At 36.6% G+C, this 72,089-nt stretch overlaps 1 protein-coding gene across 2 annotated transcripts; it reads left to right on the top strand.

The window, feature by feature from the left end:
- Positions 1-22,272: 22,272 nt before the first annotated feature.
- Positions 22,273-55,831, top strand: AKAP11 (A-kinase anchoring protein 11; the record flags this gene model as incomplete). 2 transcript variants are annotated; one of them, XM_080690118.1, is made up of 11 exons in its annotated part: positions 22,273-22,323; positions 25,492-25,608; positions 30,106-30,153; positions 32,520-32,654; positions 34,250-34,511; positions 35,321-39,797; positions 44,566-44,721; positions 49,088-49,171; positions 49,899-49,945; positions 52,511-52,671; positions 55,694-55,831. In XM_080690118.1, the coding sequence occupies 11 exons, from the start codon at positions 22,273-22,275 to the stop codon at positions 55,829-55,831; spliced, it is 5,676 nt and encodes a 1,891-aa protein (XP_080546244.1). The 2 variants fall into 2 exon arrangements, with proteins under 2 accessions (XP_080546244.1, XP_080546243.1); XM_080690117.1 differs by having other exon boundaries at positions 22,273-22,332.
- Between the last annotated feature and the right edge of the window lie 16,258 nt (positions 55,832-72,089).

Raw genomic sequence — 72,089 nt, 5'->3', positions numbered from 1 at the left:
GTGTGTGTGTGTGTGTGTGTTAATTTTTATAATTTTTAAGCTTCTAGCCAAAAGAGGCTACAAGGACCCATCCTGGTTCCTACCTCAGTACAATTCAGCAGACTGTGATTTAGGACTCAACACACCCAGAATTTAGTTGAGAATTTCTAGAATCATATCACATGAATAATAATATGGCAGCCAGGTGTGGGGGTACAGGCTTGTAATCTCAGTTCTCAGGAGGTGGAGACAGGAGTATGGCAAATTCTCAGACAACCTCAGCTACTTAGTGAGGCCCTCTGCAACTTAGTGAGACCCTGTTTCAAAATAAAGAATTAAAAAAATAAGGCTGGGGTTGTAGCATGGAGGTAGAATGCCCCTGGCTTCAATCCCCAATACCACAAAGAAGAAAAAAAAGAACAAAATGGATGATAAATGTTTGTAAGAAAATTTTTAAGCTATAAAGAATGTAAACTAGCACTAAAGTGTGAAGGCCATGGAGTCTGACACTAAAGCCCAAGCAACACCTTGTAAATGTTGTGACTTCTCTTCCCATAAAAGAATGTCATTTCCTCAAACCACACATAAAAAATCAGTGTGATACTGTATTAGGCATTATTGTACTACAGATATTACTTTCCTAAGTTTGTATGGCAATTTCAGAATAGCTACTGACCATATAAAAGGAGAGAGAAGATTACTGTCCATGTTACTATTAAAAGAGTGCTGCAGGAATCTTGTTACACCCTTTATACCCTGCTTCAAGCTTACTTTTGAAGATAATAGGATGTTTGTGAGAATCTTATTATACCAACTCATAAGGATAGTAACCTGTACAGTCCCATTTTTTAGATAAGGACACACTTAAAAAAGAATTTTAAAATCAGTTTAGAGATAAGAGCAGAATATGACAAGTAAGAGATTAGGATCTTATAAATTTGGACTTTACAAGGTATTTAAAAAATAAATTATATATGGTGAATACCTGTATTCCCAGAGACTTGGGAGGCTAAAGCAGGAAGATCACATGTTTTAGGCCAGCCTGGGCAACCTAGTGAGACACTGTCTCAAAATTAAAGATAAAATAAAGTAAAACTGAAACGGGGTTTCTTGAGAAGAAACCCGGCGTTTCCTTACCGGATTCTTGTCTGTGTTGAGCGAAGAATAACACCTGCAGACATCAGGAAGGAGAGTAAAGGGTTTACTGGAAGCAGCAGGGAATAGGGAAAGTGGCAGAACACCCCTAAGGGCTGTCAGAACTTTTAATGCCCAGCAGCTGCCTTCAGGTCACTACCTGAGTGTATCCCTGGCCAAGTGCCTTCAGTTGCAAGCTGCTTTCTCCCAAAGTCCACACGATCTGCCAGAAAGGAAGTGCAGGTCACCCCTAGGGGCCCAGGTCGGCCTTGATGTCCAGCAGAGGCCTTCAGGTCACTGCCCGAGTGTAGACCGGGCCAAGTGCCTTCAATTGCACTCTACCTTCCCTCAAAGCTAACATGACCTGCAAGAGAGAGAGAAGCTCCCCAATGGGGAGGGGTTCCCAGAGTGGGTAACCTTCCTGGTGACTGTTCTGGGGGTTTATATATCTCTGCATGTCTTCTATTGCTTGGAGTTTGGGAGGCAGTTCTTAAAATTTGCATAGGGCATTTGCATGTCCTTTGAGGGGTCTCCTTTCAGTAGGAGTGTCAGACTTGCTCCAGTGATGTCTCCTGGGTTTGTTGATTAGAAAACAGATGGTTTTGTGAAGCTTTGGTCATTCTTCTCTCTGATCCTTGGAAGAGCTGATCTCTTTTAGGAGCTTTGGAAGTTAATTAGTATTTGTCGCCCCTCAGGAAATTAAGTTTTTTTTTTTCTACCGAGGCCTCTTCCCTATCTGCCTACTTCCTTTCTACCTCCTCAAAACAAAAAGGGCTGGAGTTGTAACTTAGTGGTAGAGCACCCCTGGGTTCAATTTCCAGTACTGCAACAAATCAAAACAAAATAAAAACTTGTATAGAAGCCAATATATTATCTGGTAACAATTTTTTATAAAGTATAACTCACTCCATTTTAAGATATTCCTAACTATTAATTTTCCCCCTTACATTTGAACCAAAACCTGTCTCATCCCTCTGGAAAAAGAGGAAGCCCATGACATTTCTCATATGATATTCAACATTAGTTTATATTCTTCTGAGTCTTCCATTCTTTAGACTAAATACCAGTGGGTTAGATTTCATGTGTGCTTTATTCCCTAGGCACCTCACCTCTGGTCCTGGCTCACCTGGTGGCTGCAGGTGTGAACTGATTAGCTCAGTGAAGAGTGTGAGTATCACACTAGCATTCTGGTAGCCTATGGTTGCATTTGCTGATTTTTTTGGTAGCCAAATCATTTGAATGATAAAAACTAGACTAACCAGGAAGTGAGGTAGGCTGGTGAACCAACAGATAAGAGATAGTGGGTTACTTTAGTATTCATGACATTTGGGTATGAGGAATCCTAGCACATCCTTCAGAAAGTTGGCTGATTTCAGAAGTTCCATTGTGGGAAAGAGGTCAAATCTATTCAAGTTGCCCTTAAGAAATCTCAAACAAGCTAGGCATGGTGGCACATGCTTGTTATCCCAGTACTTATGAAGTTGAGGCAGAGGGTCCAAGGTTCAAATCCAGCCTCAACAAGTTAGCAACCTAGTGAGTTCCTGTTTCCAAATAAGAAATAAAATTGGGCTGGGGTGTAGCTTAAAGGTAGAATGCTTCTGGGTTCAATCCCCAGTTCAAAACAAACAAACAAACAAACAAAAACAACAACAACAACAAAAAAAAAAACTCCCAAGCAAATTTGGACCGAAACCTATTGTGAACACAGACTATACATCTATAGCATACTTTAATGGCTTAAAATACCAAACAGAACCAAGATTTTTCTAAAGTCTAGGTTAAGAAGCATTGAAAGTATTTTAAAATCTCTGTTCCTTTTTCAGCCTAGATTTTTACCACAGTGATTACTGACTTCCTGAACTAAAAGTAGATGTGCAATATTCATGTTTCATTTGCATGACTATTGCCTAAGAATCGAATCACATAAGGATTTCATGTGAGCTAATGAATAAGACTATTTTTATTGGCATGTTAAAATGATGTGCTGTATTTGAAGAGCAAAGCAACCAAGCGCCAAGAATGACAGCCTTAGGAACAACTTGTTCCAGGAGCTGTTTTATTTTGTCATAAAGTCATAATATTCAAAAGTTTGCCCTTGACCTTCAAATACATAATCCAGAGAAAGTTAATATTTTAAAGCAATAAGCATGCATGCTGTTGGTGCCCACAAAAAGGAAGTTTATCTTATCTTTTGTAAAAGATTTTTATAAAGTTGAGTATATAAAATTTTGTTTTGTAAGTTAAATTATTTCACTTATGTATATAAATGATTTTGAAATGCTTGATAACATGCTTCATTGAGTTAGTTATGTCTGTAAACAACCTTTTTTATAAGACTTTGTCCTTTTGTTTTGTAATTAACTACAGTATTATATACTAATCATTTAAAATCAGCATGGGCTCATGCTTGTAATCCCAGCTCATGCTTGTAATCCCAGCTCATGCTTGTAATCCCAGCATTCAGGAGGCAGAGACCCAAGGATCATGGTTCTTGAACAGCCTCAGATACTTAGCAACTCAGTGGGAACCTGTTTCAAAAAAAATAAAAAGACAAAAAATAGGGCTGGGGGTGTAGTTCAGAGATACAATGCCCCTGGGGTCCATCCCTAGTACTACAAACAAACAAACAAACAAAAAATAAACAAATAAAATCAGCAGGGCAATGGTATTTAAGAACCTCCTTTATTGAGCAATATTTAAGCATGATTGTTTGAATTTCAAACAATCATATATTGTATTTTCTTAAAAGAGGATAGATTTGTTTTTTAAATATTGGAAGTTAAGTGAACAACTAGCTATGACTATGATCAGAAAAATTATTATATTTGAGCATGATAGGTAACAGCACTCAGATTCACTGTGCTATTCAAGAGGTCTTTAGTTCAGAATAGAACTTCTGAATTATCATCTTACCATTTACTAGTAGGTCTAGTCATGACTTTAGAATTCTTGATCATTTAGTGAGTACCTTTAATATATAAAGACATTATTAAGCATCATGTTATAAAAATGGTTTAGATATGTTTTTACAGTTCAAGAGCCTCACTACAAAAGAATTATATAAGTTATAAAATTTGTAATAGGTTTTGGTTTAATATATATACTAAAAAAAGGCATGAGGACTGAGGGTATAGCGCAGTAGAAGAGCACTTGCCTACCATTTGCAAGGTCCTAGATTGAATCTTTAGCAACAAAAAAGAAAATTTAAATTAACTAAAACAAAGACACTAGGGGCATACTTTGTCTTTCTGTGTGTGTGTGTGGTGCTGGGGATTGAATTCAGGAGTATTTTACCTTCTAGCTACAACCCCGGCCCTATTTTTTTTTTTTTTAAGAACTGGGGATTCCAGGGGCATTCTACCTCCAAGCTACACTCCCAGCCCTATTTCTTATTCTTTATTTTGAAACAGGATCTCCCTAGGTTGATGAGAGTCTCATTATTGCTGAGGCCATCCTTGGACCTGTGATCCTCCTGTCTCAGCTTTCCAAACACTGGAATTACAGGCGTGGGCCACCATGCTTGGCTTGTCTCTTAAATTTAAAAAGCCTTTTAACACACTTAGATGGCAGATGTTGTCATTCCTAGCTTCCTACTTTCAGAATGTATGCATTGGTTTATTTTTATTAACTTAAATAATACATTTGAACAACCACCAAAAGAAGACAGTCTGCTTCATTATCTTTCAGTGTTCTAGATTAATGAGTGTTTGTTAACCTATAAGCATAAAAAAATAACCAAAATATAAAACCTGAGGAATGTGGACAAGATGGGCTTGGCATCTCACTTTTACAAGTGAACCACCCACCAGCTGGGGCCATCACTCAGGAAGGAAACACTACTCGGGGAGGAATTCAAGCAAGTGGGCCAAGGGGAGACTCAAGTTTTCAAACAGGAAGCGACACAGAATCTGCTTTTGGCTGTCAGAGGTTGTTAGCTTAAAGCTCCAAAGGTCCTGGGGAAAAATGATGCCTGTCTTTGTAGTCAGAAGGTCATCAGGGGGATTAAGCTGAGAGGCCAGCTTTGTATAGTATGTGTGCTTAGTTTCATTGAAAGGTTGGACCAGACTGACCCAGCTAATTTTAGTCTGAACTATGCTTGATGTGATCTACTACAACTCATTCAATTTTGATGTTTCATAATTCTCTCATGCGCCTATAACCCAAATGTCTTGGTTCCATTAGGGTACATCTACAAATGAAAGTAATATTTTTATTAAATTACCAAAATTCCATTAGAGGACATACCACCAGTTGGATTGCTAGAATTGAGCCTATTAAAATGTCCCCAGGAGAAAATGTGGATGTTTCCCAGGAGCTGTTTCAGGTGTCCTTAGACACAGCCTGTGTTCTCCGACTTGGCCCTTTGTATACCACTAGTCTCTCCTTTCTTCATCTTTCTGTGGGAAATATGGGTGGAGGAAACTTGTTTTCCTCTCCGGTACTATCTCAAGCATGGGTTGGGCCTTGCCATTAGCTCCCCTTAGCATAGCACTGATTTGGCTTGTGACATTTATCAAGAATTTACTGAAGATTACTAGTGAGACAAGAGAAAACAGAACACAGAACCAGGTATGGTAGTGCACACCTGTAATCCCAACACTTGGGAGGCTAAGACGGGAGGATCACAGATTTTGAGGAGAGCCTCAACAATGTAGGAAGACTCTTGGGAACCTAGCAAGATCCTGTTTCAAAACAAAAAAATAAAGAGGGCTGGGGGTGTAGCTTAGTAGAATGCCCCTGGGTTCAATTTTCAATCTCTCTCTCTCTCTCTCCCAACCCTTTGGTGCAAGCGCGCGCGCACACACACACACACACACACACACACACACACACACACACCACTAACAATAACACAAAAAAACAAACGAAAACATCACAGAATAGTCAGGGAAAACACCTTACTTTCTCCTTCTGCCCTTTCTTTCTCCATTTCTTTGGCTAGTTATTGAGTACCCAATGTGCCAGTCATAGGGAACCCAAAACAGATGTGGTCCCTCATCACGAAACCTACAGTCTAGTGAAAGAGAAAGGCAGATATTAATCAAGCAATCTTACTAATAAAGATCATTAGAAATTATTAAACGTTTTGAAGAGAAAGTAGAGACTCCTGGCTAAGTCCTACTTCACTTGGAAAGTTAGCACAAGAGTTCCTAACGAAATGACAGCAGATCTGAAAGTGGAAGGATTCGTGGGCACTCAGAGGCCAAGGGGGGTGGAAAGCTCTGAAGCAGACTCTTTCTACTTTGAGTAACTAAAAGTAGGGACAGTCTGGGAGGGAGAGCAGAGGAAAAAGGCAGATTATAGGTGGAACCATAAGAAGCCACTGATGGATTCCTAAGCAAGCGAGTGACATGGTCAGATGTGAACTGGTTGAGCAGAATTACCTCTGTGGACAGAGTGCACATCTTTCAAACAGTAAACAAGACAACATCGTATGGGAGCAATGGGACAGTGCTTGAAAAAAGAAATGTGGCTTTTGTGAACTCAATATGCCTTATGTTTTATATATTTAAAGGGATGAGCAAGATGGGTGTGGTGGGGCATGATCACAAGTTCAAGGGTAGCCTCGGCAACTTGGTAAGGACCCTAGCAATGTACACATGAATATTCAAACCAGCATGAATAATATCCAAAAAGTGGAAAACAACCCTAATGTCTATCAGCTAATAACGTCATCAGCAACATATGCAATATGCATAGAATGGACTCATTACTTGGCGATGAAAAATGAAGCCCATGGAACATTGTGGATGACTCTTAAAATATTATGCTAAGTGAATGAAGTGAGACCCAAAAGACCATATATGCTTTGACTCTATTTATATGAAATGTCCTGAATAGGCAAGTTCATGGTCACAAAGATTAGTGATTGGAAATCTAGTGCTGGGGATGAGGTAGTGGATTGACTGCTATAATGAGTATGTTTTTTTTGGGGGGGGGTTATAACACTTAGGTTCTAAAAATTAGGTCTTGATGATGGCTGCACAACTCTTTGAATATACCAAGAACATTAAATTGCATGGCATGTGGATCCTATTGCAATAATAGTGCTTTAAAAATGAAGAAAAAGAAAAGAACTTTAAATAGAACCCAAGAACTAAGGGCAGTGTAGAACTGGATCTCAATCTTAAGTTTCTTCTCACTTTATATGCCTTGTACTTCAAATAATTACAGATACTACAAGAGCCCATAATGATTTTCTTGCAAGGGTGAGTTGGGAAGCTCTATGGCTCTATTAATACTTGTTAGAATGGCAGAGCTGAGCCTACTGTTCATAAATTGGCAGTACCAAGCAGCAGTATCAGTTAATCCCTATGAAAACTGTAAACTTTAAAAAAAAGTACTTCATTCCCATTTTCAAAAATGGTCTTAATTTGTTAACATAATTTTGGGGTGCATTTTTTTAAGTATACCTCTAGCATTTCTTGAAGCTTTGCTTTCATTAAAATTAAGGTGTCAGCTTAACTTTAGGATACTGCTTCAGATCTTCTAAAATATTTATTTTCTATCGGGTTCTTAAACTCAGATTAGGAACATGTGAATCATTATTCAATACTGCATAGGTTCAAAATAGCTTCAGAGAAAGGGAATCTGAGGTTGGACAGGTGGCAGTACTTCCGTTTTCACACTCTGAGAAGGCCAGCGTTTCTTAGGAAAGCATTCCTGGTATCTGTGTTAATCAGTTTCATAGTTCCTCAGCTGGTGTGTGTGTCCAATTTCATTTGGCTCCTGCTGCTGACTCTGTTAGGTTTTCATAAAAGTTCATTTCATTTCCCTTTCTAGCTTCCTTCCTACTGGTGTATGCAGCCAAAGAGTAATTCAGCCTTAGCCACTTTGAGTGTAGTTAAATTGCCTTGTTTTATGCATGAGGAAACGGAGACTCAGGATGATAAGGAACCTTGATTTGGTTGTGTTGCTAATGAGAGGGTTTCAAGTTGAAAGTCAAGTCTTCCAATTTGTGTTTTAGTGAAACTCCCTCTGTTTTCCAGCCTTCAACCTCGACCTTTTCGATCTTTACACTAAGAAATAAGTATCTAGAACAAACATGATTTTATATTTCCTCTTTCTTAGAACTGATTGAGACAGAAGTGGTTATCTGTGTAGTGTAAAGGGGGGAAGAAGAAAAATCAAGGGTGAGCCTTTAGGGTGGTTCGTCTTCTTCAGTAACAATATCAAAATCCCATTTATCTCTCTTATTAAGTAGGAAAAAATCCATGATCCATGTTTTTTTTTTTTTGTTGTTGTTGTTTGTTTGTTTGGGTGGTACTGGTGATGGAACCCAGGGGCCTTCTACATCCGGGCTACACTCCCAGACCTATTTTATATTTTATTTGGAAACAGGGTCTCTTAAGCCAGCTGAGGCTGGCTTCGAACCTACACAATCCTCCTGTCTCAGTCTCCCAAGCGTGGGGATTACAAGCGTGCGCCCCACCACGCCCGGCAAATCCATGTGTTTTTAGGAAAAGGATAAAAAGCAGCAGACAGCACTAGGACTGTGATCTAATGAACATTAGAAAAATGTCAAGGTCATTAGTAATTAAATCGCGCAATTGTGTTTCACCCAACTCTACCTATTTCTCTCCTAATTTCTTTTCTTCTTTGGCCTTCTTAAATTCATGCTTTGCAGGTAATAGCTTTTAATAAAAAAGTTATTATATTTTATTAGTAAATAGCTAAACATCAATAGATGCAATTTGTTTTTTCTCCTTTTGCTCTCTACGGTCTAACTCTCCTCGTTGTTCAATAATCATCCTAGAGTTGTGCCTAAACTATGTAGGAGCGCAACGAACATTTGTTGAAGAAGAGAACACATTGAATGCACCCTTCCTTTCTCCCCACTCTCTCAAAAAGGGCACAAATTAATTTCTATTGAGGATACAGTGTAAAAATGTCGTTTTCATCTATTAGATGTTTCCAAGTTGAGAAATAATGCTCTTGAAATTGTGCAACTTGACTGGCCTTTCTGATGTTAACTAGAATAACGTAATAGATTTTCATCTTGGGCTTGGCATTTGGGTGACCAATGCCTTAATTTCCAATTTCGACAGCACGTAGGGAGGTCAGGGTGAGCACTAGGGCCGGGAGATCCCCTTGGGCTGAGCCTGGAGGGTCGGGTAGGGCGAGTGGTCCTCCCCGGGGGATGCGGCGGAGGAGGCGGGGCCAGCGATGGACGCGCCCCCGGGTCCAGGGGCCGCCGCCTCAGGAAGGGCCCGGGGCTTCGGAAGAAAGCACCGCCAGCCTTGGGGCGTAGCGGGGTCCTCGCTGGCTCCAGGCGGTTAGTTAGCCTAAGGGATCGAAGGAAAGGAGGCAGGTGCTGAAACCAATCCTTCAGAACAAGCCCCGGCATTTTGCCCAAGGAAAGGGTTAAGCCGTTTCCAAGGCAACGGGCCAGGAAGCGCGCAAGACGTCCGCCGCAGGTTCGTAGGTCAGCCTCGAGTTTAAAGCTCCCACGGCTGAGCGGCTGCTGGCCAATGGAGAGGCCGCCTCGACGTCATGTGACCGGCGGGCCCGCCGCACCAGCTTCCCCGGAGCACGTGGGAAAGTTATTTTTTCCCCTCTAGTTCCTTTTCCCCCCCTTTTAAAAGCCCACCCACTTTTGCGCGGGTTTGGCCATGGGGTTGTTCTCGCGAGACGCGCGCGGGTTCTCGCGAGAGTGAGTGGGAGGCGTGGGGAGAAGGCCGCGCTGCGGGCTGGAGCTGCGGCGGACGCCGAGGGGGCGGGCAGGGCTGGCTGGGCAGGGCGGGGGCGGGCCGCGGGGCTGGGAGGGGGGCGGGCTGGGGCTGCCGCGGGAGGGGGCGTCCGCCTGCGGCCGGCTCGCGCCGGGGTGGTTGCGGGCGGTGCCATGCCCGTGAGCTGCGGAGGCTGCGGCCGCCAGGTGAGGTCGGGGCTGCAGTGAAGGCCGCGGCGCCCTCCGGCTCAGGCGCCGGGCGGTGGGAGGAGGGAGGCGGCGCGGGGAGGCTCGGGCCGGGCGGAGGGTGCCGGGGTCGCGCGGCGCCCCGCGGTGACAGGCTCGCCCTCCACCCCGGGGCGGGCTCGAGGGCCGGGGCTGATGGTGGGTGTGCTTGGTGTCCGTAGTACGCGCACGAGAGTGTCTACAGGAAGAGGAGGACGTTGCACTTTGTCCCCAAACAGCATCCTTCACTGTCAGAACCCTGAGCCCTGGGACCCGGCGCTAACTGGAGTCTCATGACAGAAACCGAAGGCATCTAGCGACCGCTCAGAGTACGGATATTTGCGTTTGCTGTCAGATTCTCATAGGCTGTTAATGACTCGAATGATGGCCGTTCAGTGTCCCGAATGGATCGAACATACTGTTTATTATTCCAGGCATCTAAGATGCTGTATATATACAAAAGTGTAGATGGAACCAAAGCATTAAAACAAAAAAAAAATTTTTTTTTTTGGCACAGTGACTCTGACGGTAAAATTTAAATGACCACAGCGGTATGACTCGGTAAAGTTCTTTTCCTCTGCTTTTCTACTCCTCCAAAATCTTATTAATTGGAGATGTTTTGGCTTAAGATATTAAGGCATTTCATGGTGAGAGAGAGAGATTATTGAGACACAGGGCCTTAGTGTACACTGAAGTTAGTTAATTCCAGTTCTCTTTTTAACTTTGTAATTATTTAATTGCTTTCAAACGCTTAAGGTTTCCTTGGCTTCTTCCCACCTTGTTGGGAATGTTATGTTGGCTGATACCGATTTGGCATATTGAAGATAATTAGAATATATATTAAAAAAAGATGTAGTATTTGGTTGTGCAAAGATGATTTTGTTTTAATGTCTTAACGGTAATTTTAGTAAATGTCAGCACAGTTCCCGCATAATTGATGTCAGTTAAAATAGTGCAATTTAATGAATCTTTTTAAACTCATTAACATTTTTCAAGTAATATCCTGGTTATTCACACCTTTTTTGTGTTTCTTCAGGTCAAAATGACCCAAGGGTTGACAGTGAATTTCAAAATTAGGTGTAGATATGAGTAATGGAGTGGTTTTTGAGGAATCAAAGAATGTAGGGGAATCAGGGAAGAATTGGGTTCCCAAGCTGACCTGGCCATTAGTATATGTCCCCACAAAACTGCACTATTGACAAGGTCGATAAGGATTTTGCAGTATACTGCAGTGATATTTCTCAGTTGTAAATGTGGAAGTTGCCTAAGAGCCAAAAACATACTAAAAAATTCTCTAATCTTCTCTGAAGTCAGAGGGTAAGTCTAGAGGTTCACGAAGTCCTTTGCCTTTAGAGATTAAAAACAAGTGGTACTTTTTTTAATTTCAGGGACTTGCTGTCTGGAAAAGGAACTGAGACCTAGTCAGACAGTATGCTATAGTTCATTTTAAGACAAATTTCCAATGATAGATAAACAGAGGAGTTCTATCGATACATGAAGAAAATGTGAAAAACTTAGAAAATACCTTTTGTGAGGGAGAGAAGGAGACCAGTCTAAATGAAAAAAAAAAAAATCCAAAATCCACTCATCTCATCTTGGCAAACTGATTTTCAGAAAGAGAAGAACAGAATTTTGTTGCTGGTTTTTATGACTTTAAGAATTTAGAGCATCTGTTGCTTTATCTTGCCTTGGAAAAGTAATTGAAGTAACTTTGGGCAGTGTAATTACTAATTAGGTAAACTGATTTTTCTTTTTTGTCAAGTGATCTATATACTAGTTATCTGTAATCATTGGACAGATTTAACCATCTTTCTGAAAAAGGGACCATTGGATCTGGTTAGTTATCAGATCTAGTGGATCCTTTTTAGGATAGTCTCTTAGCTGTTTTAAGGTAATCAACTACTTGGAGGTAATGAAGTGAGGAACAAGTCAGGAAAAGATATAAGCTTACAGTGGTGTGTAAACTGGTAAAATGGGGAATGGAAACAAAATACTTTTTATCAGTTTAAAGGAAACTGGACAATCTAGATCTTCATTTTCCCACTAATCCTTACATATTAAAGGTCATTAAAATGTCTGTACAGCCAGGTGTGATGGCGGATGCTTGTGATCCCAGTATGTGGGAGGCTGAGTTACAGGTTCATGGCCAGCCTCAGCTACTTGGGAGGCCCTCTGCAACTTAGTGAGACCCTGTTTCAAAATAAAGAATAAAAAATAGGGCTAGGGGTATAGTTGGGAGGTAGAATGCCCCTGGATTTAATCCACAGTCTATATATTTTAAATGCATAGCTCTACATTTGAAGTGTATAGATAAAATGAGAAAAATTAACATTTGTTTAATTAGTCTGGGAATGTTTCATGGGGGAAAACAATGATGTAGTGTCTTGGAACAGAAAGAATGTGAAAATTATAGTGTTAAAGAGTTTGGGTTTCAGAATCAGCTAGACCTATTTCTTGAGTCTTATTTTCGTCATCTTTGAAATGAGAGTTAAAATAGCTACCTCAGAAAATTAGTTTGAGGCACATACTAGTGGCTTACTGAGTCTTTTTTCTTTGCCCTCCCTCATTTGCTTGAGGGTTATTTGGATGCAAGAAAAGCCATTTGAATTAGCTTACTTAAAAAAGGCATCGGTCATGCACTTTGAGCACTGCTTTGGAAGTCCATTACATGATTCCAGCTTAGTTTCTTGGGAGTCAGAAAGTCTTCAGGAAGTTATTTTTCCAGTTTTTTTTTTTTGGAACATATGGTCTTGGATCTTTACTAACTGCCTGCCTGCTCCAGTTTCTTTCGTATTGGCCTTCTCTTGAAAGCTCTTAAGTTTCTGGTTTTCCATTACTTTGGTTTGCTAGAGTGTCAACACTAGACTCACTTTGCAGCATGGTTCTTAACCGATATCTTCAAATCTCAATTCTTAATTAATTAATTTTGTGTTACTGGGGATGGAGCCCAGGGGCATTCTACTTCTGAGCTACACTCCAAGCCCTATTTTTTATTCTTTATTTTTGAAGCAGTATCTCACTAAGTTGCAAAGGGCCTAAGTAGCTGAGGCTGTCCGGGAACCGTGATCCTCAGGTCTCAGTCTCCCAAATGCTGGGATTTCAAGCGTGCGCCACCACGCCATCTCTCTACATATAGAGAGAATTTGGTTGGTCAAATTTCTACTTTCTAGTTGAGTGGGTTGAGGGTGGGATAAGATAGGAGTGGGAAATGGATGGGGAGGAGACTTAGGTGTGCCTTACTGTTTATAGATCCATACTTAAAACTGCTATTGCTCATTAAGAAAAGGAGTGTGGATAGGGAAGAAAATGATGGTTACCTTTGGTGTACTTTAACATCCTGTGGTTTGACTTATTTCTCTGGTGCCGAATTATACTTGCTCTCAGTTTGGTAATGCTATAACCAGATCCAATGGTCCCTTTTTAGGAAAGATTCTCCTAGGTGTGAGAATTAGGGCAAATTAAGTGCTTCATGCCTTAGTTTACCTATGTGTAAAGGGGTTTAGCAATAATATCATCTGTTATGAGAATTATGAATTTATACATGTAAAACAGTTAATGTCTAGGTGGCAGGCACAGTATAATACAGTATTACTATTAATTGGGTGTATACCATGTGTCTGGTACTGTGATTTGACCTGGAGTGTTCAGGGACATTTGTGTCTTCAAGGAGTTTATAAGTCTAGTGCTGACTACTTCTATTTAAAAGTATTTCTTGACTTCAGTGACAATTAAATTCTTATAAATTTCTACTACCACTTTTCAGACTGCCATTACTTGTGTTTACTTTTTTTTGCCTCCTTTGGGTCCGTTGAACATGGCTGTCCCTTAGATTTTTTATTAATCTTATATTTTTTCCTAGTCTCTGGGATAAGCCTTCAAGTTCTGAATATGTGGTTGATTCTTAAGAGCAACATCTCTAGTTCTGACTCCAAGAAACTCTGTTTTTTTTGTGTTTGTGTGTGGTACTAAGGGTGGAACCCAGGGGCTTCTCTACCACTGGGCTGTACTCCCAGACCTATTTTTTTATACTTCATTTGGAAACAGGGTCTCAGTAAGTTGCTGAGAGCCTCACTAAGTAGCTGAGGCTGGCTTCTAACCTGTGTGATCCTCCTGTCTCAATCTCCCAAGTGCTGGGATTACAAGCGTGTGACACCACGCCTGGCTGGAAATCTGGTGTTTAGTTTCCCTTTGGATACTACCATATTGTCGTAAAGTACTATCTTCCAGTTATTCTATAATTGGCAAAAGCTCTGCCTTTCTTCTATTTCCACAGTCTTAAACTCTTAGTTATCTTTCATGTTGTTCTTTATGCCTTTTATATCCTATCAGTTAATAGGCTTATATGATGTCCCCTTATGTGCCAAGCCCCAGACCATTTGCAAAACAGATCTGTTCACACATTCCTGCTACTGGCAGTTTAGGGTAGAACCTTATTATAATTTTAAGAGCTTCATAAATTGTCTTTTCAGTAATATACTCTTAGAGTCATGGAGTTACAGATCACTGATAAAGAGAAATGTGTTTCTGGTTTAAAATTCTGATAATTTTTTTTTGTCAGAAATAACCTTGTAGATGAGTTATGTATAAGATTAGGAACATTATTTCTGCTTCTAAACAACATATTTACATTGAAAGCATAACCTCAAGACTAGTTTGTGTGCATTTTTAAGTTGTGTTTATTGTTACTGTACAGGGAACTTTGAAGTCAGTAGCAATTCACACTTAGTATTTGTCAAGTAGGCCCATGCTGCTACTTTAAATACCAATGACAGGCTGGGGTTAAGCATGCTTTATTTAGAAGTGAGTTCTAACCTGGAATGTAGTTGAAAGACCAATAACTTATTTGTATGGATGTATGAGAAATGTGGTGAGACAAATATCCCTGGGTTAATTTTTAAAATGTCAGTAGGTAGGTGGCCCTGTTTTTTATTTAATGATGTCACTGTTATCAACCAATGTCTTTTCCAATTTCATGTTCTTGATGAAATTTCCCCTTACCTTATAGCTTATTCAGTTCAATAAATAGAAGTTGTTTATTGTGGGAAAGGCCTTTGAGGAGTACAGAGATGAGTAAGACATGGCCTTAGAATGTAAGTCCTCCAGAGCCGGGACTTTTTACTCTTATATCCCAATCACTGTTACTTGGTGACTATGTGTTGAATATTGTTAATATTTACATTTAGTGGATTTGTATACATTTAACTTATTTAAGGCACTATGGTCTCAAGTGCTTAGTGTTATTTGCCTTCCAGTACTTGATAGTTTTGGTTGCACAGCTGAGTAAGCACTGCTAGTGTCTAGAGACCAAGGATGCCGTAAAATATCCTACCTACAATGCACAGATAGTTCCCTACAACAAAGACTTATCTAACCCAAAATGTCAGTAATGCTGAGGTTGAAAACTCCTGTTGAACAAAGAACAGAATGTATATTGTGCATACAGGAATGAGGTTGACTTGGATAAAAAGGGTAGAAACTATGAAGAAGCAATCATCTTAATATCGGGAATACTCAAATCTTTTTAATAGAATTGATTATTGTTTTGCTACACAAAATAGGAGTAACTGACAGCTGTGCTACTTTAGATTTTGTAACTCATACAGCAGGTCAGTACTGAAGGTAGGAATCAGTCTTTGAGTTTCTGCCTTATTAGGTACTGTTTTTGCATGTTATTGCATTGTATTCTTACAGCATTCCTGTGAAGGTGAGCCTTAGCTTTCTTCTCTGCAAAAAAGAAGATAACATCACCTTTATTCTGCTGTTCAATATTAGGTATTACTCTGTTTTATTATTCTAGCAGTTGCTTTATGTTTTGCAAGACAACTTTTACTTGCCAGTCTTTCTTCAAATGGTACCATTTCATGTACAGCACAGAAATCTTATGACAGTATTTTTTTACATCCTACCCACCACATCCTTTGTGCTATTTTGTTGTGCAGTTTACTTCTATATCTATTGTAAACCACATAAATATTCTTATTTATAGTTTAAAATAGTTATTTTTAAATGAAGCAAATGAGAAAATAACTTTTATTACCATTATATTTGCCATTTTAGGCACTCTACTCTTAAAGATCCAGATTTCCATGTGATATTATTTTTCTTTGCTTTGAATAATTTCTTTTAACAATTATTTTAATGGTGATTCACTGGGAATTAATTTACATAGCTCTTACTAGTGTGAATAAATTTAATTTTGCTTAATATTTGAAAGATATTTTCATTAGGTATGGGATATGGGAATGATAATGTTTTTCTCCTTTCAATACTTTAAAAATGATTCTGGCTTTGTAACTCAGACCCTGTTTCAAAATAAAGAATAAAAAATAGGGCTGGGGTATAACTTGTAGGCAGAATTTCCCTGGGTTCCATGCTTAGTACTGCAAAAAAAAAAAAAAAAAAAAGAAAAAAAGAAAAGAAAAGAAAAGAAAAATTGTTGCTGGTATTGGTGTTGCATGCCTGTTTCCTTGTACTTGGGAGGCTGAGACAGTAGGAACACACTTTTGAGGCCAGTCTCAGCAACTTAATGAGACCCTGTTTCAAAATAAAATATAAAAGGGCTGGAGTATAGTTCAGAAATAAAATGCCCCTCTGTTCAGTCCCCAGTGTTCCCCCCTCCCTGCGAATTTTGCTTCGTTGTCTTGTTTTTTGTTTACATAGACAGGAAATTCTCTTGTCCTGTATACTCTGTATGTATTGTATACTTTTTTGGCGGCTGATTCCATTTAAGATTTTCTTTTTGTCACTGGTTTCTAGCAGTTTGGTTATGATACACCTTGGGGCGGTTTTATGTTTATTTTTCTTAGTGTTTATTGAGCTTTCTTGACTCTATCATTTTTTTATGATTTTTTTCTGTCTTGCCCCTTCCTCCTACACACTTTTTGGGAATCCATATACCTACCACTTTTATGGTACTTAATAAGCCATTGATGCTCTGGGTTTGGTTTTTACATTTTTTCATGATGTTTTATTTCGGATAGTTTCTAAAACACTATCTGCAAGTTCACTTAAGTTTTTGTGTCCAGTTTGTAAACTTTTGTTCATTGCATCCATTGTGTTTTTTTATTTACAAAGTTTATTTCTTTAATCAGGTGTGGTGGCACTCACCTTTAATCCCAGTACTTGGGAGTCAGAGGAGAGGAACGCAGGTTTGAGGAAATCCTCTGCAAGTAGTAAGACTCTCAACAATCTCAGCTTAACAAGACTTTGTTTCCAGACAAAAAAATAAAAAGGGCTGGGGGTATAGCTCGGAAGTGGAATGCCTCTAGATTCGTTCTCCTGTACCACAAAACAAAACAAAACAAAAATGTATATGTATATATTTCATCCCTGAAAGTTCAGTTTTGGTCTCTTATATTTTCTGTTTGATCATGTTTTCCTTTCCCTTCTTGAATATTATATACCAGCCATTGAGTTTTTTGCTGTTATCTTCTTGATTTGTAATCCTCAAGATTGTTGGACTTAATTGAGATACACAGTTAAGTTATTTGGAATCTGTTGGATTGTTTCAAGGCCTGCTTTTATGCTTTGTTAGTGTGGGTTCAGAATAGCTTTTAGTATAGTGATGCCTTTTTTCCCATACGAAGGCAACTTCCTTTTGAGGAGTCTGTCCATTGTCTGATACACTGTGAGGTTTTTCCACTCTGGTCAGTGAGAGTATGAACTACTCCCATCTCTGTGCTTCCAAATACTGTTTGGCCTGCTACTCACTGATTGTTACTACTCGTTGATTGTTACTTTCCCAGCATCAGATATCAGCGCAGCTTAGTATTTATCCAAAAGTTCTAAGAGAACTCTTCCACAGAGGTCTCATAGTGTTTTCCCTCTGGTACCGTGTCCTGTAAATTCTAGCCTTCTTGGTTTCCCAAAACTTTGATTGCTTGGCTTTCTTGTTCCTATGTTGTGATCTGGAAAAAGCTGGCAGCCAGTGTTCCCTTCAGGGATCAGTCATAGTCCTGCTATAATTTGATGCCTTACGTTTAGTGAATATTATCTCACGTATTATTGTGAATTTTGTATAAGTGTATATGTAGGATATATTTTAAGTTAAGAGGTAAAATTGCAGGATGAAAGGATATGTATATTTATTCAAAGCGTCCTAAGTCTCTACTCTCTTCTCTGTATTTCCCTAATTGTTCTTGTTTCCTTTTTATAGTCCATGATTTTCTATTAAATCTATTTAATATTTTCTGTTAAATAAGCTTTATATCTGTTTTCTTAATATCCCACCTTTTATTTTTTGCTTCTAAGGGAATTTCAGTTTTGCAATGTTAAGATTTTTTATTTTCTGAGTCTTTCTTAAACTCTTAACAGCCCACTTTTTAGCTTTTGCTTTTTTCAAAATGTTTAACTTGGTACATTATAGTTATACATCTCAATGGGGTACAAGCTGGCAAGATGGTAGAGGCATACGTGCACACCTCACTCACTTAGCCCTCCCCCACTTTTCTCCATCTCTAATTCCTTATCTCTCCTCTGCTTTTTTCAAACATAGGTCTATTTTTATATTTTTACTATAATTAACACAGTTATTCTCTTTGTGGAATTCATGTTTATTCACTCCAGAAGAGGGCATAAAACAAGAAAGCCTTCAGTAAAAATTTCTTACAATACAAAGGTACTTTAGGGCCAGGCGTGGTGGCGCACACTTGTAATCCCCGCGCTTGGGAGGCGGAGACAGGAGGATCATGCTGGTTTGAAGTCAGCCCCGCTGGCTTAAGAGACCCTGTTTCCAAAAATAAAAAAGTATAAAATAGGTCTGGGAGTGTAGCCCGGAGGTAGAAGGGCTTCCAGGAACCCCAGTACCACCAAAATAAATAAATAAATAAATAAATAAATAAATAAATAAATAAATAAATGTACTTTAGGGGGAAATACTGTACTTTTGTTCCCTTTGTGCAATGTCTAATACTACATTTTACTACATTTAAAATAAATTTATGGTGAGGAAATCTTGCTTTGGCTGTTTTTCTTTCTCCCCCATCTGTCTTTGTATCTTTTCCAAAGATTATTTTTTTTTCTTTGCTGTACAGTATATATCCTATCATCTCATATTGGATTTACTTTTATATTGCAAAGATAGTTTCTGGTGGATTGTTGTTCCTTGTGAAACAATATTACACTTTAAGTTAAATACAAAGCTTGAAGTACAAATCACTAAGTTGTTTTTGTTCTGTGAGTGTAAAATACAGTGTAAAGATGGAATTAAACTTAGTTTCATTTTTATTAATTTTTAACAGTGATATGACTGCTGAGGTACTATTAGATGTGAGGTTTTTTTAGGGAAACAATAATACTTCTCTAAATTTTTTTCTTTTTTGCACATATTTTTATGTGCTTCTTTTTAGTTTTTTCCCCCACAGGTTCCATGTTGGATTTTGTTTCTTTTTTTCTGAACCTTGAATACGGAAGGGTGTTCGATCTGGGTCTGCCATTTAGGAATATTGTAGGTAAAGTGGACTGGGGTGGCAAGGCTTTGTTACACACCGGATGTTGCCTCAGCACTCAGGTTACCTCCCGCCCCATTTTGAAGCCATGTCTCCTGCCTCAGGGGTGTGTTGCAACTTCCAGTGGGCTGCTCAACTAGATAGCTAGTCTGTTTATGGTAAATGTGTTATAGAGGTGCTGGAATTAGATAGTTTGGGTTTGAATGTCAGCTCTGCCTGTGCAGAGCTGTGTGGACCTGGGCTAATTTCTTACCTCCCCCTTATCTCCGTTTTTCTCATTTTTATAACGGAGGATAAATTGAGAAGTTAACATAGTCTCTTAGTTTGTTATGAGATCTAATTTAGAACCCTAGATGCTCCAGAATCATCATTTGCTTTGATGAATTCTCAGAAGTAGTGATGGCCGCATCCAAAGAGTAGGATTTTTTTCATAGTTTTGATGTGAATTACAAAATTACCTTCTAGAAAGGTGATACTACTTTACTCAGGAGCTGACTTTGAGCTTCTGCTTTTCTAAAATCCTGCTGTTGGCCTCTGTGTGCTTTATTACATGATGTTTGGGACATGTCTGTTATCTGTCTCTGAGGGTTTCTGCCAGTTGAAAAGAATGCTGTGGGAAGAAAGGAGAATAAGTTGACCTGTGACAAAAGGATTATCTTCTTGCCTTGTCTGCATAAACCTGAATATTTAAACCTTATTTTGATGGATTTGGGGCCTCTTGATCATTTTGGTCCATTGGCAGATATTTTTCTTTTGCCTTTATTTTGTACTTTCCAAATTGCTGCCTGCAAGTTATTTTCCATTTGATTTTCACAACAGATTTGTTCAGTAAGTAGGTTGTTATATACATTAAGGAAACACATCCAGAGACATGGCCATTTACCCAGAGGAAGCACAGCTAATAAGGGACATAAATGGTCTTCCCTGGAATGGTCCTCTATTGCTTTTTGTTCTGTTCTGTTGGAAACTCCCCTGTATTGTGCTGGGTCTTTTGTGATGGTGCTTCAGTTTTAATAATCAAATATCATCATCATCATCATCATCATTCAGATTACCAGGACTTACCGTAGTTCACAATAGAATATCCTTATATCATTCTTTGTCTAAAAATTAAAGTGTAGAACTCTCTGAAGGTGGGTGCACCTGAAAAGTACATTCATATACTTCACTTTTATCTTTTTAGTAAAATAATATAAAACAAAAAGAATGTAAAATTAAAATGACACCAAATTTTAGATTTTTAAAATTTGAAAGGGGAGCTAGATTGAAGTTGTTTTGCATACATTTTTCCATAGTCTAAATCTGTATTAACCAAATGTCTTGGAAACCTCAAATAGGCAAGCCTTGATAAGGCCAGTTTGATTTACTGAAAGTACTTGAAACTAAGCATTTCTTAAATCTTTAGTGATTCAGATGTTTTGATACTTAGAATTCACACCCGTATTCCTACTCTTTTCTGTCATAAACCTTTTCTCTGGAAGGAAAACCCAACGTGATCATGTTTATCTTTTCTTCCCTGTATCTAGTATGTAGCATGAGTAGAGCTTAAATGAATGGACAATATCCTATAGTCAAATATAGATACTAAGTGGTTGAGTGGTTAATGACCTGAGTTAATTTAAGTTCTCAAAGATTTTTTATTAAAGTACGAGGGAGGCTGAGACAGGAGGATCCCGGGTTGGAGGCCAGCACATGGTAACTTAGTTAAACTGTTTCAAAACAAAAAAAGCTAGGGCTGCAAACTAGGAAACACAAAGGATACCAGAGGGACTCCAGATATTGAAGGGGAAATACTAGCTAAGTTTGGATGGTAAGATAGGAGAGGAGGAAGGCCGATCTTGATTAACGAGGGTCTACACCTGAACATGTGTAAAATTATGAATAAGACATGGTTAACCTGGACAACCATTGGTGGGAGGGGGAAGGGAAAACGGGGGCGGGGGGAAGAGGGCACCAAATATAGTTTAAATGTATACTATTTATGTTCAATTAAAAAAAAACGAAAAAAAAAAAAAGCTAGGGCTGTAGCTCAGGTAGAATGCCCATGGGTTCAATCCCTAATACCAAAATAAATAAATAAATAAATAAATAAAAAATAAATAAGTAAATTTTAAAAAGTTTAAGACTTAGTTTAATTTTAGAATTTCTTCCAAGATGTGTGTGGGGGGAGAGGGAGGGAGGGAGGAATGAACACTTTTAATCATTTTAACTAGTATGTTTTCTAAACTCTAGTCATCGGTATGCTGTTAAACTTCTGTATAAGGAATTTGTTTTTGTTCATATGTCATTTTATATGATCAGATCTCATATTTTCATTTGTATAATTGTGCTGGTGCCTTTGTCCAAAGCTTTTGCTCAAGAGCTAAGAATGTTCACAGCTTCACTGTTTTTTTTAGAGGTAAGGGTGACTTGGGAGGCAGGAAAGCTGGGATTCTTTTTGTGAGACTGTCTATTAATGATGTAAAAAGGGTTTTCAAATAGTTCTTACTGAGACTTTTTATTTTAAAAAAGTAAGTCATATGGAACAGGAAAGGTAAACAACATTATCATTTTGAAGTTAATAATAGTTTTATAATCATTTTTCTTTGGAGTATCAGTATTCACTTATATTTAAAATGTATTTTTTGGATTGCCAAGTAAATTTTTAGGGTACAATATTTTTATTTTTGCTCTTAGTTTTCTTCAAATGAGTTTAAAGAAATTATTTTAGTATACAATGCTTGCCTGAATTACTAGGATCAATACGTTCTCTTTTAATATATTTCTTTAGGTGGTTTGTGGACTTACTCTTCAGTGATTACATATAATAATAATACAGTTATGGCGAATTTCCAGCCTTTCAGAAACAGTTACCTGAAGACTAGAGCATCTGGCAGAAAAGTAAGTTAACTCTATTAGGTTTCTTTCTGTGAAAATTTTAAGAAATGTTTGTCATTAAAAAAAATCCTACAGCTATAATATTTGGTTTTTAGATTTACTATTTAAATTATTAACATTAAAATACTACAAACTATTGGCATATGTGAAAATAGTGATTTAAAGTTACAATCACAATGGCTTTATTTTCCGGAATCTTTATTTTCTAAACCGCAATGCCTCCAGTTCATTTTTCTGAAACAGTTTTCCAACTGTTTTTTAGGAATATAGACTATCAGGTATGACTCTTCTTATATTCCTTTAGCTTTACCCTAATGTTGTATATGAGAAATATTGCCATTCATTTATTGTACAAATATAAATTTGAATGCTTATTATATGTTGGACTCTGCTAGATGTTGGGTTATTACTAGTGACCAAATGAAATATGATTCTTAATCCAGAATGGAGACTGGAAGATGGTTAGCAGTTTTGTCAGCCCTTTTCCTAGACTACTTCTGCATTGTATGACACTGTTGCCTAGTTCTTACCTGTTACGAACATCTTTGATGCTCAGTACAGTGTTTTTCTTGCTTTTCTTCTCTGTTAGGGTAGCTCTCTTCTTTCTTATGATAGCACTCATAGAGAAGATGATTTTGTCTAAGGTGGATAAGGAAAGGGTAAATACCATTGTTTAGTTTGTGGACTTGGTGTAATAGTCACCACCAGTGGTGGCAAGTGAGTTTATTTCCCCTTATTCATTCATTGATTTATTTGTATTTCTCTGGACTCAAGGATTTTTATACTTCTGTATTTTATAATCTTTTATTTATCTCCAGAGCTTCATTGATTTATTTATTTGAAGTTGCTCAAATTGTCCCAAAATTGTTACCTGGGAGCCCTTTCATTCTGGTGCCTGTGTTCAAAGATTATACTTTCTAATCATATCCTTTAATACAGAAGGATATAATCTTACCTACTTTCTCTTTCTCAGACCTAGAGTTGACTATTTTTTTCAAAGAACCTTTGAAAAGTAATGTCTGGATATTAGGACTGTCCTAGGAATGTCCTTTGTTCCTACAGTGTCATGAGTTTATATTGATAGTTTCAGTTCATAGTTCATATTTTTCCTCTTTTGATTTTTTGCTCATAATTAGTATGAAACCTCTATTTATTAATGAAAATAATTGTGTAAATATTGAATATTTTCAGACTACATAGGAATTGGTACAATGAACACCTCATATTTTTTACTAAGATTTGCCCTTTGTTAACATTTTGCTGTGCCCATTCTTTCTCTCTGGATATACACACATATACTTACTTAACTTTTGCAGTTATATCAGATTAACCCTGGATTTTAAATATCAGAATCATTACCACTCCTAAGAAAATCATTAATTCATCAATTAAACATCATCTAACATATTGTCCATACATAGATTTCCCCAGTTTTCTCAACTGTCCTTTTAACTTTTCCTTTGCTTCTTATCTAGGATCTGATTAAAGTTTACAGACTGTATTTAGATATTTTATCTTTTGGATCTCCCCTACTTTAGACCCTCTCAGTGGTCTAGATTCTTTACTCATGGCATCAGATCTTTGGAAGAGTCTGTGCCAGTTGTCTGTTAAACATCCCCATATAATGGGTTCATCCAATTTTCCCTGTAGTTAGGTTCAGCAGGAGCACCTCAGAGGTAGTGCTGTAGTTCATTCTACTCTAGATCAGGAGAAGCCTATCACTGATGCTGGGCTTGACCCGGTGGTACCTTTGTTATTATACAATTAATAAGTAACCCAGAGGCTCAGAGTTTGAGATAATATTGAGTATCCTGTTCCCCATTAAGCTTTTAATCTAGTAAATTTAGGATACATTGATGAGTCTTTCCTAAATCGATAATTACATTAGAAGTTATAAATGGTATTTTCCAATTTGGTTATTACTTCCATATTTGTCAGTCAACTTTCATAGGTAAAGAAGAGTACCCTGTGATTAAATTCAGTAGTTATAATTCATTACCATTTTTATTTTCTGATGTTCCAGTTATCCCAAATTTGGCCAGTAGGAATTCCTTCAAGCTGCTTTCTGTGTTCTTTTCAAATGACCCAGTTAAGTATCTTGAGTACTTCCTTGCAGTAAAACAGGTATTCCAGAGTCACTTCATATTTTCTCAGCTTAGGATCAGAAACCAAAGGGAAAAACTCCCACAAATATATATATATGAGTATAATAATTATAATCTGTCGTAATTAGGTTAAGTATAAAAACAATGTGGCAGGAACTTTGAGAGTATTTTATTATGACTAAGGGATGGAAAAGTCTTCATGTCTTGGGATGGGTAGTATTTTTATAGGGGAAGACTAAGGGATAAGGAAGTTTCTGATAGACGAGAAGATCAACAAATCAGAAGGGGCATAAAGTAGAAAGAAGCTAATGGTTTCTTTATAACCAGCCATAGTACTCATTACTTTATGTAAATTGTCCCTCCCTTTGCATGTATGACAACTCCTCTCTCCAAATCTGGACTCCTGTCCCTCATTTTTCATCATGCAGCTACCTATTACATGCCTGAAAAAACCTTTAAGTTACTAACCCCCCCTTTTTTTTTGGTGGTGGTACTGGGATTCCTGGAAGCCCTTCTACCTCCCGGCTAAACTTCTAGACCTATTTTTATATTTTTATTTGGAAACAGGGTCTCTTAAGCCAGCACGGCTGACTTTGAACCAGTGCGATTCTCCGCCTCCCAAGCGCCTAACCCTTATTATTTTATGTCTAAATTATCTGCTAAGGGAATAGTCACTGTTCTTAGTATGTTTTACTGTAGCTCCCACTTCTTTCACTCATTATATAAATTGTTGCCTTTATTCTGCTCATGGCTCAGAAATCAGATATGAAGACTGCTATTTTTACCATAAGGGAAGAATAAGTTAACCTGGGGCATGGGGACTGCATGGTCTTCCAGTCAGTTGAATGCCTAGGATTTCATGTATTTATGTGTTTTGGCTTTTTCACCCAAATGGAATTTTTCTTGTTTGTTGAATTGAGTTCTGTAAACAATATCAGAAATATGTTAAATGAATGTTAATTGGAGAATGAGTGACTTTCCCTCTAAAACTAAAATATCTGCAAACTCTCTTCCTTTGCCTTAGAATTGAATATTAAGAATGTTTTTTTCCCCCTAGAGCTTCAGTGAAGATGTGTTCCAGTCTGTGAAGTCTCTATTACAGAGTGAGAAGGAGCTATGTAGTATATCAGGAGATGAATGCTTAAAGCAGGATGAACATCCCAATTTATCTGAGGTTTGACATATTACTTTCTAAACCATTTCCTAATAAAGCTCAGTATGTTTTCGTGCATCTTTGTAGGACTGCATGACTTGTTTTTAAAATTTCTACATATTATTAAATGTATTATAGTACCTGTTTTAAATACTGGCTAATATAATTGTCTTACTGTATTATTATTAGTGATATTATTATACTTATTTAGTTAGTTATTTAGTGGTACTGGGAATTGAACCTAGTGGCAACCTACCTCTGAGCTACACCTATATTCCTATTTTTTTTTTTTTTAAATTTTGAAACAGGGTCTCACTAGGTTGGTGACTGCCTCACTGTGTTGCTGAAACAGTCCTTGAACGTGTGATCCTTCTGTCTTAGCCTCCCAAGTACTGGGATTACAAGCATGTGCCACCATACCTGACCATCTTAATAGATTATAATAAGCACATTTAATTCAGTACATAGAGATTATTGACAACTCATTGGACATATAGCACTGTATTTTATGATTCCTAGTATATTCAATAATTGGTACTTGTACTGAACTTTTCTCCTCTGAAACATAAAAATATGCTTATTTCATATATTCAGTTTTGAGTTATTGTTAGTTTTCTTGACTGTTTCAATGCATTGATTCAAAATGAAAAGGTAGTGATAAATTTATCTTTGATATTAAGATATTTGCTTTATTAAGAATAAAATATACAACTTTACAAATTATTTGTTATATCTAATATATTAAATCTTTGTTTGAATTTATTACCATAAAAGGGAGTAAAATTTTATTTTATACTATATCCATAGTCCATTATCATACCATATTGCCAAATAAGAGCTATGATACACAATTTTTTTTTTTTTTTTGGTGGTACTGGGAATGGAACCCAGGGGCATTCTACCTCCGAGCTATACCCTCAGCCCTTATTTTTATTCTTTATTTTGAAACAGAGACTCACTGAGTTGCAAAGGGCCTCACTAAGTAGCTGAGGCTGCCTGTGAACCGAGATCCTCCGGTCTTAGCCTCCCAAATGCTGGGATTACAAGCGTGCACCACCACACCCAGCCTAAATTAAAACAACTTTTGCGTGCAGGTGCACACTTGCAATCCCAGTACTTGAGAGGCCAAGACAGGAGAATCACAGGTGCACAGCCAGCTTCAGCTGCTTAATGAGGCCCTCTACGATTTAGTGAGATCCTGTGTCACAAAGAATAAAGAAATAGGGCTGGGGGGTGTAGCTCGGAGGTAGAATGCTCCTGAGTTCAATCCCCCTTGCCACACACAAAACAAACAAGTAAACAAAAACTAATTTTCTTTGAAATTAGGGTTATAATACAAACTTTAATCCTTCTCATACTGGGGTGTGATTTTCTTTCATATTTCTTGAGAAATTTCCACTTGCAATAATTTCCTAGGAAGAGAGGCATGGCTTTTAGGCTTGTAGTGTTCTGCTACCTGTACCTCTTTTGTAGCAGCTTCCTTTTAGTGGCTCATATTTTCTTTGCTGCTCCTTTCATTTTAGTAAAGATGACTTACTGTTAATCTACACAGTTGTTGCCAAATGTGACAAGTCTCCTTAGTCTCTGTCCTCAGTTTTGAAACTTGTATCTATCCAGCTGTTTACATGCCTTTCCAGGCTGACATTCCTTGGTGAGAACTTCTTTGATCAATGGGAAACAGACAATTATCCTGGCATCTTCAACATCCCATGTCTGCCAAATTTCTTTTTTGTGCTCAGTTAAGGAAACTTGAAAGAATAGAAGGAATTTATGTCCCACTTTAGGATTTGCTTATATCAAAGTATTTGTTGGGAGAAAGGGAAAAAAATGTTATTTGATTATCTGTTATTGAGTACCTCTGATGTAGAAGCCTGGAAGTTTAATTAGCACTTCTCTTAAGTAATAACCATAATTAATCAAAATAAAGATTCAAGGGTAAATCAAGATTCTGACTTGTTTTTGAATCGTCAGAAAGAGATAAAAAATGTATTCAGTGTTGTTGATTTATCTATATACTCATAGACGTTTATTCGCAATTGTAGGGATTTCATCCAGGGCCTCATGTTCTACTACTGATATATACCTTCAGTCCTTGATTCATATGTCAGCTGTGCTATTTTACCTTAAATCTTGAGAATTTATATTTCTATCATTTAAGTATGTATTTAATTATTATTATTATTATTATTATTATTTTTTTTTTTATTTTTGGTGGTAGTGGAGTGGAACCCAGGGGCTTTTCTACCTCCTGGCTATACTCCCAGACCTATTTTTTTTTAAATACTTTTTTGGAAAGAGTCTCACTAAGTTGCCCAGAGCCTCACTAAGTAGATGAGGCTGGCTTCGAACCTGTGCAATCCTCCTGTCTCGGCCTCCCAAGCGCTGGGATTACAAGTGTGCGCCACCACGCTCAGTTTAAGTGTATATTTTTAACTACAGTATTTGCTGTTCTGTCTTCAGATGGAAAAAAAAATCTTAGTATTATGACAATGACATAGAATATAAATTTAAAAAATAGCACATCTTCAGGTTATAAACCATATTTCTTATAGAAAAAATGAGAAATACTGAAAGTATAAAAAAGGAAGTGATGAGCCTTGTGTAGTGGCGCACGCTTGTAATCCCAGCATGCGGGAGGCTGAAACTGGAGGACGCCGGTTTGCAGACAGCCTCAGCTACTTAGTGAGGCCCTCTGCAATTTAGGAATTTAAAGAATAAAAATAGGGCAGGGGATGTGGCTCGGAGGTCAAATGCTCTGGGTTCCATTCCCAGACCCGCAAAAAAAAAAAAAAAAAAAAAAAAGAGTAAGTGATGAGCACTTGGGAGGCTGGAGGGTCACAGGTTTGCAGCCAGCCTTAGCTGCTTAGTGAGGCCCTGTTTCAAAATAAAGAATACAACATAGGGCTGGGGGTGTGGCTTGGAGGTAGAATGCCCATGAGTTTAATCCTCAGTACCAAAAAAAAAAAAAAAAAGAAGAAAATCAGATCACTTATTTACTTATCTTTCCATCAACTAGAATTAATAAAACTTTGGTATATTGCCTTCCGGTATTATTTTTTATGCATGTGTTTTTGCAAGTGTTGAAATTAAGTGCATACTATATATTGTTTTTCTGTAACTTGTTATTTTTACATAATGTGACATTTCTTCACAGTGTTAGATGTTCCATAGAAAAGAGTGATTGATTGATTGATTGATTGTTTTTTGCGGTCCTGGGGATGGAGCCCACGAGCATACCGCCAAGCTGTGTGTGTGTGTGTGTGTTACTGGGGGTGGAACCCAGGGGCTTTCTACCTCTGGGTTATACTCTCAGACCTATTTTATACTTTATTTGGAAATGGTCTCACTAAGTTGCTGAGAGCCTCACTAAGTAGCTGAGGCTGACTTTGTACCTGTGTGATCCTCCTATTTCAGCCTCCCAAGCGCGGGGATTACAGGTGTGCACCATCATGCTGGGCTTTGAGCTATTTTTTATTCTGTATTTGAAAGAGGGTCTCACTAACTGAGGCTGGCCACAAACCTGCAGTCTTACAGTCTCAGCCTACCAAGTACTGGGATTACAATATGCAGCACCATGCCCAGCTCCTTAGAAATTTAATTTTTGTAAACTTCTGCACAGTAATCACTATATAAGGGTCTTGAAGCAAATAAATGATAGTATCACAGATAGAAGAGAAGTAATAGCCACGGGAGTCTACCTAAGGGAAGGGTCTCTCAGGAGGGAACATTTGAGTTGAAACTTGAAGAATGAGCAGGAGCCAGGTATGTGTGTGTCTAGGGAGGAGGGATCCAAGTCAAAGGGCACAACTTGGAGAATTTTAGGCAAGAATGTACAAAGTATATTCTAGACTTAGAAAGGGGGGCCATGTGGCTGGGCATGGTGATGCACGCTTGTAATCCCAGCATTTGGGAGGTTGAGACCGGAAGATCGCAGTTTGTGGACAGCCTCAACTACTTAGGCCCTCCACAACTTAGTGAGATCCTGTTACAAAATAAAGAATAAAAAAATAGGGCAGGGGATGTAGCTTGGAGGTCAGGTGCCTCTGGGTTCCACCCCCAAACCTCCAAAAAAAAAAAAAAAAAAAAAGAAAAAGAAAAAAAGAAATGGGGGGAGTATGTGTTTGAATGAAAGTGAAGGAAGGCCCGTGGGATCAGCTAACCCCAGTTAGAATTTTCCCCTGAGAAAAGTGAGAGTTCCAACAGCGTGGCATGATAGTGGGGTCAAGTGGGAGAGAATTGTAATAATGCAGATGAGAAGGAGGGGCAGGAGGAATGGAGAGAAGTGATTATATTTGAAACAGGTTTTGGGGATACATCTGACTGAATTTGGTGGTGGAGAGGGATGGGGTTCAAGAACTTCAGTGTGGAACCAAATCTTTGGTGAAAAATCTTTTGAATTATCTTTGAAAAAATCATTCTGTCCAAGGGAGTCAGCATTTTAATGTCTTACTGTGGCATCAATCTGAGATAAGACTTAAAAATTCAAATTAATGGAGCTTTATTCATTTTTTTATTCAGGTTACATTTTTGGGTTTTAATGAAGAAACAGATGCTGCTCATATACAGGTATGGTCAATGTATTGAATTGGCAAGGATTACAAGAGATTGTTTTGAACAAATGTTGAGACCATGAAAATTTACCTTAATGTCCAAGATTTACACTAAATTATTCTGGTATATTTTCTTTTTAAAGCTAAAAGACAGCCAGACTTGGTGATACACATTTGTAATCTTAGTACTTGGGAGACTGAGACAGAAGGGTTGCAGGTTCTCAGCCTGCTTCAGCAACTTTCTCAGCCAGCTTCAGCAACTTAGGCCCTACACAGCTTAGTGAGAACCTGTTTAAAAAAAAAAAAAAAAAAAAAAAACCACAAACTGGGCATGTTGGCTCACATCTGTAATCCCGGTACTTGGGAGGCTGACACAGGAGGATCATGGGCTCCAGGACAGCCTCAGCAAGTAGTGAGACTCATTAACCTGGAGGAGACTCTTTGTTGTTGTTGTTGTTGTTGTTGTTGTTGTTGTTGATACTGGGGGCGGAACCCAGGGGCTTTCTACCTCCAGGCTATACTCCCAGACCTATTTTATATTTTATTTGGAAACAGGGTCTCACTAAGTTGCTGAGAGCTTCACTAACTAAGTAGCTGAGGCTGGCTTCGAATCTATGTGATCCTCCTGTCTCAGCCTCCCAAGCGCGGGGATTACAAGTGTGTGCCACCACATCCGGCTGAGGAGACTCTTTTAAAATAAAAATAAAGCCAGGCGTGGTGGCGCACGCTTGTAATCCCCGCGCTTGGGAGGCTGAGACAGGAGGATCGCACAGGTTTGAAGCCAGCCTTAGCTACTTAGTGAGGCTTTTAGCAACTTAGCGAGACCCTGTTTACAAATAAAATATAAAAAAGGTCTGGGAGTATAGCCCGGAGGTAGAAAGCCTCTGAGTTCCACCCCTAGTACCACCAAAATAAATAAATAAATAAATAAATAAATAAATAAATAAATAAATAAATAAATAAAATAAAAATAAAATAGGGCTGGTTGTATAGCTTAGAGGTAGAATGCTCCTGGGCTTCATCACCAGTACCCTGCCCTCTCTTGCCTCCACTTATACACAGCTAAAAGATAACATATTGAGGTCATCTTTTGAGTATTCTTTTAACATTTTTACTTTTAGCATTTTTACTGAAAATTTTTGTTACAGAAAGCAGATTTAAGCTCGACCCTCTAAGTCATTTATCTGAGAAGGCTATAGACCATAGGCTGATCGTTTTTGCATTCTCCATTGTGTAGCTTATGACACTTTATTTTGGTGATTTTCATAATTTGATTTCAGTAAAAGTTTTTACATTTTTTAATTTAGATAGAGTTAAATATAAAAGATAAAATTTATAAGAAGTCACAATTAGCCAATGAAAAAATTTTGTTTTAGGCATTTATAAAGGGGGTGATATTTGAATTAGAAGAACAACAAAGGAAAGTGTCACAGCTACATAAAGCGTGGCTGAAGCTTTTTTAAATGTTTTTTTTCCTTCATGCTGCTGCTTGCAAAGTTAATATTGCCACATTTCTTTTTCTGATGGCAAAGCATCTCCTAATAGAGGAAGAAATAACATTTTTCAGTTATTTCTGAATACTGCAGATCAGGTGATTACAGATGAAAACTCTATTGTATGCCTTGATTGCTTTAGCTCCAGGTAAATAGTTTGGACAAAACAGAGAGGACATCCATATGGCTGGAAAGACAAATTCAAAGTATTGTTCTGATACTCTTATTTCAGAGATATGGACACAAAATAAGTTCCAAATTATGGACTATTATATAGCCATTTCTGCCTTGAATGTGTATTTTCTATTTTCCTAAATAAACTTCTATGTCTCTGAAAAAAAAAAGAGATACTGATAAATCCATGTTTACAAAACAAAGTACTTTCTAAAGGTTGTACTTTGATAATTCTTTAGCTGGATAAAATTTAAGAAGGGAAAACAAAAAATAAAAGCTAGTATAGTACCTTCAGGAGAAAAGGCAGAATAATGGACCTGTATTTTATGAAGTTAAACTTAACTTCTGAGGAAGTACATTTGATAGCCAAGAATCCCATATAAAAATTCTCGAGTTAAGTCTGAAGACTTTTAAGTTGAAATTTGCTAAAAACTATTAAATGCTTGCCATGGATGTGTGAGGTACTGTGTCAAAATTTATCATATAGTTTGATAGCAGTACATTTGAAAGTTGTTTGGAATAGCCATATTAAATAATTTTTAATATATTTTTTTAGTTTTAATTGTGGATAATAAGCTATATATGTGAACTATTAATGAAGCAGAAAATTTATTGACTAGTAGGCTTTATGAATTTTGTATAGGGACCACATTGTAGGAACATTAACGAAAGTGTTAATCTATAGTGTTAATTTATTGTTATTATTTAAAATTAGGATTTAGCTGCAGTTTCTTTGGAACTTCCAGATCTTCTGAATTCACTGCACTTCTGCAGTCTAAATGAAAATGAAATTATTTGTATGAAGGATATAAATAAGTCATCAGATACAAGCAATGCTTCTCTAAATCAGGTAACTCTTATAGATCATTTCTAATGAGTTTTTCAGGGTAGATTTTGCTACATTTGATTAATAGTATTAAATGCTTAAAGGGTTTTTCTTTCTTTTTATTGCTATCTGAAGGAAATAGGATTCATAAAAAATCTAACTCATGAGCCAGGTGTGGTGGCACATGCTTGTAATCCCTGCGCTTGGGAGGTTGAGACAGGAGGATCTCACAGGTTTGAAGCCAGCCTCAGCTACTTAGTGAGGCTCTCAGCAATTTAGTGAGACCCTGTTTCCAAATAAAGTATAAAATTGGTCTAGGAGTATAGCTGGAGATAGAAAAGCCCCTGGGTTCCACCCCCCAGTGCCATCAAAAAAAAAAAAAATATATATATATATCATGAAACATTAGCATTTGTAAAACAATAATTTGGTTATAGCATAAATTAAGTTTTTCATGTTTAAAGTTCTCTTAGTGGTATACAAGTACATACTAACGTTTTTAGTGAAAATTTTTATTATCTCTGGATTTAATTTCTACCTTTATATAAGCCAGTGGGACTTTTTTTACGGCAAATTCTAAACTTATATAAATATTGTGCTATGTGTTTTAGAGAATGTACTTCAACTCATTTTTTTTTAATTGATGCATTGTAGTCTTACCAACTCATTTTTGGTTAACAATTTCTCACGTAAAACAGACAGATGATGATTTGTTTTTTTATTTTAAATAAAGCTACCATTTCAGATAGATGGTTAATTTCATAATACTAAATCTTATAGTTCATTACTAAGTATGATTTTGTTGATACCACATCAGAGAAAAATACTTTGCATTTTAGGAGGTAAAACATTTACAGTTGAACCAGATATAAAAATTGTATTACTTATTCCAGGTATAAAATAGTGCTATGTTCTTTGTGAAATCTGCTGATAAAGGTAGAACTGTTTGCCTTATTTCCTCAATTATATTCTTTATTCATCTTACTTTGCTTTATTTTCTAGAATATAAAAGATCATTAGCTATTATATTTGGTTTCTATTTTTTATAATTTGTTACTATTTGCATTTTTCAAGATAATATACAGGAGAAATATGGTGACTTATATTCTTAAAGCTATAAACATTTTAAGTTTTAATACTGGAGAAATTTTAGTAAAAGGAGGAAGCAAGTCTTTTATTGTGATAGGAGGGAGAGTGGATTCACTCTAGAAGCTGCAGGAAAATGGGATAAAAGTAACATAGAACCTGGTTCTTGCCCTCAAGCACTTTACAATGTAGTTTGTAAGATAGATGAATGACTAAATACGGTAAGTCACAATGTTGTATAATAATACAGAAAACCTTAATTTGCCAAGGGAATGGATAGATAGTAGATTCTATACTATTTAAGGAGATAGACTCAGTAGAATTGCAATACATGGATAAGAAAAGATGGGAAAAAGAGACTGGGAATTGAGAAATGTGAAGGAGGAATAAAATAAGTATTGCAAAACTAGGGAGTCTTTTAGGATGTGTGCATTTTTGTTTTTCTCTGATATTATTTCTAGGCTTCACTTTCAGATAAATTGTTTTGTATTTAAACTTAAAAGTTGTTTTTGTCATCTTTCATCTTTTACAAGATTCATCATTCTGGAATGCTTTGTGTCATGAGAGTGTCACCTACATTACCAAGACTCAGAATTGATTTTATCTTTAGTCTCCTAAGTAAATATGCTACTGGTATTAAATACACCCTGGACACGCACCTGCATCAGAAATGCCAGCTTGAGACCACTGATGATGATGATGATGATACCAACCAGTCTGTGTCTTCCATAGAGGATGACTTTGTCACTGCTTTTGAGCAGTTGGAGGAAGATGAGACTTCAAAGCCATATGATGGTTTGTTTTTACTTAAGTTTTTTTTTTTTTTTAAGAGAAATAGATAAAAGTTGAAAGCTCAATTTTGAAAGTTTTAAGTCTGACTTGGTCAGTTGAAATTTATATTGGGCCGGGCGTGGTGGCACACGCTTATAATCCCCACACTTGGGAGGCAGAGACAGGAGGATCACGCAGGTTCGAAGCCAGCTGAAGCCAGCCACACTGGCTTAAGAGAGACCCTGTTTCCGAAAATAAAAAAAGTATAAAATAGGTCTGGGAGTGTAGCCTGAGGTACAAGGGCTTCCAGGAACCCCAGTACCACCCCCCCAAAAAAAAGAAATTTATATTGAACTTTGATCCAATTTAAGCATTTAGGCTTCTTTTTGGTTACAGAGGAATTAAATTTCCCTGTGATTAAGTTCCTTGTTACCTGGCATTTAGTTTTACTCTTTCTTTTCTTAGTAAGGTATACTATTGATTATCTGTTTACCTTGTTACCTTATGTAATAACGTAAACAGAGGTAAGAACAGATGTAATGAGATAAACAGATGTAAGAAGAGTTAGTTGGCAGAGTCACTATAATCATGTTTCTAACGTGTAACAGCATGCTAAGCATTCTGCAGACTATGTATCTCCAGACATAGGGCAAAATGAAATTATTTTGGTAAAACACATATTTATTTCTGTTACTTGGGATAAATCTTTGTATATAACAACATATTATTGAAGATGTGTATTACTAGTAAATATTTTATACTTATTCAATTGCTCTAAATGTTTAATAAAGTTTTGTTCTAGAACAATTTAATAATTTTATTTTTTTCTGTAGGAATAAACATTACCACACTAAGGAGCCATTGTGATGCGGCTTCTCAGACTGTTTCTGGTCATCATTTAGAAACCCATGATTTAAAGATTCTGGTTAGCTCTGTAAAACAAAAGTCATTGGCTAAAGCTTCATCTTCTTTATTAAATGTCCTGGGACACAAAGAACCACCTTTGGTGAAAAGTTCAGTCACAACATCAATTTCAGAGCCTTGGATTCAAAGGAGTTTCTATAGGTCATCTAATGCTTCAGATAAAGGTAGTGATACACAGAAAATATTTTCTTCTTCTTCTCCTGCCTATTCATCTGAATCAGAGTGCTCAAGTCCAAGTCCTGTTATTTTCTTGGATGAAGAGGGATACCAAAAAAGTTTAAAAGCAAAACTTGAGCTGCCTAAAATTCCTGTGATGAAAGATGATGTAGAGGATTCAGACTCAGAAGTAAGTGAATTTTTTGATAGTTTTGATCAGTTTGATGAACTAGAACAAACTTTAGAGACTTCTAATCTATTTATAAAAGATCCTGTCATAGAGAAGTCCTCAAAGAAGAAGGGGCACAAACATGAGAAGTCTTGTATGAATCCTCAAAAGTTCAAGTTTGATTGTCCGGCTCTTCCAGCTAATGTTAGAAAGCCAACTCCTCGTAAACCAGAATCTCCATACAGTAACCTGTGTGACACTCCGGATTCTCCTCGCCCAGTGAAGGCATCAGGGGAAGATAGTGGTTTGTTTAGCCCTATTCGATCTTCTGCTTTTAGTCCTCTGGGAAGCTGTACTCCTGCTGAATGTTTTTGCCAAACAGATATTGGTGGAGATAAAATTCATGAACATCATGGTTCTTTTTACTACGTCTATGAAGATTATGCAGAAAGCATTTCATGTGAAGTACTAGGCTCAGTTCTTCATACGCAACATAATGTAACATCAAACATCCATAGTATTAAGAGGGGAGAAAAAACTGTAGCTTTTAAGCATGGAAACCTTGCTCAAAAAGATAAGTCTAAAATTAAATCTTTAATGATTAAAGATAGCATTCAGAGATTTGCTTCAGATCTTGTGGAAAAAAGTTTTGGAAATGCATTTAAAGACTTACAGAAAGGAGTCTCTTCATGTACCAATGCGTTGTGCCACCTAGCCGTCAAATTGACAGCATCTGTTTTTCAGATGGCATTTAATGAACTGAGAAGGCAGCATGCATTTTCACTGAAAGAACGTGCAATTAGTGGCCTGGCTAATTTTTTGGTGAGTGAAGCCTTAACAAATGCCTTAAAAGATTTGCAGTATGTAAAGAAGCAGATATTTACAAACACAGTTGCTAGGTTTGCTGCAGATCTTGCTGAAGAGCTTGTTTTTGAAGGTGTCATGGAAGTGTGTCAGTTTTCATATCCTCCAACACCTGCATCTCCTGAGTGTCATTCATTTAACTTTGAAGACAAAGTAGTGAAGTCATATGCAAAAGATCTGTCTGAGTCTGTAATACAGGAAGCATTCATTGAGCTATCACAGGTTGATGTGCCTTTCACAACAAAGGCAGCAGTTAGTGTTTCTACGGATAACATCAAGTATGTGAGTGCAGAAAGTATTGTGCCATCTGCACAGACTCTCACATTTTCACCATCTTTTAATAATCAAGCAATTATGGTGACCAAACCAGTGCAGGAATATAAAAAGGAATACACAGTACAGCAGGCCTTGTTTTGTACTTCAGGAATTGTCACTTCCATACCAGTCCCCTTGGCAGGAAGTGCCCTTCTCCCATATCATCTTCCCTCTACTGTATATCAGGCAAAGTCTCAGCTGTCATCTGAAGACAGTAATTCAAATTGTGATGCTACCCAAGCTCATCTTACCACAAAAAACAAAGAAGAGGAAGTAGCTTGCCTCAGAAATATTTGTTTACCCTCAGAACACAAGCCAGATAACCAGGATGATTTTAAACCAACTAATGATAATATTGAAATGCAAAGTTCTTCAGAATCAACAACTGATCCAGGGGTTATTAGCAACTTCTCTGCAGCAATGGTGCAAACAATAGTAAGCGAAACTTTAGAGTCAGTGGCATCATTCAACATTACAAAAACAGTTGATGAACACACAGATTATGTAACTCAAACAATAAAGGGAAAAACCTCATCTTTTTTCCATTGTGATCAAGCAGCACAACAGAGTGAAGCTAGCAATAAGGATGTGTTTGCTGAACGATTATCTAAATCTATTATTAAACAGTCTGTAGATAAAAGCAACTCAGTGATCACCAATGTAGATAAAAATGCAGTATTTAAGGAAGGCTTGCTTGTTCCTGGAGAAGAATCACAGTTGACCTTGGAAAAGTTTCCCAGATTTCTTGACACCGAGGATCATTTGCCTCACTCTTCACTTTCAGTTGAAAAGGATTGTGTTCCAGAATGTAAAGATTCTATGGTTTGTGGATTTTCTTTAGAGACATTGCCACCTCGTCCAGTGATGGCAAGTCAAAAGCCTGATATAAAGGAATTTGCTAAAGATAAACCAATGAAAAAGCATAATTCAAATAATACAGCACTTGAGCCCTTATCTTTTGAACAGGAAAGCCCTTTTTGTCATTCACATACTTTCTCTTCAACAGTCCTTACCTGTGTAGATGGTTTACATGTGGATGATAAGCAGAAAATCAGAGATAGAAATATAATACCTGATACTCCTCCATCAACTCCTCTAGTACCATCCCAGGCTAGTTCTGAATGGGATATCAAGAAGTTAACCAAAAAGCTCAAGGGGGAATTAGCCAAAGAATTTGCACCTGCTACACCACCTTCTACACCTCACAACTCATCTGTTTGTAGTTTGTCTGAAAATGAACAAAATAATATAGAAAAAGAAGAGTTCATGTTAAAACTCATGCGATCTCTTTCAGAAGAAGTTGAAGGTAGTGAAGGCGAAGAGCATCCAGAAATGGATGTGAAGTCGGAGCACTGTGGGAAGAAAGTTCAATTTGCAGATGCATTAGCTACACATATCATTTCTTTTGCAACTGAATTGGCAGCCTCTCATTTAGATCATAAAAAACCTCAAGTACGTGAAGTTCAAAACCCTTGCTTAAATATGCAGAATCAAAGAAGTGTATCGTCTACTCTTTTAAGTTGTTCAGAGGAAAATTTACAGACATGTGATTATGCAGGTCATATGGCAGCAGAAATTATTACAGAAGCTGAGAAAATAGCAAAAGTTAAAAGTTGTATACTTCTCAGGCAAAGAAAGAATAGTTCTTACAATGATGGTGAGCGAGATTATGGATCAGAAGAGAAGTTGGATGTGGAGGATGTGGCACACCCAAAAGAAATGCATCCATTTATTCTTTCATTACCACTAAATTCTTGTCTGTCAGGTCTTATGTATAAGTATCCCAGCTGTGAAAGTGTGACAGATGAATATGCAGGTCATGTTATCCAAATATTAAAACAGGAAGGTGGTAATGGTGAGTTAATAATGGATCAATATGCCAATAGACTTGCTTATCGATCTGTTAAGTCAGGATTACAAGAAGCAGCTAAGACAGCCGAAATGAAGTGCAGCTCAAAAATGTTCCCTGTGCAGGGCCCCCAGGGGAAAACAAGCAATGAACTGTTAATATTCTCAAATAAAGAGTACCACCAAGAAGCAGATAAAAAAAGACAAAGAAAAAGAAATGGTAGTCACCTTTGTAAAAATCAGACTTGTGAAAGGATGCTGGATACATGTACAAATGAGCATTCTGAACTGTATAGTTTTTCAGCCTTTCTTGCTGACAGCATAACAAGAGATGTTAAAAAAGAACTGGCAGCACCTACAGTTGACATGCCAAAATCCCTAACAGATTCCTGCCTTTTTGAAAAATCTGGATGTGTTGAAGATACTGAGTGTTTCGTTGAACCAGATCCTGAGTCCCTTCCGCATTGCTCACAAAATCGTGGATTTTACCATAGTGCAGGCAGCTTAAATGGTTATGGAGGTGGAGAGAATGTTGTTCAAGCTATAGAACGGTATGCTACAAAAGTAGTGGATGACACTTTTGACCTAAGTCTAGGATCCACAGTTTTCCATATTTCTGAGACCACAAAATCAGCAGATAGAGTTACTTATGCAGAAAAGTTGTCACCTCTTATAAACCAAGCTTGTAGATACTGTGACATTAAAGAACTCCATGATTGTACTGGAAATTCATCTCAGCACTTTCTCAGACAGGGTTCACGTGTTCATAATAAGCCAGGATCAATTCCAAAATTTAGCAACAAATCTAGAATTTTTCATCTTGAAGTCCCTCAAATTCATGTTAATCTTGATAAAAAGACAGTTCTTGCTGAGAAGATAGTTGCTGAAGCTATTGAAAAAGCAGAGCAAGAGCTGAGCAATACCAGTTTGGCAGCTGATAGCGGCATTGGACAAGATGGCATTAGTTTTGCTGAAAGCCTTAGCACAGAAATAATGATGTCAGCTATGACAAATGTTGGACATGCTGTCAGCAGGTAAGTTCCAATATCTTTTTGGTCTGATGATAAAAAGTTAAACTTTGACCATATGTCATCCTAAATTAAAAGTATTTTCTGCTGCATTTATGTATAGTTTTATATCCTACGTGAGTTTCAAGTATTTTGTTTCCTGTTCCTTTTTGAGGGAAGACGTCATCCATTTATAAGGCTGGAAAATGAGGGTCAGGGAAAATAATCATCTTGTCTAAGTTCATGGAGCTATAATGTAGGTAAATTGAATCAAGGAGAGAGCTAGAGAACTTTATAGAGCAAATACAGACTTGTCATATTAATTTTCTTCTCTGAGATTAAAATTTTCATATACTGCTTTTTCCTGTTCACAAAGGTAAGTTTTATAATAAAGAATATATTATAATCATCTTGCTCTGAGGAAGAAAGCAAACATTCTAGAAATACTTCTACCTCTCTTAATAATCTTACAAACTAAGGGGATAGTTTTATATGTTAATTCTACAGTGTCTTTCTGATGGTCTTATGTTGTCCTCTTTTTCATATGTTGTCCTCTTTTGCTCAGTGATTCTAACAACTTCAACATTTTCATTTTTAGCCTTTTTGTCAGAAAACTTGAGGACTAACTCTTGTTATTCATTTGTAGGATTATTTGTAAGTTCTAGTAGAAAGAGAAAATATTTTGAGTTCAAGTGGTACTTAAATTGAATCACATGATATCCCAGACTTTTGAGTAGCTTTTGTTAAAACCATGACTAAGACTTCCTGCTTGCTTGCTTGCTTGCTTGCTTTCTTTCTTTCTTTCTTTCTTTCTTTCTTTCTTTCTTTCCTTCTCTTTCTTTCTCTTTTTTCTCTTTCTTCTTTCTTTCTTTCTTTCTTTCTTTCTTTCTTTCTTTCTTTCTTTCTTTCTTTCTTTCTTCTTTCTTTCTTTCTTTCTTCTTTCTTTCAATATGGAGATATAGCTTGGCCAAGAACTTGAATCCATTTGTTCCATAACATCCTCTTGGAATGAGAGAGAGAGGCTATAGGCTTCCAGGGAACTAGAGAAGATGTCTATTTATCTTAGTAAGGAAGCTTGCTAGATCACTGGTTGACAGACTACAATCTATGGGCCACATGTGACTTGCTGATGATTTTTGTATGGACTATAAGAAGAATAATTTTTACATTTTACTAAATGGTTAAAAAAATTTGTGACATCAAAACTATATGAAATTTGTTTCAGTTTTTACAAATAAATTTATTGGGATACAACCATGTTTATTTGTTTACATATTTTCTTTTTTTTTCTATTTTCTTTTTTTGGTGGTACTGGAGGTGGGACCCAGAGGCTTTCTATCTCCAGGCTCTACTCCCAGACCTATTTTATATTTCATTTGGAAAAAGGGTCTCACTAAGTTGCTGAGAGCCTCACTAAGTAGCTGACCCTGTGCGATCCTCCTTTCTCAGCCTCCCAAATGCAGGGATTACAAGTGTGCGCCACCACACCCGGCTTTATTTACATATTTTCTAAGACTGTTTTTGCCATCCTGGCAGAATTGAGCACTTGCAACAAAGATCATATGGACAGCAATTCCTGAGTATTTATCATCTGATCCTGTATAGTAAAAGTTTAGGAACCTCATCATATACCCATATTTTCTTTGATCTTGACTACCTATTAATTATAGTAGTAAACATAATATGTGATTAATAAATATTAAAAATGAAGCCAGGCGTGGCGCGCACGCTTGTAATCCTAGAATTCAGGAGGGAGAGACAGGATCTGGGTTCACAGACACCCTCAGCTCCTTAGGCCCTTTGCAATTCAATGAGACCCTGTTTCAAGATAAAGAATAAAATATAGGTCTGGGAATGTAGCTCGGAGGAAGAATGCCCCTGGGTTTCTGTCCCAGTACCGCGCGCGCGTGTGCGCGCGCACACACACACACACACACACACACACACACACACAAACAATTAAATAAAAAATGAATAATTGATAGGGTGCTAGGCCTTTTGTAAAACCAGTACACTTGAGCCAGGTGTGGTGGTGAACACCTATAATCTCAGTACCTAGGAGGCTGAAACAGAAGGATTGCAGGTTTGAGGATAGGCTCAGCAACTTAACGAGACTATGTTTCTAAATAAAAAGTCTGGGGGTGTAGGTTGGAGGTAGAATGTTCAGTCCCCAGGACAAAAAAAAAAAAAAAAAATTGAAACAACTTTTCCTCATATATGTGGTTCTAGGCTATTTTATTTTAGCCCATCCTTCCATTTCCCCCACCCTTGCCATCCCAACCTTATGGAAAGAAAACTCTTTAGACGGTAGTTTCTTTTTTCTCTTGTGATGCTGGGGATTGAACCCAGGGGTATTCTACCTCAGAGCTATACCCCCAGCCCTGTTTTTCATTCTTTATTTTGAGACAGGTCTCGATATGTTGCGGAGCGCTTCACTAAATATCCGAGGGTGGCTCAGTAAGTAGCTGAGCCTGGCCGCGAACCTGGATTCTCCTGTCTCAACCTCCCAGTTACTGGGATTACAAGCATGCACCACCACACCCCGCAACACCATAGTTCCATGATCAAGCAAATACCTTTGCTGTTTCTTTCTCAATATATTTACTTTTTCTTCTTAAAGCTGGTGAATAGACAGGCCCTTGAAGTTTTCCTTGTAAGTACATTTTTATCCAGGCAGGTATTTGCAAAGAATGTTATTTTGTAGTTGTTTTCCTGTTTCTGGTCTCTTAATTGTGCTAAGGTTTTGTAAGTAGTGATTATTAGAGGTTGACTCTAGTGTGTACAGTTTATTGTTTCACATTTTTCTACTTCTGAAGTTAAAATTGTCTTTCAGGCTTGAAAGGGATTCATTCAAATAATTATTCTCTAAGCTACTATTTGGATTATTTCACTTGCATCCCTTTACTCATAAATGTTTGAGTCATCTAAGTAGCTATAAATATGTCACAAAGCTGTAATGTTCACAGGGGCGACAAGAATGTCAAATGAGAAACTAAATGACAATGCAGTTATTAGAAGAACAAAATATCTAAATAGACTATATTCTGAGCTGTTAGTTCCAAGCCTAAATCATCTAGCAATCATTAAAAGTTCTTCTCTGGACCTCATTCTATGAGTCATTTTCTTAAAAATATGGCACATATCAGGAAAAGGATTCAAAAGGAACAAAGCGGTACTCTTATTGCTCAGAACTGTGGTGTGCCTGTCCTTTTAATGCCCAATGTAACTCAGGTGGGCATATCTGAAATGCAAAAGGGGGATCACCTAAAGAAGGGGAGCATTTCAGGGGCTATTCTCATTACTGGGAATATAGAAAAAAGTAAAACAGGCAAAAATCTGTGTTCTCTTGAAGTTTACAGTGAAATATGGCAGACACTAGATCAGTAAAATATATGTCCCATAGTGATAAGGGCTTGGGGAGGGAAAATAATGGAGTTATCAAGAGTGTTGGTAGTGGCAGTTGCACTTTTGAATTGGTTGTAGGGGAAGAAACCTGTCAAAATAATATTTGAGTGAAGAACGAAAGGTGAAGAGAGAGTAAGTCCTGTGGGGATTAGAGGGAAGCCAGTTCCAGTCAAAGGGGTAAGACTGAACACTTTAGAAACAATGGAGAAGCTTGTGTTGCCTCAGTGGAGTGAGCCAGCGAATGGTAGGTGATAAGGTGGACGTGGGCGGGAACCAGCTCCATGTTTTAAAGGACTTGGGTTCTAATTGGTGAGAAGCCATTGAGCATTTTTCTTGTACATGTTTAAAAACATCACTTTAAACCACTATGTTGAGAATATGTGGAAGAAGCAATTATAGTAGTTGAGCAGTGAATGGACTTTTATATAATGAAGAAATAAAAATATAAACTTCCTCATTGAAGAAAAAGGTTATGATCCATGCTCAACAGTCTGAAGAGATTCGGCTAGTTTGAATGTAGGTTTCATTGACACTTATAATTCCTAGAATTACCTTTTTGGACAAACACACACACACACACACACACACACACACACACACACACACACACACACGATTGAACCCGGGAGCATTCTACCTCTGAATTACACTCCCAGACTGTTGTTTTTAATTTTTTATTTTGAAAGTTTCTTGCTAAGTTGCTGAGGGTCTTACTAGCTGTATCTGAATCCTCTAACCTGTGATCTTCCAGCTGGGATTTAAATGTGCATTACTATGTTCAGGCTTACTTTTCTTGTTTTTAATTAATTAATTAATTTATTTATTTTTGGTGGTACTGGGAGTGGAACCCAGGGATTTCTAACTTTGGGCTATACTCCCAGACCTATTTTATATTTTATTTGGAAACAGGGTCTCACTAAGTTGCTGAGAGCCTCACTAAGTAGCTGAGGCTGTCTTTGACCCTGTGTTCAGCCTCCCAAGCACCAGGATTACAAGCATGGGCCACCACACCCGGCTACTTTCCTTGTTTTTAAAGCCAGAAAGAGCCTCCTTTAGTAAAAGTGAAAGTACTGTTTTACAGAGCAGATGATAAACTTAGTAACTTACTCTCTGCATAATGTTCCAGTTGAAAATAGGAAGTGTCTTAAGCAATTTAGATAATGTTCTTTCTGGGAAATGGGTTCATAATGGATTATTGGGTGTCTCAGTTCTGTTTGAAAATAATATGCTGTCCTGCAAAATCTCATTATTAGCAGGTACTAATAAAGATTCAAAAGAATACTGATCTGACTTGGAATATTATCTTTTTTTGTCTTATACAATTTAAGTCTGTTTAGAATCTATGATGCTTTCAGTGGCACTTTATTATCATTATTATTACTTTTTTTAGTTCAAAAGAAATAGAAGACTTTCAGTCAACTGAGTCATTTGGTAGCCAGCAGATGAATCTCAGTATTGGTGATGACAGCACTGGTAGCTGGTCCAATTTAAGTTTTGAAGATGAACACCAGGATGAAAGTAGCAGTTTTCATCATCTAAGTGAAAGGTAAATAAAATTTTGTATATAATTTTGTAGCTTAAGTCTTCAGACCTCAGAAGTGAACTGTAAATTTACATTGTTATTTAAAATCCTAAATTTAAAATTTTTTCATTACTTTCAAAATGTATTTTATTATTTACAATATGACTGTAATGGTTTTTGACACTTACTAAATACTGTAGCTAGCTGAACTAATGTTTTTTGGTGTGCCAGTATTGATTTAAAAAAATTTTTGTAGACATTTGATTTTTTTACCTTTTAAGTTTTCCTGAACATTTTGGAAATGTATTTTTGTTTTCGTTTTAAAGATGGTACTTTTTTAAAATTAGAAAACAGGGGGGAAAAAGACAGTTATTTGCAGATGCTATCAAAAGAGCTGTATAGTTTATATTAGTTAAAATACTATCTTGTTGTTGGGGAAGGAAAGGGTCCTTACATATCTTGCTATTAGGAACAAAATAATCTGGAGTTTTTATTTGTCCTCCAAAAACTAAAGATACATACATCAAACTCATTGTAAAATGTGATTTTGTATACCAGAAGACATTTACCTCATATGTAGCTTTTCTTAGCATTTTTCATAACAGTAGTTAGAAATAACATTAATTATACAGATTTTCTTATATTTTTCCTAAAGTTATTCCTGACTAACTTATAAATTCCTATAAAATTTTTGTTCATATTAGCTGGTAACTGGAAATAATAAATACCATTAGATCCATAGCTGAATCTAGAGACAGAGAGGGGATTCTAGTATAATTGCAGTTGAGACATATGTGAAAAGAATCCTAAAAAGCTTCTGCTTGAACTGAGTCCTTGGAATTGACTTACTAGGAAGCTGGAGAAGATTGTTGAGGGGTGAAGTAGTGTAAAGAAGGGAAATAACCTTTTACCTATTAGAACATTCATTTCAGAGTATTTTGTGGTTAAGACGCTTGAACTAATAAGTATCAGTATTTTGATAAATATTTATTTTGTTATAGTTTCTTAAAATATCATATAAAATACCAACATTTCTTAAAATCTAGACCCAGAAAGTCTTTAACTCGTAGAAGCACAGGAAGCAATGTTACAAATCATAATTTGGCCCCTTTCCATAATTTTATCAAGAATAAGATATTAACATTTAAATTTTTTTCTTATATTTGAGAAATTCAGGCTTCTAAGATTTCATTGTTGCTTAAAAAGTCCTGGTGTTAGGAGAACTATAGGTAGAGACCATTGGCCTTAAGAGGACTTAAGCTGAGTTGAACAACTCTGTGCAGAGTTAATTAATTTAATGGGAATTGGCTGCAGTCTGCCAGGCTTTATTTTTCATTCTATCCTCATTAGCATTATATTGTTAATGGTGTGGAATATTTGTGGATGACACAAAAACAAGGCTAAACGATAATCCTATTAACAGAAACAACACCAAATCAGACTGAGACTAAAATAATTACACTTCAGTAAAGGCACTTTAGATTCTGAAATTAATTGTATGAATGCAAGTATGAGACAAACATGGCTTGATAGAATTTTTTTCAGAAAATGACCTGTGTTTCAAGTGACCAATATGTAATATTAAGGTTTAGGCACAAATTAAAGTAGTGGAGCTCATCTTGGGTTGGTGGTATGCTTTTTGAATATGTAGCCTCCAGGGTGTCATCTCCAGAGATTGGTTCATTAGGTCAGTGGAGGGTCCTGAAAATCTTCATTCTTGATAAGCACCTTAGATAATTTCACTGCAGGTGGTTGGGAGACCATATTTAAGGCAGATTGCTTTATATCTTATATCTTTCATGGGCATTGTAGGTACTGTTTCTTTCTGGTATAGAGATTAAGGTGGGGAATAAAGACCTTGTACTCTTAAGTAGGAAGTTCAGTAGATGGCAATAACTTAAAAAAGAAACAATAAGCTTAGGTTTTTTTTTTAAAGTACTTAGAAGGATTATATAATTATTTGATCAGAAAGACAACTGGTCTGTGTATGTGAATCTCTTAAATATTTCAAGTGGTTTGTTACTCTTAAAAATTGCGTATTAGCTAGGCTTGGTGGTGAACTGTAATCCCAGTACTTGGGAGGCTGAGACAGGAGGATCACCGGTTCAGAGCCAGTCTCGGCAATGTAGCAGGGCTTTTAGAAACCTAATGAGAGACCCTGTTTTCAAAAAAAGAAAAAAAAAGTTGGGCTGTGGGTTGTAGCTTGAAAGTAGAATGCCTCTAGGTTCAATTCCCAGTGCAGAAAAAAAAAAAAAGGTTGTATATATATTATGTAAGAGGTATAGCTGGAGCTGGGTGTGGTAGCACAGGCCAGGCTTGTAATTGTAGTGCTTGGGAGGCTCTTGGTCAATATTCAAGGCCATCCTCAGCTACTTAATGAGGCCCTGTTTCATAATAAAGAATAAAAAATAGGGCTGGGGGTGTAGCTCAGAGGTAGAATGCCCTTGGGTTCAATTCCCAGTTCAAAAAAAAATTTTCCATTCAGAAGAGATGAGGCTGGGCCTGAACAATTCCCGATACTTTTTGTGAGATGTGTCAGAATTGTTAGTAGTCTTAATATGGCTGAAAGCCATGATAAAGGATATTTAGTGTTTGACCTACCATTTGAGGATATAAGTACCTGTTCTAGACAAAGAGAACATGAAAATCAATGAAATAATAGAAGCAGGATAATGTTTCTAAAATGAAATAAATCTGTTGCATGAAGAAATAGCAGTTTTTGTGTTGGATTGAGGTTGATCAAAGTTTCTAGTTTGCTCAGGGTAGTCCTGATTTACTACTTTTGCTGCTCTGATATAATTACTAATGGTAACTTTCATTTTCGTAAGTACTCTGGTTAGATGAAAAATTATATGGTTACCCTAGTTAGAAGTGGTATTTCATAAGTAACTGACTTCAAATCTGACCCAGTTTGGAGAACAAAAGGGGAGATGAGTTGAGAGGGATTTTACATTGTTTAGCTGTTACTTTTCATGTCATTTAATACTTAAATGTTAGATTTTTATTGATGGAATAATCATTTTATTAGAATATGGGTAAGAATTTAAATTTTATAATTATTTATTTATTGTTATTGTCTTAATAGAATTAAATACAATATTTGAGATCATTAATTTTTTCTTTCTCTGGCTCATAGCTGTTGGTCCATTTTTTATTTTTATATTTTTCATATTTAGTTTGTCTGATAATAGACTATATGGACAAAACTGATTGTTCTAAGGGTTTTATAATGGAGCTATATTCGAGCACATGTTGAAAACACTGCTTAGTTTTAACATTCATTCTCTAACACATGGTTTATGACAATTTGATAATGTTAAAGTAATATTTAAATATGGATGTGTAAATAAATTACTTAAGATTACTTGGAAGCTATTTAGAACTGTAATCCTTTTTGTAATGTGATCAATATTTATTGATGTATATGAAATGATTTTATGTTAAATTTTTAGAACCAAAGTTTCAATTTGTGTAAATATTAATTTTTATAATTTCCTAGCCTAATTTTGGGCAATATAGCTGCTTATCACTGCAAACTAATGTGCTTACTAATTATCTTGATAATTAGGAATGAGTAGAGTTTTAAAAAATTGCATGTTTAAGGTTTTAATTTGAAAAACTGAATTTAATTTTGTTTCTGTGAATGTGTTTGCTTTTTTAAAAAATTGCTTTGCTGTTGTTTTAGCATTTTGTTGCTGTCTTCTCCTTTTAATTAGATAGCATAAAAAGTTACCTGTGTCTGGTGTTAGTAACTAGCCAACCAGACAAGTATAATGCTTAATTAAACCTTGGTTATTTTGCCTTTATTCTGAAGAAAACATATTATTTGCCATCTACCGAATTATACATAATGTATGAAATAAAAGTAATTGACATAGAAATATTTTAAAATCAGAAAACAAGGTCTCTTTGAGACTATGTTTTGGTGTGTCCATCATGTCTCCTCTACACCTCTCACCCAAGCTTGTCACTGTTTTGTACTATTTAAAAACTTGAAATATTCTTAACCTATTTACTTCTTTTTAAGTTTTATTCAAACCGAATAATTGCCTTTTTACTAATATGCCCTGTGTTTGGCCATAAGACATTAATTTCATCCTGCATTCATTTAACATCATGGAAAATCAGTTTTCGTACTCTGAAAAATAAATATAAACTTAGAATAATTTTCATGATACATTGAGAACAAAGAAAAATTCCTGAGTCTCTGACCCTGTCAAGTATCCTTTAGGGTAGCAGAGATGGACTCATCCTCTCTGTGAATATTCCACTTCATTGTGTCAGCTTTCAGACATGTACAGTTACCAAGGACAGAAGCTATTTCAAGGGAAACAAAGGTTCTTTACTATTCGTTTTCTAGTTCAGCTCTGTTCTTTTCTTCCTCTGGCAGTAATGGTAACAGCAGTAGCTGGAGCAGTCTTGGTTTAGAAGGAGATTTGTATGAGGACAATTTATCCTTTCCAACATCAGACAGGTTGGTCCAGTCTAGAAACTTAAAAACTGATGAATCTTTCATCACTAATGCATGATGTCATATTTGGGTTACAGTGCCAATATATATCAACCCGCTTTTCTCTTATATTTTGACATGATTCTGCTTGATAAATTTACCTCTAATAAAAAAATTCAACTATGCCAAGATACGACTGACATCTAATGGCAAAATGTGTGACTGTTATGCATGTGTTGCTCTGCTTGCTATATTCATTCTATCAGTTATTATTTCATTAAAAGCTTGCTTCCTACAGGATTTCTGTTGGGTTTTTTTCTTTTATTTATATGCAGTTTCATATCATATATAGTAAAAAATAGGAAGAGTATTATGTCAAAAATATATAAATGATATAGATTGAAGGACTAATATAACATTTTATGGTACATACTATATTATATAAGATAAAATTAGAATATCTTTAAATTATTTTAAATTCAATTTTATTAAGAAATGACTTGGCTTTCACTATCATGGTAAGGTAAGACTTATTGGTTATTGATAACTTTAGGCATCATTTGCAGATTAGATTTTAACATGAAATGATGTGAGAAGCAAAGCTTCCTTTTTATTGTCATTTCTCACTTTCTAAATGTCATGTCATATTGTAACATTCATTTCTTACTACATTTCCAAGAAGTAGTTTTAATAGCATTAATAATTAAGTGCTTTTTTTTTTAAAACTGCTTCTGCTATTTTCTTCAAAAAGTGATGAACCAGATGAGGGAGATGAAGAGCATGAGGATGATATAGAAGGTAACTAATAATTTGTTTTTCAAAGTATCTGCTTATGTTGTGAATAAAGTTCCTCAGAAGAGTCTTTACAGTTTGCATCTGTGCATCTTTATAGATAGGTCCTGAGTGTAATAGATATTCATATAGGCTTCTAAAAGTAAGTTTTCTCATTAGATGTAGTCAGTGTAGGGAAAAGTATTTTTAGAGTCAGCTATAGGCTAGGTAATGTTTGTTTTTGTTTAGTAAAAAAGCATTGACTTTGTTTATAAAAATTTACTTTTTCTGAAGTAAAACCTATGAATTATTCCAAAGACTATATATGGTATAAATACATGTGAACATTTCTCACATGAACTAGTTATTACTTAACTAACTTTTACTGAGGATACTGAGGAATGATTAAGAAGAAAGTAGATAGAAATTCTGCAAATATGAAATTTATTTAAAATTTACTTTTGACACTAGCCAGGTTGTCTAGTGTTTCTTTAGTGAGTAGATAGAAATCAGGAGATTAATTATATGAAGATATATCATTACTCAGCATTTGATATTATGGGCATCTCATAGAAAATTATAACTAACTTTCAGGTTTGTTAAGTTAGAAAATAGTTTGATCTGAACTTACAGAAAACTCGAAATTATGGAAATCCCTAAGAAAACAAACTTTTTTTTCTTTTGTAGGTTTATGGTATCAGTCCCTTTCCTTTTTACTAGTCAGTGACCTCTAAAAAGAGCTTTTGAAGTTTCTTGTCAGCCAGGAGCCCTGAACTGAGGAAATACCAGCAGTACTGAGAAGCATGAGGTGGCTAGCTTCCAGCCCCATGAACTCTAGCATTTACAGAATGGCTCAGAGACCATGTTGTACCATAGTGCAGCAGACTTACTTTTGCTTGAGAATTATCAGGGAGAAGGAAGGAAGAAGGTAGTACATTTATTTCTAGAGAATAATGTGAATCAATTATTTATTTATTTTTTAAGATTTAAAGAAGTTTATTAGAAAGATAGAAATACAGAAAATAGAAATACAGCCCCATGCCAAAATGGCATGGGGGGGTGACTTGAAATGAATACACCCGTGAATCAATTTTTTAAAATTAAAAATTAGAGACCAGCAACAATCCTAAAAATCATTAGTTGTGGTCTAGAATGTCCTGCAGACTGTAACAGAAAGCCAGAGCCATCTCTCAACAGTATTTCCTTTACTGGTCCATATTGGTGCAGTGTCGGCCATGCTGTAGTGCTCACTCATGTAGGGTGAGAGGGTCAGTTCTTAGCACTCTGTATTGCTCATTCATCCTTAGGCAGGAGTGGTGGACATGATATTGGTCCACAAGTCTTCCAGTCAGCAAGGAAGCATCCTTCTTTATATTGAAAATACAGTTTTTATTAAATAATATCGAGTAATGTGTGCATGTATGTCTCTACCATCTTTTATCTCATTAAGATATATGAATACAATGCACCAATAAAAAGTTTAGAAAAAAGAAAACTTGACAGCCAGCATCTTTTTCATATTAGGGCTGTGCCAGAAAATTTCCTAGTTGTGCTTTTAGGATGTGTAAGTGTTTACATATGACCACCACTCCAATATTGCATTGCATGAAGAATGAAGTGATTAATTAAGAGCATGGAACCAGACTGTCTATGTTGATATACTAGCTTACACATTTCCTTCTTTAAGAAGCTGGGTTCTTCTTGGCCTGAGAACTCTCATCTGTAAAAATAGCAAAACTTCCTTTCTTATAGAATGTCTGTGAGGATTAAAGGAGCATGTATATATAATGATCTTAGGACAAGATGAGTATAGTGCCACATGCCTCTAACCCCAGTACTTGGGAGGCTGAGCCAGAAGGATTGCAAGTTCAAAGCTAGCCTCAGCAACCTAGCAAAACCTTGGTTCAAAATTAAAAATAAAAGTGGGCTAGAGGTATAGCTCAGAGCCTCTGGATTTAATCCCCAGTAGAAAGAGAGAGTGCATGTGCGCATGTGCACTTAGAATACTTAGGAATATAATATATGCAATACAAGTGTTTGCTGTTGTTCTTTGAGGTTTGTTTATGTTTATAAGGTATATTTATTTTTATTGCAGTGATAGCTTTATGTTTTGTTTCTTCTTTTACCTGTGTATTCTAATTTAGCAAAAATTATGGTATTTATAATACTTGAATATAGTATCTTAAAATAATATCATACATTGTGAAACAATAACAAATCAAAGTTATTTTGTTTTATCATTATTTTTTACCCTTTCAAAGAAATGCTTTAAGCTGGGTGTGGTGCTGTAATCCTAGTATTTGGAGGGCTGAGATGGAGAATCATAGTATAAAGCTAGTCTCAGCTACTTAGTGAGGCTCTGCTTCAAAAAAAGGGCTGGGGGTATAGCTCAAAGGTAGAATGTCTCTGGATTCAACCCCCAGTTACCCCCTCCATGAAACATTTTAGTTGATATTTATGGCATGGCTAAAAAAAGGCACTCAGTGAAATCTTAACTAATGGAAAATGTTTATATATATGTATATACTTGGAAACAAGATTATTGAGAGTTGAATTTATGAGTTTCACTTATTATTTAAATTTAACTATTAGGTTTGGAGCAAGATGGAAAGACTCTCCTGATTACGAATATTGACATGGAGCCCTGCACAGTAGATCCCCAGCTAAGGATTATTCTTCAGTGGCTTGTGGCTTCTGAGGCTGAAGTTGTAGGACTTTATTTTCATGACTCTGCAAAGAAAGAATTTATACTAGTAAGTACCTATCTTGTGGAGTTGTTGTGAGGATGCAGATAGCAGACGGCATTGTTCTTGTCATATTGTTGGTCTAATGAGGTGCCTGTTGCTGGCAGAGAGCTTAGACTATGGAGTCTAACAGTTTAGGTTAAAATGTCTCTCTGCCAGTCATTAGCAGTATAACTCTGGGCAAGTTAACCAGTCTTAAGTCTCAGTTTCCTTAGTCGCACTTTGAAAGTGGTAAGTATAGAACCCACCTTACAGGGTTTGTGAAGATTAAATATAATACTGTAAGCCGAGTGTGGTGGCACACATTTTGTAATCCCAGCATTCAGGAAGCCGAGACAGGAGGATCGCAGTTCAAGGACAGCTTCAGCTACTTAGCTCCTTTGCAACTTAGTAAGATCCTGTTTCAAAATAAAGAATAAAAAAATAGAGCCAGGGGTGTAGCTCAGAGGTAGAATGCCTCTCGGTTCCATTCCCAGTACAGCAAAATAATTAACTAACTAAATAAATACTATAAAAACAGAATGGTTAGTCTGATGTTTGGCATGCACTGAGTTCTCAAAGTTCAGTGCTATTAATAAACATTTTATATGCTCGTATGAAAAGATAAAGTATTCTCTGTTTAATTGATTTATAATTGTATTTACTAATTATAAGTCTTTCACTAATCCAGTTTCATGCATATGGGAAACTGGTATAGTCAAAGGATAATAAAAGTTTAAATAAGATACTTTTATTGAGCACTGAGTATGTGCCAAGCACATTGTTAGTCAATATTTTCAGTTTACAGACTTAGGAGTTTTTTGTAATTGTCCTTATGAAAATATTGGCTTAATCTTATCATAGGATGTAAAATAGTACAGTGAATAACCAATGTAGGATGATAATTAATAAAAAGGAATATTCAAGTTGCTCTTATTTTCTGATTCAGAATTTTTCAAAAATATTTTTGAAAGAAGTATGTGAAAAGCCTTACCATTGAAAAGAATTATTGCTAATTTTTACTTAGGTTAGGCTTTTTTAGTTTAGGTTTCTATGTGGAACAGAAAGATAACATAGTACAGAAAGGGGTGCTCAGGAAATTAATTGTCAAGGGAAACAAATGGGCAGGGCATTTATTAAAACTGACCTTAGAAAGGCAAACATTTTTGAAAGTCACTTAGTCACAGATAAACTGAGGCCTAAGGAAGGCCTTGGGTGCAGCTGAGAGTGGTGGTGGATAGGTAAAGGAACTTGTCACCTTGTATCCTGGCCCAGGGAATCTTTGCCTGATGCTTGAATTAATAGGATGCTTAAATATGGATGGCAATTTTTTTTTTTATCTCCATGACTTATTCTAGCCTTATAGCTTATTCTAAATAATGATCCTCATTGACCATGTCTGGCTAGAGCCCCACAGGGCTGTTGGGAATCTATAGAATATCTTTGGTGATATTGAGTATAGTACAAATACTTTATGTCATGTCTTTCTGGGTAATAAACTATTCTGACATTTTCACAATTCAGTAGAACAAACATTATTACCATAAGCATAAATTAAAGATTAGAAATGATTGTATAAAGACAAGAAAGTAACAAGGATCTTATACCTAGCACATATAAGAACTCATAAAACTTAAGTATAGTAATATCATTATCATGTAACCCAATGTTTCCACTTCTAGGTACATACCCAAGAGAAATGAAAACATATGTCTACATTGTGAAAATATATATCTAATTGTGCAAAAAGCAACAGTATTCATAATAAGTTAAAATCTAGGAATGCCCCAGTTGTCCATAACTGAAGAATGGATTAGTAAATATGATATATTGATATGGTGAAGCTTTGTCAATAAAAAGTAATGAAGTAACACCGGGCGTGGTGGCGCACACTTGTAATCCCCGCGCTTGGGAGGCGGAGACAGGAGGATCGCGCAGGTTCGAAGCCAGCCGCGCGTGCTGGCTTAGGAGACCCTGTTTCCAAAAATGAAAATGTAAAAATAGGTCTGGGAGTGTAGCCCGGAGGTAGAAGGGCTTCCAGGAACCCCAGTACCACCAAAAAAAAAAAAAAAAAGTAATGAAGTACTGAAACATGATAACACCATGGTGGAACTTTGAAATAATTAGACTATGTGAAAGAGGTGGTCACAAAAGACTATCTGCAGATTTTATTACTTCATTTATATGAAATACCCCCAATAGGCAAGTCTACAGAGGATAGAAGTGGGTTAGTGGTTGCCTACAGTTGAGGGGTGTGGGGAGGAAAGGGGAGTGATGTTTGATGATTGGGTAGCACTTTCCTTTTGGTGTGATGAAAGGCTGATACTGACTGTGCTAGTGGTGATTACACTAAAAACCACCATATGTGAATTACATCTCAATAAAGCTGTTTAAAATAAAGCATATTTATATTATTGAAATTAAAATAGCTTTTCAGAATTTTTAATTTAGAGATCTTTCAATATATAAGAACTTTTGCAGAGCTAAGAGGCAAAAATGTGAGTGGAGTCATGTTCTGATTGACCATAGTAGAGTTTATTTAAAACTGTATCTATTTAGTTTTTTGTTGGAACATTAACATTTCTTAACTTAGAAAGCTATATTTCTGCTGATGTTAGAGTGTGTCTTCCAGAAAAAAACCACACTATATGTTGTGGAAGGAAAATCCACATCCTTTTATTAAGCTTGACGTTGTCTTTATTATTTTGTGTTCCTAATTGAGGGTGTGGCAGATGTATTTAGTTAGGTGGAGAATTTTCTGTATAAATTGAGCCTCTGCACTCCTACACAGACTGAGGTTTGTGGAGTTCTGTCTCCAGCAATTCCAAAGTGTCATTCTGTGAAGGAGATATATTTATTTATAAAGGGCAGGAAGGGAAAATGTTTAATTTGGGTGAAGTGGTGGTGTTTTAGGGGAGAAGACCTTGATAAAACTAGGAAACAGTATTTAGTTGTTAGCAGCAGGATTCTGAGTTTTATCCAGTGATAAAATGAAAACTTTGTTATAAAATTGTTTTCTGTTAACATTTGACATATCTTTCTTTTTTTTTAGCTTTCAAAACAATTACAAGAAAAAGGATGGAAAGTGGGTGACCTTCTGCAGGCTGTGCTTAAATACCATGAAGTGGAAAAAACTGCCAGTGAGGAGAGATTCAAGTCACTGTTTGATTGGCTCTTGGAAAATGCATAGAACAAACCCCAAATCAGTATATTTTATTATTTGTTTTGGGAAGGAAGAAACAGATGTTTAGGATAAAATTTTGAATAGTGAATATTAACATTTTAAGTGAATTGGGAGGAAAGTAAATATAGCTTTTTAAGTGCTTTCTGTTATCACACACTGTATATAGTTCATACTTTTATAATCTGTCAAAATTTATCTTCACTTTATTCTTCTATACACATGTATAGTGTGTTAAGACCCTAAGAGCATGTATGTGAAGAAAGATCTGTCAGGTCTTTGGGGGTGTTGTCTAATAGCTTTTTTTTAGTATTCAAATAGTGCTGCCTGAAAATATGTTGAGGTGGATTGAGACGCTGAGGTTACAGTGATAAAGATTCATAATTTTGCTCCTTTGAAAACAAGTGGTATCTGACTAGTAACTTATCTGGCATAAAAAAATTAAAAAATGGGGCTTTTTTGTTTCTGATAGGTTTTTAGTCTTTTTGTCCTGTTTTTAAAAGTCAGTTTTATTTCTAGTTTAGCCACTGGTAGCTTTTAATTCAGTTCAGCTTAAATTGTTCAGTTTCTTAGTAGAAACATTAGTGTTTTAGGTTTGTGTAAACATTCTTAAGTGATAGTTTCCCCAGCCTTTCATCACATGACATTATTTGCCAATGCTGCCAGTTGTCCTGGCATGAAAGTGTGTGTGTGTGTGTGTGTGTGTGTGTGTGTGTGTGTGTGTGTCTTGGTGTCAAGGAGACAAGTGGTTCTATTTTACTGCTTTCTTAGTTAGAAACCCACTGTTACCATAAGGTGCTTTGAAATACAGAAAATAAAAGATTGTGCAGTAAGAATTTTTGTCTTTTTAACTTATCCTATAAATGAAAAGTAAGGCTGCAAAAAAACAAATTCAAGTTTTAAAACTTATGTTAAATATAAAAATGCATTCAGGGGAGCCTAGTGGTTTTAATTGTTGAATTTTAAAAAATCCCTACTTTACCAGGAATAATTTGTTTTATTTTATTTATTTTTTTAGAAATATTGGGATTTTTTTCTCCCTTCAATAAAAGTGTATCTCATTGTTTTATAAAGTTCTCTGACATGATCTTTTTGGGCTCTTCATTTTCTACTACCTTGTCTTTAGAAGCTGCAAATTGCCATGAATAAGAGGACCAAGACTGTGTCTTGGTTTTATATGTGTGGGTATGTATGTGCAAATTTTTGGTTCTTCCACTTGTGTATTTTGTACTTTAGGGTAAGACACTTTTTGTGGGGTCTTTGATTTTGCTGTATCACATTTCCTTTTGTCCTGAGCACTGACTGTTCTAGAAGCTGCACAAAACATAGAAGACATAGAACCTGCCAGGGAGTAGAGAATCAGGACCCTTAAATTAGTTTGAATTAATAAGTAAGATAGAGAAATGTATTCTATAATGCAAGATTTAGATATGTTTTTTTTTTTTAAGAAAAATGCCAAAAGCTATGTAAACATTTTGAGGTTACATTGTGAGCTTTAGTTTTTCTCACTTTAAAATATAGACATAGGGCAAGCCTTAAAGATAAATATTCTTAAAATTTCTCGTAAGTGATTTTAAGGTGAGAAATATAGAAAATATATAAACAGAATTGTTTCTGTGTCTAGCTTTTTGGAACTTGAGATGCAGGAGCACTGGACTGGGTTTTAAATGGACTGGGATCAGGAATGTTTGCCTTTATTAATTGTAACATAGATTAATTGATTATCCAGTTAGGTTGCATTTTTACAAGAAGCTATCAAACTGCATTTGATTAACAGTAATTCTGAATTTCTTATAAGCTAACATGACGTTATTTAGGGTAGTTTTGTAAAAACATTATGTTTGAAGATGCTTTTATCTGTTAAAGTATAATAATTTTGAGGTGAATTTTTCCTCATATTCTTGTTTCCTTTACTTTCTCCTGGAGTTGTGCTGGGTTTAGAGTTTTCTTGTTAACTACTATCTAGTGAATCCAGTTATTGGGTATTGGCATGCAGGAAATAACAATCGTGGAGCTCCAAACTTGTATCAGTTAGGTGCAGGGGCATAGAGAAAAATATTAACTATTGATAGATGTGGAAAAAAGTGTGGGTTCAGCTTCCTTATATAGGGTAAGAACATTTGAGTCTAGAGCCACTATTTTTTAGACAAGTACAACCTAAACTTACCTTTCTTTAAGGGCACTTTGTGATTTTTCCAAAGATACTAGGTCTGTTTGGTTGCTCAATCTTCAGAATAGCTTTGTTGAGGACAGCTTTGTCTTATTAGAAATGAGCTTGACGTACTTATATAGTAACATAGTAATATTGTTATTCTGTACATTTTGGTCCTGTATGCTATGTTCAGAGTTAAAGTTAGGATGTATGATGAGTTGAGTTCTCTGTTTACCAACTTAAAAAACATTCTTTGATGTATGAGAAGAAAGAATGAAACCTCTGATAAGGGTTTTTAGAATGTTATTTCAGACTCATGTTTTTCTTTTCCTAAGTCAAGTTTAAATTACATTTATTTTTTGCATGATTAATGTTGATTTTGAAAATATTTCTTGACTTATTCAAAAGGAATGATTAATTTATAAATCATAAAAGAAAATTACCATAACTATTAGATGGTTTGATATGATTTAATGACATTATAAGACCTTGGAGAATATTCACTTAGTAAACATATGTAATATCTTTATGCTTCGAAACATATTCTATTTATCTTTCCATATATTTAATGTGAATTAATTCAGTTCATATTTTAATTCTGCTTAAATATGGATTTTATATTGCTGATAGGAGAGTTGTAACTACTTATTAAGTGCACTATATATAAAGTGAAAGATAGTTTACTCTTTTGACATTATGAGACTTTGCATTTGGGGAACATGAACTAATGTCAAAGTTTAATTTTCATTCATTCGAGTCTAGAGTCAAATCTGTATTTCATTATTTAATTAACATTATTATTCCATAGTAATGACATCAATTTCCCATCAGTATATCACTTTATATTTTATGTTTTTCAAAGAAAACTTTACAGAGAACTTAAAGAAAGATACATCCATACTCAGGAGGTAGGGAAGATACTTTCCATTTAAAACTCCATCCCCCTATCACCAGCACAGGAGAATAGGGGATCAGTGGGAATTAGAAAAATTGTAAATTGAAATGCATATTTTTTTCATTTTCAGCAAAATCCCTGTAAACATTTACTGTATTCTTGCTCTGAAGATGCAGATAAAGTGTTAGTCACTCTTGTCACTTTATTTATTTATTTTTTAACCATCCATGTACATTCCTTTCATATAGATAGAGTTGTAGTTCTAGAAGTTCTTGTTTTTGTTGTAATGTTTAAATACTATTTAATACCAGGTTTTAATATTGCTGAATTTGTTACTTTTGGTTATTTGTGCAGTGTTAAAAGTAAACCATATTCTTGTTTAATTGCCAGATATATAGTAAAAGCAGCTTTGGATAATTATAGCTATTTATTTGGCTGTGCTAAGTTACTACATTAAAATCTTGTACTGTGTAATAGTAACTTTTCTTTGCTCTTTAGTAATTTAATGTTCACTTACCAGAATATGAATTTCAGGATGCATTAAAATTTTGTTTTAGCAGTAGCTCAAAAAAGCTTTAGAAATTACTTTTGTAATAATTTGCAATTAATTGTTCTTTTATCTTAAAATTGTTTAAGCCTGTGTTCTTTCCTCTCCCAACTAAGAATTCCTCAATAAATTTAAAAAATGCCCAGCCTTGGTTTTCATCCTGTAATACTTTGTTAACTCTGTGCTGAAGTAAAACAAAGGCACTGCTACAGTGGGAGACATGAAAGGGTCAGAATGCTCATATCATGAGTTTTGGAGGGAAAGAGAAGTTAGGAATATATTTAATTGGACACTGGATTCTTGATGTAAATGACTTAAAGCCTGGCCGCGTGGTCTGTTTGGGATTTAATACAGGGTAAAATGTTATGATTGTCTTGAACATGAGCAGTGGAATGGAATTCCTCTGGCCTGGTTTGAGCACTTTTCCTACAGTGTATAAAGATACCTTTGTCATACCAGGTATATGAGAAACTGAAATTTATTAGTACCTTGATTTTTATTACCAATTAAGTTTAACAGTATTCTTTTCCTTTTAAGTAGACTTGACTTTTAAGCAATTTTTGGTGCATAGCAAAACTGAGCATACATAAAGTACAGTTTTCATTCACTATTTAATACTCTCTTCCCACCACCTGTGATCTCCTTTCACTGTCTACAGCCCACAGCAGAGTGGGATATTTATTACAATCTGTGGGCCCATTGTCACACTGTTATCATGAAAAGCCCATAGTTTATAGTAGGGTTCCCTCTTCATATTGTACATTCTGTGAGTTTGGACAAGTATGTAATGACGTATTCACATACAAGTGGTTTTACCACCCTGTCTTGAGTGTTTTTACTCCAGAAGTTAGAGAATAGGTTTTCACAATAGTCTCAAAATAATAGGACCAGTTACAAAGCAGTAAGAAGGCTTGATGTAAGTGCCTGTCTGTCTCAAAGAAAACAACGAACATGCTGACAGAAAGCAAGGTCCTGCACATTATATTTTCAAAAATGGCCCCCCCAGATAGGAAGTGTGTCAAAGACATTTTAACTATTTAACACCTAGGGACTGTCTAAGCTAGGACTTAAAGGGTGAGAGACAGGGCTTGAACGCTTCCTCAGATTTTTAAAAGTGTAGAAGATGGAGCAATCCCGTGTCCAGTGATGAACACTGTGTCCTGTTATGTATTATATGAATACTGCATACTATGGAAAGGGTAAGAGGAAAAGCCTAAGTTTTTTTGTAGCATTGTGTCTACCAGAGGAACAATAAGTAGTGATTACATTTTCCTTGTCATTTATTATTTTAGTTTAGTTTTTGGTGGTACCGGGGTTCCTGGAAGCCCTTCTACCTCTGGGCTATACTCCCAGACCTGTTTTTTATATTTTTTAAATTTGGAAACAGGGTCTCTTAAGCCAGCGAGGCTGGCTTCGAGCCTGCACGATCGTCCTGTCTCAACCTCCCAAGCGCGGGGATTACAAGCGTGTGCCATCATGCCCAGCAGTCATTTAATATTTTATAATCCTCTATTCTCATCTTTTGTTCTCTAGGTCAAGGAGGGTAATATTTACAATGGAATTAGAGAAAAAGAAACATTTTTAAGAGGGGATGAAACCCCACTCTTGACTTTAGCTCTTCCCGTTCATTGTACTACTTCCCCTTTCAAATGCCTTAAATTGATTACTTAGCGTAGACAGGGGATTAAAACTAGAATCCTATGTATGGAATTCTGCCTACTGACAAGTTTTGTATTGATATGAGTTCTTTTTAAAATTAATTATTGACAAAAATAAAAAAAAATTTAGGTGTGGTGGTGCACACTTGTAACCCCAGAATTTGGGAGACTGAGACCTGAGGTTCGCTCTTTGCAGACAGCCTCAGTTACGAAGTGAGACCATTCACAATTTAGACCCTGTTTCAAAACTAAAAAAAAAAAAAAAAAAAATTAGAGCAGGTGGTGTATCTCGGAGGTCGAACCCCCCCAGGGTTCCATCCCAGAAATGCAAAAAATATTTTTTAAATATATATTTCTAATATATATTTTATAGTTGCAGTTTCCCAAAAAATTGAAATCTCTAGAACACTGATTAGACTTGTATGTGGCAACAATGTGCACCTTTAGTTCTGGAATAAGTTATCTTCCTGCTTCTGGTTTGATTTGCTCTAGTCCCTCATTTCTCTTTCCTGCTGAAGTTTATAGACATTTGACTTACCACCTTGGACTTAAAGTAGATAATGTGCTTAAAAAGTCTAACAACATTCTAACAGCTCTTTCATTCACTAGGATTGCTCCAATAGGGGAGGAGCATTTTAGAAATTGTAGATGTGATGAGTTTATTGCTTGAAGCAGAAAATAAGTAAATGGCTAAGTGTATAGTCTTCTTGAGTATGTGGAGAGGAAGTGAAAACAAGGATTACCAAGAGCAGATTTTATTAGATATTTTTGTGTGTATGTGACATTGGGGATGGACCTCAGGGGCATTCTGCCTCTGAGCTACACCTCCAGCTTTATTTTCTTCTTTCATTTTGAAACAGGGTCTCAGTTGCAGATGGCTTCACTAAGTTGCTGAGGCTGGCTGTGAACTTAAGATTCTCTTGTCTCAGCCCCCCAAGTACTGGGATTACAGGTATGTGCTATGATGCCTGGTTTGTATTTTTCATTTTTTAGTAGAATTATTTTCCTGGCATATTAAAATACAGATAGAATCTAGATCTTAATGAGGTATTTTATATGTCTGGCTTTCCCTTTTGCCTTTCCTTCTCTATGCAATTTGCCCTTTATATCCTTTTATTTTCTCTTACGTGTGTGTGTGTGTGTTTTGCTGGAGATTGAACCCAGGGATATTCTATCTCTGAGCTACATCCCCAGCCCAATATTTTATTATTTATTTTGAAACAGGGTCTCACTAAGTTGTGGAGGGCCTCACTTAAATAGCTGAGGCTGGCTGTGAACCCAGATCCTCCTGTCTCTTTTTTTAAATCTTTTTGAGAGGACTATATATGCATATGGAATCAAATCCCTAAAGGTATAGGACTGTACAGTGACAGATGGCCCTCTTACCCCTCTCTAGCTACCAAGCTTTCCTTCAGAGATACAGCTACCATTACCAGTTCCTACTCTATAGGCATTAGGACATTTCAAAGCTTGAATTGTCTTTTGTAACTTATAGTTAAATATGAATTTGAAATTGTCAAAAAACAGGAAATGATGAGCATAGTTCTCTATTTTAAGGCTGTGGTTTCTTCAGGGAGAGGGATTCACAAAGAGGTACCTGTAATGCCAATAATATTCTATGTCTTGAATGGCAGTTAAGTTTGTCTGTATAAATTTTATATAATTCTCTCTATATTTCATGTAATGCATGTGCAGATACAATACTTAAAAAACAAGAGCAAACTGAACATATTAAAAATAACCAGAAACTACGGGTGGTGATGCATGCTTTGCAATTCCAGTAGTTGGAAGGCTGGGACAGGAGGATCACAAGTTTGCAACTAGCTTCAGCAACTTAGGTCCTCTGAAACTTAGTGAGACCCTGTTTCAATATAAAGAATAAAATAGAGCTGGAAATATATAGCTCAGGGATAGAATGCCACTGGGTTCCATCTCTAGTACCACAAAAACAAAACAAAAAAATCAGAACAGATGGGTTACCTGCAAAACAATTGATTCAAAGGAGTGTGCTCAGTTGTTAGAAGCTCAGAGTGGCTTCCAAGAGTATCTTCAAAGTGCTGGCTAAAAATAAAATGGAGAATTTGTTATTTTTCAAGAGTGAACAAAAATTTAAGGTACTTTTTAATATATTTAAAGTTAACAGTGAACTTTGATGAAAATTACCAAAGGGTACACTTACTTTTTTGAGAAGGAAATCTTATTCATAAGAAAATAGTGACAAAGCAATATGAAAAAAAAGAAAACGAGAGGAACCGCCTAAATGCAATATGTCTTTATAGAATAATTCTGGTTTACTAAGGCAAGCACTTTATAATCACTGAATTCATCATCACTACTGACATCAGTATCTCTAATTTCCATTTGAGAAACTCAGGGACTTAAGTTTCTTACCTGCTGGGCCTAGTAGTAATTAAGGCCTAGGGATATGGGATATTAGGCCCCAAAGATCACCTTTTGCCCATTACAATATGCTGTACCACCAGATTTTAAAATGAAAAATAGATAAGTAAAAAGATGACAATTAAAATCACTTTTAATAACACAGAGACCACAACTATTTATGTGTTGATATATTTTGGTATATTTCCAGTTCTTTTCCTTTTTTTTTTTTTTGGTACTGAGGATTGAACCCAGTTGTTTTCTACCTCTGAGCTCCAATTCCAGCCCTTTTTATTTAATTAATTTAGTTTTGTTGTTGAAACAGGGTCTCAGTAAGTTGCTGAGGCTGGCTCAGCCTCCTAAGTACTGGGATTGTAGGCATGCATCACCACTCCTGGCTCTATGCTTATATTTTATATAATTGAGATTTACCTTATTTCATAGAAATTTGTTGAAAACATTTATCCAGTCTTTATGCTGACCTTTGGGCTCCTCGAGTTTGGTAATTGAATTTCACCACTCTTTGCTGGAAGTATGTTAGAGCTATTTGTTAAGACTGTTACAGAGCTGTATTTTGTATTTTTGTTGTTGAGCTTCAAGTTGGTACAGCTGATAATCTTTCCAAAGTAAGCATTTTAAATAGGTCATTTGAGAAGGACCAAAATGTAAAAAAAAAAAAAAAAAAGCTTTTGATCATCCAGAAACCAGGTAAAATATTCATTATCTAAGCTTAGCTACAGTTTCCCACTTTCCTGGTTTTCATTCCTCATCTGCTTGCCAGAGCTGACAGCAATGGCGGCTAATTTGTGCATGGTTTCCATGTCTCTCAGAACCTTGTGTGAAGAAAGTCATGGGAAAAATAGGTGTCTCTCCAAACCGGGTCCCCTTTGCAATTGCCAGGTGGCTTTCTCTTCTTGCCATTGCTGATTTAATCTGTCTAAAATTAGGCTCATCTTGTCCCAGCCACTTTGTACCTTGTCCTCCACACAGTATGCAGCCATTGAGGTTTAACACTTTTAGGTGGCCTCTGAGTTATCTTTGATGTCTTCCACTCCCCCCCAAATTCCTAGGAGAGCCAAGGTCGGGGTGGTGGTGTGGGAGAAGAGGAAGAGGTGACATGTGTAAGGGAGAAATCATCCTTTACTTAGGGGTAGTGGGTAGAGATAGTATGCCATGTAATAGGGGTAATACCACACTCCACACTATCAGAAGTTGGCCAGTAAAATTCTACTTTGCCTCTTGATGATTTTGAATCAGGTATGTGCAGTTGTAATCACTACTATTTATTTATTTGATATAGTATGCCGAGTCAGGCAAAAGGAACATGTCTCAGTAATATCCAGATGGTAGGAGTCACACGAGATAAACCATATTTCATGATTAAATAGTCATTAAGGTAAGTTAAAGAAAAACACAATAAATTGACTTTACCGACTTCTATTTTTACTTGTATGGTAGATGATGCATTCTGACCAGCCATCCCTCCTGTTGGAAATAATGACCATTCTGGATATTAAAAGTCTTCCTAAATGGTCTTGAATATTAAAAGTCTTCCTAAATGTCTTCCTACATGTCTTTATGTCCTAGTATGAAGGCAAGGAATATGTAGGCCAAAATCCTAAAGAGGATAGGAATGTAGAGCTGTTTACAGCCACGAAAGCTTGACTTTGGCTTAGAAGATGTTAGCTGAACTCAGTGAACCTAAACATTGGGTTTGATCTGCTAGTAGAACATGGGAGAGAAGAGCCAAATGTGCTGGGTCCCCCAGAGAATTTAAAAGGTAACACATGTGGACTGGCAGTCTAAAGTCATGCTACTTGGGTGGCCTAAAAAACTCAAAGTGAGAGTTTAACATTTTTCATTCTCTTATGCATAGCGAACTCATTTTGAAGAGCCCACCTTAACTCCAGGCTATAGTTGTTCTCAAAGCTAAAGTTGCAGAGAAAAACCCAAGAAGCTTAAATTTTTAAGAAGTACACATATATAAAATCACAAGTAGAAATGATGGGGTAGGAAAGACTTATGTAGCTCTAAGACTTAAGATATTGACATTATTAGACAGAAAATAAAATATTTGTGTTTGAAATTTTTTTTTTTTGGTCCTGGGAATTGAATACAGGGCCATTCTTCCTTGGAGCTACTTTTTCTTTTTTCCAGTACTGAGAATAGAACCCAGGGGCATTCTACCTCCGAGCGACACCCCCAGCCCTATTTTTATTTCTTTATTTTGAAACAGGGTATTACTGAGTTGCAAAGGGCCTCACTAAGTAGGTAAGGCTGGCTTCAAACCTGTGCAGTCCTCCTGTCTCAGCCTCCCGAATGCTGGGATTATAAGAGTGTGCCACCACACCCACTTCACCCTCAGCTTTTTGTATTTTTTATTTTAAAACAAGGTCTAAGTTGATAAGGTTCTCACTAAGTTGTTGAGGCTGGCCTCAAATCTCTAATCCTCCTCTCTTAGCTATCAAGTATTGGGTTACAGGAATACACCACAACACCCACCTTGTGTTTGATAATTTTTAAGACATAATAGAAAAAAATAGAAGCAGAGAATCACTTTACAACCACTAGGATGGCTAAGATATAAAAGGACAATATCAAGTGTTGGCAAGGATTGAAGGAGTTGGGACTCATATCCATTGCTTGTGTGAATTTAAAATGATTTGGCCACTTTAAAAATCAACAGTTCCTTAAAATGTTACACTAGAGTTTCCACATGATCCAACAATTCTACGTTGATGAGAAATGAAGACACGCCTCTGCAAAATCTTGAACATGAATGTTCATAGCTATTCATGATGGCCCTAAAGTGTAAACAGTTCAAACGTCAGCTAACTGGTAAATGGATAAACAAAATGTGGGCTATGCATACCACAAAATTGGATTAGGCCTTTCAAAAGGATGAAGTACTAACATGTGCTATGATATGGATGACCCTTGAAAACATTAAGTGTAAGAAGCCAGACAAATATATGATCTCACTTACATATAGATCATGTCTAGAATAAGCAAATAGTAACAGAAAATAGATTTGTGGTTGCCAGGGCCTGGGAGTAAAGGAAATGAGAAGTGACTGGTAATGGTACAGGATTTCCTTTAGAGAGATGGAAAGTTTCTACAATTAGATTTGATATTATTTACACAACTCTTACTTTACTAAAAACCACTGAATTGTATATTTTAAAGGAATTTTGTGTGTAAAGCCAAAAATGTTAGAAAAATATAAAGAGAAAACGATTTTTAAAAACAGGACTTTAAAAAGGAAAACTAAAGTAATTGAAACGAGAAACTCAGAAGTTAACAGCAGATAACACATAGCTGAGAGAAAACTAGTGAAATGGAAGAAAAATTATCCAGAATGCAGCATAGAAAGACAATAATGGTTTTTACAAAATAAAGTTTAAGTGACATTGAGGGAAAGTATAGAGTGAGAAGAGGAAGAGAATGGAGCCTAATTAATAATTTAAAGAGATAATTATTCAAAATTTTCCAGAAATAAAAGACGACCATCCACAGACTCAAGAAATCTAGTAAGTCTTGTACAAAAACAATACATATGAAATTTTCTAGGGAGCACTATACATGTTAATTGTCCACTTAATATGTATAGAATTTCTTGGTCAGTATTTCTTAAAGAATAACAATGATCACTTACATTATATTAGGTAATATTATAAGTTATCTAGAGCTAATTTAAGAGACACAGGGTGTCCCATGGCCTATAAGAGGATGTGCTTAGGTTATATACAAACGCTATATGTCATTTTACATAAAAATGACATCAGCATCTTCAGATTTTGGTGTCCACAGGGAGTCCTGAAACATATTTCTCACAGATACCAAGGAACAGCTATATTTGTCTGATGGAATGTTATATAATAGTAAATTTTGTGAAATACTGAAAAAGAATTTTACGTAGTAGTGAATACAGCTGAATGCATCAATATGGATGCATTGTAAAATAATAGTGAAAGCATGCAAGTCACAGGATTCAAAAATGTGAGTCCATTTAGATGAAGTTAGAAACATACAACTAAACATTGTTAAGGAAAGATACATATGCATATGTACACATGTATGTGTATGTACATATATATACAACCCTTTATAATCATACGTGTATAATCATGTATATCTATATGTATGAATATTGCTATAAAAATGTGAGGGAATGATTAAAACAAAATTCAGGATAGTCAATCACCTGTAGAAGTCGATGCAACATGGACTTCTAAGGCATAAGAATATGCTATTTATTCTTAATACAGTGTATCTCTGGATGTTGACTTTTTCTTTAAACAACCTTTATATAATTTTAAAAATATATGCTGTATTTTACAGTAGAAGACTCATTTTTTTAAATTTTTTACTTTTTGGTGGTACTGGGGTTCCTGGAAACCCTTCTACCTCCACACTCGTAGACCTATTTTATATTTTTATTTGGAAACAGGGTCTCTTAAACCAGCGCGGCTGGTTCGAACCTGCGTGATTCTCCTGTCTCCACCTCCCAAGCGCTGAGATTACAAGTGTGTACCACCACACCTGGCTTAGGAGACTCATTTAAATCATGTTATGTAGTAAGATTTGTTCATAGTGGTCATGGGTATATTAATTAGGTGGTGTCTAGAATTTTCGTGAAAAGAACTTTGAAGTGAGATTATGTCTAAGTACAATTGAAGATAGTTTATGAAAAAAAAAAAACAGCTAGTAAGAACTTCTATACTTCCTGAATTGCCTCTGAGAAAAGCACACATTTCAGAGGTTCCAGTATTTCAAAACTGGGGTGGCTGTGGGCAAGGAGACTGCTGATCATGGGGGCAGTCAGAGAAACTGTTGCACTTACCTGTCTTACCTCTGCATCTGTCTTCAGTCCCCAGGTCCCTTGCCTACATCTGACTCCACCCTGCATGATGTAGAGGCTTGGCTATCCAATTCAATCCCAGACTTCCACCCTAAGGTTGCAACAAGGAAGCACCTATGTCTTGCCAAGGGACTGGATTTGAGGAGGTTGTAGAGTCAGAGGGAGGGAAGCAGATGGACTAGGAGAAGTAAATATCAGGAGAGGAAAGGATGCCCTTGGCCCAGAGATGTAGAAGGCTAAAGCTGCACAAGGGTCAGTGTGGTCCTTGGCCATGAGTGATCAGTGCTGCTGGCCCAGAGCTGGCTTGGCAGACACTGAGGCTGAGGTGCTTGAGCCCTGGAGAGGCTAAGGTTGTCATCTTGGCAGCTTGCTGTCTGCAGTGGTTCCCATTTACCCTCCATCCAGCTGGACTGGTCATAGAGCTTCAGGGATGTTATGGGGACAAACTGCCCTTCCCCAGGTACCCCTGCAGCAGGTTCCACATGGTTCACTACAAAGTAGTGCTTGTGGCCAGCCCCAGGACAAACAGTGAGAGAAAGTCTTTGGGATGGGACAGACCACAGGAGCCCAGATGCAGCTGCAGTGTCATTTTGAGCCTCAAGGTGGTACAGCAGTACAGCCTATGGCTTACAACAAGCCTGTTACACCTCGAAAAGCTTCCTCGGGCACTATTTCTCAGTCTCTTGTGTTTCTTGTTTCAGTTAAGCTGACTTCTAATCCAGCCGGACCTTTGCAGTCTTTATTTTTTTTCTTCTTTATTTACTTTCATCCTCAGTCAAAAAAGGAATAGCTTTCACAATTCTTTAGTCATTGAAGGAAGCCCCTCTTCTGGCCAGGTTCAACTTGCAGTTTCAGGTAAGAGCCATTCCCCTGCGGTCCTACATCCTGTCCTAGGCACCACCTTGAACCGTTCCTAGCAGCAGGAGAGGGGGCTCTTTGGACAGTCACATCATGCTCAGGTGAGCTCAGGTGGAGAGAGCAGATTATACTCTGGCCCCACCAGCACCCTCTTCTTGATTCCTTTCTGTTTCACCTTTCCAATCCACTTCCCTCATTTCCCCTACTCACACTTTTGAAAATTTCCACTAACATTCATCATGTCCACATGATTTATAATTAGTTTTTTACTTTAAGTGTATTCTTAATTTTACTCCAAATTTATGCTACGCAAATGCCAATTTATCCATGTGGCTTTTCCTGGCCACCCTGTGAATAGCTACAAACTGTTATCACTCTTTTTACTGGTCATCTTTTAAATCATTGTGACCCAAATGCCTAACATAAACAACCTAAAGGAGGATAGGTTTATTTTGGCTCATAGTTTTAAATATTTCAGCCCATGGTTGTCTGGCTCCATTGATGTGGGCCTGTGGTGGCACAGAGCATTATGGCAGAGGGAGACTACTCAGTGAGAGAGAGAAGAGGAAGAAGGAAACGGAGGAGGAGTTGCAGCAGCCAGGATCAAGGTATAGTCCTTAAAAGCCCCCCTTTTTCTTTTTTAGTGGTACTAATATCTTCAGCAACCGTATTTCCTTGGCCCTAGTATATATGCTTTTCTGGCCCAATGGCAAATTTTTCAAGTCCTATTGCACCCAGGGGCATTTTACTTCTGAGTTTAAACCTCCAGCCCAATTTTATTTTTTATTTTGAAACAGGGTCTCACTAAATTGCTGAGACTGGCCTCAAACCTGTGATCCTTTCTCAGCCTCTCAGGTATCAGGATTACAGGCTCGCATCACCACACCAGCTTTCAAGTCCTTCTACTTTGCGTTTTGCTCCTATTTTTCACTGGAAGCCTGAATAAAATCTGCCAGCAAAATCCATGCCACTCTCTGAATGCTGTACTGCCTTGAAATTTTCTCTGCCAGCTTTAGTCCATCACCTTTAAATTCAGCCTCATATAAAATCTCAGGACACGGACAAAATGTTGACAGTTTCTTTGCCAGAATGTAGCAGCACTGTTGGTCTCTACTCTGCTGATTCTGAATGCAGTCTTTATGCCCATCTGAAATCTCCAGGGCACAGGACTTCCGGTCTACAGTCCTAGCAGCATTCTTGTCTCCTGAGTTCATACCAGAATTGTCCATTAAGTTCTGCATACAACATCCTAGAGCTTCTCTGGCCTGCATCTCCATACTTTTCCAAGCTTCTCCCAGAAGCCATTTCCAAAGGCTTCTGAATCACGTGGTCAGGTGTAGTAACGGCAGTGACCCTACTTTTAGCACCAATTTTCTGCATTAGGGTTTCTTTGCTATGACCAAAATACCTGTCAAGAACAACTTAGGACCCCTTGTCTTTGAAAAGACAATCTCATGTCATGATTTGCCTTACTTGGTGGTAAGTGATGTCAGTGTTCAGATATAGGTTTCTAAGAGGAAAGATGGAGATTTCTTGTCTCTTCCTGTACTAAATTGTAAAGGAAGATTCTGTATTGGTCTTTATGGCTCTGGACCTAATGGCTGGTGCATTCAAGTAATTATTTGCATTTGGTGTCGCTGGCCCTCAAAAGTGCTTTGACAAGACAAGATGGTAAATTTGTCCTGAACATTGTTGCCCTGTAGGAACAAGAAACTATGGTCTAACAAAAAAAAAAAAAAAGAAAGAAAGAAACAATTGAGTCTTTTCCTTTTTGACCAGTATTTATTGCCCTACCTTACCCCTTGTGGGTAGGGTCATTTACCATGTATAGGAAAGAAAAATGTCAAAATGAGTTAGAAATTAAAAGGCACACTCAGGTGTTTGAGACCAAATATCAAAAAGTGCACATGTAGTGATTTCTGTTAGTCTTATTTCTTATCTCTGTGACAATCTCTTAGCAATGCAGAAGAAAAGGGCTTGAGCTCAGATTTAGGAAATCGATTTTCCACCTGAAATTTTCATTCTCCTCTGATTTGCTCTATGTTCAATTTAGCTTCCCTCTAATTCTTTCCATCCCACCTGCTAACACAGGCAAATGTTAATATTTATCAGTACTGATAACTGTGAGGATTAATTAATGACTCTACATGGAAGTATTTTAAAATATTAGGAATAATTTGCCTTAGTAATAAATAATCCTGGCACAGAATAGGGGAATCTTATCAGTTGCTTTATGGCAGCATTGACATCGACATTTGTGAAATCTATTGTGGCTCAACAGTTATTGTAGGACCAAAATACCACATTCAAAAGTCTCCACCATGACCATATGCAACTAAATGATGTTTTTTTCCCCCACTGTATGAGCTCATGGCTTAACTCAAATGAACTTTGTGCCATTAAAAACGGGGAAATATAATTTATTTCAATGCCATTTGAGTCTGTTTTGAGGTATTGTGGACGGAAATATCCTGGTTACTTGGTTGAGATGATTCATGTAGTAGGGCAGTCTGGGGAATAAACTTTATCTTGTCCTCATCTTTATTTTTGTTTTCTATATGGAAACTAATCATTTGAGGTTGGCAAAATGGATTTGGGCTAAATTTCTTCAATAATTTTTTTTTTTTTTTTTTTTACATTTCTTTACCTCAGACCAAAAATCCCAAGTCTAGGCTGTTTTCCAAAAGCAAACCTGTTCATGAGCCCTCAAAAAGACTGCTGGCCTGTTAGAGATGACAGGAAGTCCTCTTTGAGGTTGGTTAGGTTAAACATTCATTGATTTTGGTAAAAAAAAAATAGGAGAGTGTTACAATTTAATGTCAGAAACAAGAAAAAGAATCACTAGTGGAAACATTGTCAGTAGAGATGGCTGCCTAGTACACAGGCTGAGGGCATTCTGTTCTCCACGCTGGGGCAT

Source organism: Muscardinus avellanarius (assembly GCF_963383645.1).
Source record: "Muscardinus avellanarius genome assembly, chromosome: 2".
NCBI classification, from domain to species: Eukaryota; Metazoa; Chordata; class Mammalia; order Rodentia; family Gliridae; genus Muscardinus; species Muscardinus avellanarius.
The sequence above is the reverse complement of the archived record's forward strand: the minus strand, read 5'-3'. Positions and strand labels throughout refer to the sequence as shown.